A 72089-nucleotide genomic window follows, 5' to 3' on the forward strand; every position below is an offset into this window, starting at 1 on the left:
AGAAACAAGTTGTTTGCTGCTATAAAGTGTAACATATGTGGATGATTCGATTGTTTAAAAAAAAGTGTCAGTTGCAAGGGTGCTGGACTACAGAGCACCTTGACGCAGACTGCAAATGGCTTTAGGAAACTCCCATAAACAAAATGTATCCAAGCTGCTGGTTCTCGTTGCTGTCTAACTTTTTCTTGTAAAGTGTTCTGTGTACGCATCCTCCACCACATTTCTAAACTGTCAACAAATCATTGGTTAAAAGACCAAATATACAAACTGCAGTGCTCTCTGTGGGTTTACCACGGCACTAACACATCTGCTTTGACACACTGACCTTTACTACAATCAAAGGAGCTCTTCCCAGATATGGCACAGCTGCAGTGCTGTTCTCCTCCGAGCATCAGTGCTACTGGTGAGATAATAATAAGTATAGGGGATTTGTAATGGACAACTGATCCTATAATAAGAAGACTTCACATGACCATGACTGATGCGTCCGTGGGCAACAAGTTTGACGACATGGAATAATCCAGGAAGGGCTGAAGGATGTAGTTGTAATGTACAGTACATTTTCTGGAGATGGCATTAAAGCAGTGATGGTGCATCAACTCGTGGCTTGATGGATGGGTTTATACGTTGTTAACTTCAGTGATCAAAGGTCAAAGCATTTCTCCTTCCCACATTATATCTGCGAAAACAGCATTTACCTATTTAGATAAAAATGCAACTCAAAATTGTTTTGTTGGAAGCACCAACCATCATTGAGTCATTTGTGGAGCTTTCAAAGTAACACACTTGACATGCAGCATGACGTTACTGCCTGTGGTTGGAAAAATAAATATCTTTGTGTTGTTTTTTAGCAAAACAACTAGCCATCCTATTATTATTTATATTTCACATATAGATCAATGACCCAATCCCACTTTAAACCCAAATGTCTGCATATCAGGCTAAGCCTCTGGATAATGGCAGTCTAGTCTTTTGCATTTACATCATTAAATATTGAATAATAAAACCATAGAGCAGACTGAAATATGTGCTTGACAGCACTTTAGTCCAGCCAAGCTCCCTCACATGGGGATTGAGCGGAGTCAGGCTGCTCTCTGCCGCACGGTAATCCCTTTGGTATTGTTCAAACCGAGGCTAAGTGTGGCGCTCATCCCCAAAGTATGGGCGAGGTGGTCACAACATGACAGAGAGAGAAGAGGGGGGGTTCCCCTTTTCTGGTGGAAGGCACCTACATCACCTGCATCTTTAACTGGATAGCCTTGTACTTGTCATGTACACAGGAAAAAGGTTAGTTGAATGCCAGCCCTCTCGCTCCCCCATGTTTCCTGATTGCATCTCGACTGTAAAAGTGCAATGGGGCAAAATATAAAACTAGCTCATGGCCGCCGTTCTGTACTGCTCTCATACAGCGGATACAGCTCCAATGACAGCATTGTCACTATAGTAAAGGGATGAGTTTACTGGACGCCTCGGGGTTAAGGAAAAAGTCAGGATTCAATGGTTTTAAAATCAACAATATTTTATGGGAAAAAGGTACCAGACAAAATAATACGTTCACTATCGTGAGGGGCGGATGAACAGACTTCCACAGACTAAATCACTTTCTCTTGTGAAGTAGGGAGCCGTCTGGTCAGTTCAAGCCGAAAGAAAAGTAAAAAGAGAACTTTCCCCTCAGTACAAATCCCTTTTATAAGTAACCGGTCATGCCTTTAAACCTTTAAATGTTAGTAATTCGCTGGGTCAAACAAACATCACCTTTGGTTGGCTTAAGGCCACTTCAAAGATCACGGGAGCAAACGTTACACTTCCGGTCAAGACGAGAAGTTCCCCTTCAGAATAAAACCTCTTATCTTGCCTTCAGAATAAAATATCGTCGCGGGTTCCCACCCCGCTTTCAATTTTAACAACATTTCTAAACAAACTATCATTCATTATCATGCATCATACAGTTATAATAATAGAACAATGATCATCCTATGCTTTACAATATATTTCTGCAGAATATTCATATTATTCCCTATTAATTATCATAACTTCCTTTATGTATTAATATAAAACATAAGACTACCTTTATGTGCATGTGCAAATCAAAATAACCTATTAAAACATCATCCTCCACCTACCCCCAGGTAAACATGCTAACTCAGCCTTTTCTAAATAGTTTGCACGTCGTAGCGTAGCTCGCAGATGCATAAAAAATACATCAAAACGTGCGGCCTGATCGGGAATCGAGCGCTATTATAAGACTAAGAGATCGAACCGGCGCTTAGCCCCCAAAACGCCAAAAAACGGCGAGAAATTGTCCCATCCACTTGAATGGGGCTACGGGAAAGGTAGCCGCTAAGCAACATTAATTTTGTGCCCAGACTGTGTCGCCATACATTAAGGTAGAGAAATGATTTTAATTTTAAAACGTTAACAAAAGGATGGAGCTTATTTGCCTAATTGGACATTTTTTCATAACTAGTACAGTTTAGACAGAATCTTTGTTTGAGTTTCGAAGATTTCTGAGCTGTTTCAGACTTTTACTATGGGTGTGTATGTGGGTTGCATGCTGAGCTACAGAGTGGAGCAGCCCAGAATCAGAGGGGAGAGCAGCCTGCCAAAGTCCGAAAAAATAAAACGTAATTTGCCACAAGTCTCACAGTCGGCACTCTATGTACACAATTTATGCATCAAAATGTAGGGAATATTGTGCCGGTGCTCACATGTGTTGATAGAATCCACAAAGTTTTCCACATTTGTCAACGAGCGAGCAAGTCCACAAATCTGCCCATCCGCTCCCATTATAAAACAGAGGCAGATTTTCTTTCTTTAGCTAAGTGGTAGCATTTTGTAAACTGTGAGTAAGGCATCATATCTAAACCCAAAAACACGTTTAAGGGCATGTACACGTTCGCAAAAGCTTTTGGGCTCAGAGTTATGGTTTTCTTTTAAATTCCACATTTCGACAGGCTCTTTTTCAAGGAAATACACAGCTTAGTCAAGGAGGGGGAGAGATGTGGCTGCGTGTCTGTGTCTGTGACACAGCGCGCGCGCAGACATCAGATCTGAAAGAGCTTCACAGTAACTCCTGTTATCTTTACTCCACAAAGATATCCAATGTGTTTTTCTTTAAAATGTTTAAAATTGTTTGGTAGAACTCTCTCTCCCCCCCTCACTAAAACGTCACGTGCACGCCAAACGTCACGTGCGCGTCAAAAGTCTTTTATACAGCGATCAGCGGAGAAAGAGGTTCACAGTAACTCCTGTTATATTTACTCCACCGAGATATCCAATATATCGGCGCGTTCGGCTCAGTCTTTCCTCTCTAACGATAATACTATTTTGGTGATTTGATCGTGTTTTTCTTTACGATGTTTTAAATTGTTTGGTAGAACTCTCTCTCCCCCCCTCGCTAAAACGTCACGTGCACGCCAAACGTCTTTTATAGAGAGATCAGAGGAGAAAGAGCTTCGCGGTAACTCCAGTTATATTTACTCCGCCGAGATGACCAAATCGGCGCGTTCGGCTCGGTCTTTCCTCTCTAACGACGATGCCATTTTGGCGATTTTATGGTGTTTTTCTTAACGCCTCTCGGTAAAAGCCACACCATCTAAATTTCCGGGGGAAATTTTCTAGTTATCCATGTGCTTCTGTTTGTTTTCAGATTCCAACAGCACACTAGGTGTTTTCCCAGCAACAGGTGTGCATGACCATTTGAACTGGGCCCTATTTCTCGTACCTGGCTAATGTGGTTAGCGGGATAATTTTCCGGATAAGATTACGTGAGGGTTTTTGGTTCCTCGAAGCAAGTTTGGCAAAATCACCATAGCAACACATCCACAAATGTGAACCTGCTCCAGCACAGGCTCATTCAGTCTAGCTGCATAACCTGGCCACGCCCCCAGAAGAAAATGGCAGTTCCTCTTTTGGTGAAACTCATGGATGTGTTCATTAGGTTCCCTGGCCATGTCCGAGTAAATGCAATAAAAGTTCTATATGGTCATCTCCACATACATGACTATACACATATATATTATCTACTTGTTCTGAAAGAGTTGAGATAGTTATTTTAGATCTCATTGGATGATGCATGCCATTAAGTCGACTGCCAGCAGGCACATTTAGAGAATGAGGCACTTAAAATGAGCCGATACATTTTCCCAACACTGATGCTGCGTTAAGAGCAGATTCATGAAAGTCAAAGCACAGACGAATGGATGCGAATAAAGAGGATTTTCAATCCATTTATCTAAACGTAGTCGGTGAAAGTCACCGAGCTGTGTGAGCCTACGGGTGATGTTATGTATAAATATATATCTATGATATTAATGTTATGAACCCAAACACGAGGGCATTAGATGTTCCGACGTTTCCACAAGTATAATGCAGAAATACTGGTTATTTCTTCCATTGTGGAGATAAGCCACGCCCCCTCTCCAGCACGAGTAAAGCGAATGAATTGATTAGATTTTGCTATGATTATGGTCTGGAATTCCGCAAATATGTTGATGATTATCTCCTGGTCCTCTGCAGAGAAAAAGAGTCTCTTTCTTTGAGTTTATTTACCTTTTGTGCTTTTAGAAAATCATGTTTCAGTGATCGACGCTTCAACCTTTTCTAAGTCTGACGGGCACGCGCAACTATCCTGTGAACTGAAGTCTGGTTCAACTATCTTGAGTACTGACGTCTGGTTCAACTATCCTGATTACTGAAGTCTGGTTCAACTATCCTGAGTACTGACGTCTGGTTCAACTATCCTGAGTACTGACGTCTGGTTCAACTATCCTGTGAACTGACGTCTGGTTCAACTATCCTGAGTACTGACGTCTGGTTCAACTATCCTGATTACTGACGTCTGGTTCAACTATCCTGTGAACTGACGTCTGGTTCAACTATCCTGATTACTGACGTCTGGTTCAACTATCCTGATTACTGACGTCTGGTTCAACTATCCTGTGAACTGAAGTCTGGTTCAACTATCCTGTGAACTGAAGTCTGGTTCAACTATCCTGATTACTGACGACTGGTTCAACTATCCTGATTACTGAAGTCTGGTTCAACTATCCTGATTACTGACGTCTGGTTCAACTATCCTGAATACTGACGTCTGGTTCAACTATCCTGTGAACTGACGTCTGGTTCAACTATCCTGATTACTGACGTCTGGCTCAAATTAACGAGATGGTTTGAGCGCGGATCAGCCTTTGAGAAACCGGGATAGCCTGCTTTCAATCATCTTGTTAATTTTAGCTGGCTAATAGGACATTTGATCGACTTAGTTGAGCCACGTACGAGAAATAGGGCCCAGGTGACTGAGAAATCCATCTGTGCTTTCTCATAGTAACTTTGATAAATGGTTAGAAAAGATAAACACAGCTGAGTATGTATTCCAAATTGATTGAAGGCTTTTGGAACACAAAAGAACACCTTCGACTTGTACACAAACAGGTTTAACTACTAAACACTTTATGTATTTATTTTAATTTAAGAGTAGTTACTGTGATATATGTTTGTGCCAGCTACTCATTTGTGGATACAATTGTACTTAAATACAGTATACTTCTTCCAATCTGCCTTGCAATCAATCACTGTGCAATGAACAATGCAGTCTTAGGGGCAACTTTGAGTCTTATGCATTTTCATTGTCACTAGGATACATTTTTGTGGGTCAGGCCTTTTGGAATAGACAGCTTGATCTTTGATGATATATGATTTAAATATGGAATAGAAGATACAAGTGAGGAAAGAGGAAAACAATGAAGTTGCCAGAGAAAGCAGGTGAACACAAAACCTGCTTTCACTGGCAGGTTTTGAATTCACCTGCCAGTGAAAGAAGGCCCTGTCTACTAGTCTGTCAAGGTGAGATGAAACACTGTCAGGTGGTTGAGCTAAGGACACATTGCAGGCTTTTAACGCAGTTAGAGAATTTTCTTTGTAAGAGGACGGTATTGTAAGCGTTGATCAAAATTGTCTGCCTGGTAAGCCTTTGGAAGAATTCAGCCAACAACTTCTCTCGTTCTGGTAGATTTATTTCTCATCACATGCAAAGTACAAGCGCTGAGATTGCAATGCCAGGGGAGTCCCAACAACTCTCCTAGAACTGAAAGCCCGGCCTTTACATACACAGATTTCGTCACAGGTTCGTATGCATTATCTCAACTTCTAATTGGCGCTGAATTATCAAGGAGGGGGATAATTCCATCTTGCAGGACTGAGCCCTGCAAGGCCAAGCCACTTTTTGATTCGACTTGTCAATAACATATGGGTTTGTTGTGATCCAAGGCTATTACCTATAACCTTCTATTACCGAGAAACAGACATTGCCAGACACAAATTTCACCTTCTATGTGTTATTCTGAACTTGAGTACCTGACAAAAGCATAACATTATGACAATATATAATAATTTATATTATCAGTACGGAGGACGCAGCAGTTAGGGCAGTGCAGCAATCACAGGCAGAGTCAGGTTAAGGGTTTTTAATAAAACAAACAAAAAGAACTGAAAGCGTAGCTCAGTCTCGAGCTCTATCAATTTCTTACAAAAGATATCTCAGCCGACTTACCGGCTTAACCTTCTTCAGGCCGCGGAGAAGTCACTCTTCTCCTCTCGTCGTGTTTTGAACAAACAGCTACTGCGACCACCAATGCCGTTGTAGCCTATTTGCTACAAAAAAAAAGGACATGACCAAGCAAATGCTAAAAGTACTATATTTCCATATCGGGAGGAATGTTAAGAGCAGCAACAAAAGAATTCTGTCGGCAAATGATATGGCCTGCATCTCTTAACAATTAAAATGTTTCTAGCAGCCGGGTTGAGCACAGGCCACCCTGATGATTGATGTACGCTGCCGCTGTGATGTTGTCTTTGATACTATGACATATACATACACATACTTTAACACTTTCAGTACTATGGAGAACCTCTGGATTGTTCTCATGTGGAGGAGATACAGGGTAACACTCGGGGGCAAGTCGTGTATAGCTGGAACGAATGAAATTGCAGCATTATTAACGTTGTCCATGGTGCTGAAAAGCCACTGTGTTTTCAGCACCTTGGCCTCAAATATCCTCCTGGACACAGGTTTGAGTCTTAGACTTATTTATGTCTATTTTTTTCAATATTTTTTTTTTCAATATCACAAATTTGCCTCAGAGGGCTTTACAATCTGTACACATACGATATCCCTGTCCCAGGACCTCACATCAGATCAGGAAAAACTCCCCAAAAATAACCTTTCACAGGGAAAAAAGGACAAAACCTTCAGGAGAGCAACAGAGGAGGATCCCTCTCCCCGGATGGACAGAGGCAATAGATATCATGTGTACAGAATGAACAGCATTACAAAGTTACATAAACACATTACATGAATATGACAATGTATGAATGGACCTCCACAATCCATGAAGCAGAAGGAGGTAGAAAGGAGGGGGCGGGGCGCATCAGCAGGGCCAACGCGGGAGGCCGGCTCACCAGGCATCAGACACCTCCAAGTCCAATGGACCCTATGAGGCGAGAAGGCACAAAGACTCCGGGGAGGAAGCAGAGTTAAAAAGGTGCAATGGAGAGATGTAAATTCATCCATAAGGAGAGAGAGAAGAGGAGAGAGGTGCTCAGTGTATCCTAAAACATCCCCCAGCAGCCTATAAGCCTATAGCAGCATATCAAGGGGCTGGACCAGGACAAACCTGATTCAGCCCTAACTATAAGCACTATTAAAGAGGAAAGTCTTAAGTCTATTCTTGAATGAGGTGACTGTGTCTGCCTCCCGGACTGAAAGTGGAAGCTGGTTCCATAAAAGAGGAGCTTGATAACTGAAGGCTCTGGCTCCCATCCTAATTTTTAGACTCTAGGAACCACAAGTAGCCCCGCATTTAGTGAGCGCAGCTCTCTAGTGGGGCAATATGGTACTACAAGCTCCTTAAGATATGATGGTGCATCACCAATCAAGGCTTTGTAGGTGAGGAGAACAATTTTAAATGTGATTCTTGATTTTACAGGGAGCCAGTGCAGAGCAGCTAATACAGGAGTAATGTGATCTCTTTTCTTAGTTTTTGTGAGTACACGAGCTGCAGCATTCTGGATCAACTGGAGGGATTTAAGAGACTTATTAGAGCAGCCTGATAATAAGGAGTTGCAGTAATCTAGTCTGTAACAAACGTGTGAACCTGCTTTTCTGCATCTTTTGAGACAAGATATGCCTGATTTTTCAAATGTTACGTAGATGAAAAAATACAGTCCTTGTGATTTGCTTCACGTGGGAGTTAAAGGACAAGTCTCGGTCAAAGATAACGCTGAGATTCTTTACAGTGGTGTTGGATGCCAGGGCAATGCCATCTACAGAAAGTACATCAATTAAATTACATTTTCAATTGAGTTCATTTTCACCAGATAATTGATCTCTGAGGTGTTCAGGACCAGTGAAATAACTCTTGTCTGAGTTTAACATCAGGAAGTTGCAGGTCATCCATGATTTTATGTCTTTAAGACATGCTTGAAGTTTAGCGAGCTGGTTGGTCTCCTCTGGTTTGATCGATAGATATAGTTGAGTATCATCTGCATAACAATGAAAGTTTATGGAGTGTTTCCTGATAATGTTGCCCAAAGGAAGCATAAGGTAAATAAAATTGGTCCAAGCACAGAACCTTGTGGAACTCCGTGATCAATGGTGTCGAACGCAGCACTAAGGTCTAACAAAACAAGTTCAGAGATGAGTCCTTTATCAGCACTAAGGTCTAACAAGACCAGTACACAGATGAGTCCTTTATCTGATGCAATTAGGAGATCATTAGTAATCTTCACCAGTGCTGTCTGCTGTTTTCTAAATCCTGACTGAAACTCCTCAAATAAACTATTCTGATGTAGAAAGTCACACAACTGATTAGCGACTACTTTCTCAAGGATCTTAGAGAGGAAGGGAAGGTTAGAGATTGGTCTGTAGTTAGCCAACACCTCTGGATTAAGAGTGTTCTTCAACAGGAGAGGTTTAATTACAGCTACTTTGAAGGAATGTGGTACATGGCCTGTTAGCAAAGACACATTAACAATATCCAACAGAGAGGTGCCAATTAAAGGCAACACGTCTTTAAGCAGCCTTGTTGGGATGGGGTCTAAGAGACAGGTAGACGGTTTAGAAGTAGAAACCGTTGAGGACAATTGGTCTAGGTTAATGGGAGAAAAGCTATCCAAATATACACCAGGGCATACAGCCGTTTCCAAGGACACTCCACTTGATGACAGATCGGCACTGGATGAGGGCAAGAGATCATCAATCTTGCCTCTAATAGTTCAAATCTTTTCATTGAAGAAGTTCATGAAGTCATTACTACTGAGGTCTATAGGAATACACAGCTCCACAGAGCTGTGACTCTCTGTCAGCCTGGCTACAGTGCTAAAGAGAACCCTGGGGTTGTTCTTATTTTTCTCTATTACTGATGAGTAATAGGCTGCTCTGGCATTACGGAGAGCCTTTTTTGTTTGCCAGCAATATGTTAACACATCCCACACACACGATCTCCTCAAGGGTTGGGCCGAACAAAGTGTAGAAAAGAAAACTGGACGTGTGTCTGTTTTCAATCCGCCCAAAATGGTTGAAATTCGGACGCCAGACTTGGACAAACCAAGCCAAATTATAGAGCCACGGATGACCTTCAATTCGGCTGGAGGAAGTTTTCAATAGCGGCTCCGTAAACTGCTTTACCCAACGTAAGTGTCCCGAGGTCGGCCGTGAAACCGTCAGGGTACCGCCCGTTATGGATGATTATTTTGCGATCCAAGCGTGCCTCCTGAATCATGTTAACATCAATCTTCATTAACGTCAGACAAACTGACGGTCCATCTTCATAAGTCCGACACCGTAAACGGTTCTCCGGTCCTTTCTTTACCTTGTCCGGAGTTTTCGTCCGGTCCAAAGCAACGCGGCGCAGCGCTCCGGTCTTCTTAGGTTTCGTTCCGCATCCTAAATCCACTTGTTAACTCCTTGGAGTGAGTTTTTCTACTAAATGTAGCGGCGATCCGTCGGTGCGGTGCTCGTTTAGCCGCTAATGAGCTGCAGACACCTTGAGTCTCTTCCTTACGCGAATAAGATGATCGTATCCTTCATTTCGTTTTCTGGCTTTATTTAAACATGAATCAATCGTACACACATACCATGAATAAACTCTCTCTCTCTTATGGTCTTAAGATCTTACGTTCTTACGCTCTTACGGTAGAAAAACTATGTTTCCTCCGTGCCTAATGCAGCTCATCTCATCTCACCTGCTGCTGTCATGACGTCATTAAATTGTTCCGTGATTAAGAAAACAAATAACAGCCTTGTGGCTCTTACAAGAGGTTTGAGCAGGACCTCATTAGCAATCAAGCTTTGGTTCTTCTTAGTCAGGATGTTCTGGTTATCCTGTAGATCTCCTCCAGATTACTTTTCTTTCCCTCCAGTTTCAAATTAATTCTGGGCCAGTTTATCAGAAAGTAACTGCTTTCCTCCTATTCCTGCAACGTTTCCAAAAGGTTTTTGTTCTTGGTTTTTTCCATCTCCATTAGGTGTTTCATTTGGGCATCCTTGTCATCACTTTGTTTCTGAACATCTTCTAAACGCAGTTCAAGTTCATAAACAATTTCCTCCATACCATTAATAGATTCCCCCTGATCATGAAACTCCCGTGAATGTAATGAATAACAAGCTCTATTTGAATTTAGTGTTTAACATGGATGACTACAGCCATCAGCATTCACAATCCCAAAGTAAAAGTATGAACCACCTGCAATTTGCTTTATCATGTAGTCCCTTCTAGTACCGAGGAGTGTCTTGGCATCTTTAGGCAGTGATGGATAGTGCCACCTCAAAATAGACAGCAAGGCAGTTAATGCAACCAAAGTGATACCATACCAAGCTGAGGCTTGGCCGTTGACTATTATCACCACCAGACTCATGTATGTACTCTGGTTCTTCCTGAAAATGGTCTCCAGAGGCATATTCATCCCCACTGAAGGCTGCGCCCTCTTCCACAAGAGGTCTGCATGTTGTGAAATGGATGAGACCATGGGCCCTGGAGCTTCAGGTTAAGGGTTTTCAGCTCCTGTGTTATGTCCACTAGGAATGCAACGTCCATAACCCATCTTGGATCATCAAGTTCAGAAACAAGGATCAAGAGATTTGACTTCATTCAATGGACGCTCAGCATTGGCAGTTTGTATCCATCACAAACAGACTCCAGCAGAGAGCACGGCATGTTAGCCCGCATGTTAGAGCCTTTACACAGGGATCCATCAACTTTTCTATTTGTGAGAGACAGTTTTGAGAGACAGAGACAAGATGGCGGCCCCCAGCTGCTGACTACTATCGAAACAAACGTTTCTCATCAGACTTAAAACCTGGTCTTTCCATCTTCACCCTTTATCTAATTCACTTAAAAACTGGACTACAATATTTTTCGACCTGGACCACTTGGAATAATTTAATGACGAGTGCTTCGGGCGAGTCTGCAACAAGAACGAGACCAGCGACCCTGTGGAGATGCCCTCCTCAAACAGCAAAAGACCCCGTTCCAGCACAGGTACAAATACTCCCACTTCACCCAAACCACCATGCTGCTTCGAGGTAAGCGACATACTCATGTCCATTGAAAATAAACTTTCCGGTTTTGACTCCAGACTTGCGCTTATCGAAATATTACACCGGGAATTCCAAGCTCTGCGTCACAGCCTGGAATTCAGTCAGAGCCAAATGGACACTGACTAAGGACAACAAGTCGCTACATCAATCTGTCAGCACGATAACCACCCAGCTCTCCTCTGTTACCGCTGACAACACAGCTATGAAACAAACCATCCTGGATTTACAAGCGCGCAGTATGAGAGAAAATCTAGTCTTTACCAGCATTAGCGAACAAACCTCAGAAGACCCTGAAAAATCAATCAAAGAATTCATGTCCATACAACTCCAACTGTCCGCAGAGACCGTCAATAACATCACATTCCATCGCGTACACCGTCTGGGACCAAAGAACAACGATACCCGACCGCGGCCAATCATCGCTAAATTTGAACACTACAAACAAAAAGAACAGGTCCGACAACAAGGCAGGCAGCTCAAAGGAACGAACTACGGACTCAACGATCAATATCCAAAAGAAATCATGCAACGACGCAAAGTTTTGTTTCCAATCCGCAAACACATGTTTTGTTTTTTCCTGATTCAGTGTCTGAAAGTCACGCTGTGTCATTCGCACATACATACGCACACGTCAACATTAATGTCCAAACATATCCATACATATTTTAATTTTATTTTTTTATGTACAGTGTTTTTTTTTTCTATGTTTGTTTTTCCCTGATTCAGTGTCTGGAAGTCAGGTGTCATTCTCTCACACACGCACGTACACACATACATACATACATACATCAACATTAATGTCCAGTCTATAATAACTCAATCAATATGTCCTCTCTAAAAATCTTAACCTGGAATATCTGTGGAATTGGTTCTCAGGCAAAAAGAACAAAAGTTCTGAATCATCTGACTAAACTGCAAGCAGACATATGCTTAGTACAAGAAACACACCTTTCAGAGTCAGACCACAACAAATTTAAATCATCACAATTCATTCACTCATTCTCTGCCCACTATAACACAAAACAAAGAGGGGTTTGCATTTTAATTAACAAGAACGTTTCATTTATCCACAATTGCCGATCCTGAAGGCCGTTTTATCATTATAAACATATCCATCAACAATAGTCCAGTCACAATCTGTAATGTTTATGGCCCAAACACTGATGACCCATCGTTTTTTCATAAATTGTTTTCATCCCTCTCAAATATGTGCAACTGCCCAGTTGTCATAGGAGGCGATTTCAACACGACCCATCAGTGGATAGATCTAATATTACAAATAAAAAGCGTACTTGGCAATCCACAGAAACAATAAAACAGTTCATGAGTGATTTTGGTCTTGGCGATAGTTGGCGATTGCAGCACCCAAACTCAAGAGAATACTCATTTTTCTCTCCGGTTCACCATTCATACTCACGCATTGACTTCTTCCTCAACAGCAATTCAATTATATCAAATATTTCAGACTCGAAGATTCCTATCATTATTAGTGATCATGCTCCCTTAACATTTATATGGAACGGAATTAACATACATAAACCTGTCTCAAGATGGCGCTACAATACATCTCTTCTCAAAGACCCTCAGTTTAACAGTCTCATTCAAAAAGAGTGGGCATCCTGCCTAGAAATAAATGATTCCCCAGTTGTCATCGACCCTTTTATGGGAAACGGGGAAAGCAGTTTTAAGAGGAATAATCATTTCATTCTCCGTTTACAAAAAAAAGAAAGAAAAACAAGTAGAAGATGAACTAGAACAACAAATCAACCGACTTGAAATCATTAATGCAAGTAACCCAACAGCGCAAACCCAAAACAAATTAAGAAAGTATCAATCCCAAACAATAAAACTCAATTCCTAATACACAGACAAGAACATTTTCACCATAGCAATAAATCTGGTAAATACTTGGCAAGTGAAATTAAGCAAAATCAACAATCTTAACCATTAAGGACTCAGGAGGGAATCCCACAAATTCACCCGATGACATCAATAAAATCTTCAGAAGTTTTTATGCTAATCTATATTCATCTGAAAAGAACCCAAATCAAGAAGACATCAATTCATTTCTCAATAGCATTGATCTACCTCAGGTTAACAGAGAACAAAATAACATACTTGACTCACCATTAACACAGGAAGAGCTTTTTACTGCCCAGTCTTATGCCCAATAACAAAGCACCAGGACCTGATGGCTTCCCTGCTGAGTTCTATAAACACTTTTGGTTCATTATAGCTCTACTCTTTAACAACATGATAACTGAAATAAAGCAAAATTCGCAATTTCCAGCTAACATGAATACAGCCTGTATATCACTCCTCCTCAAACCAAACAAAGACCCAACTCTTCCATCTAGTTACCGTCCCATTTCGCTCCTCAATGTAGATATTAAAATCATCACTAAAACCCTAGCTCACCGATTAGAAAAGGTCACTCCTTCCATAATTCATCCAGATCAAACTGGCTTTGTCAAAGGTAGACTCTCATCCACTAACACACGCAGACTGTATAATTTAATCAATTATTCATCATTACAACAAGCCAAAACCATCATAGCCACCTTAGACGCAGAAAAAGCCTTCGACAAAGTGAACTGGACATTTCTCACCAGCACATTACAAAGATTTGGCTTTGGGGAATCATTTATTCAGTGGGTTAAGATTTTGTACACTGCACCTACAGCCTCTGTCATCACCAATGGTCAAACTTCGAAAAACTTCACACTGTACAGAGGGACTAGGCAAGGATGCCCACTCTCCCCCTCACTTTTTACGATTTTTATTGAACCATTAGCAGCAGCCATTCGACAGAACACCCATATAAAAAGGAATCCAAACACTTAACACCCATCACAAGATTAGCCTCTATGCAGACGATATATTGCTTTTCCTCCAAAACCCATACTTATCATTACAGGAAACTATCAAAGTAATTGAATCACTCAAACATCTCTGACTACTCCATCAACTGGAACAAATCATCCATCCTTCCGCTAGAAAATAACAGTTGGGATGGGGCTGCCCATGCACCACCTATCCCTTTTTGCACCGGTGTCATCACTTATTTAGGAATACATATTTTCCCAAGGCTGTCAGAGCTGTTCACTCTCAACTTCACCCCCCTACTTAAAACAATAACTGACGAGCTCCACCGATGGATGAACCTTCCACTATCACTTATGGGCAGAATAGCTACAGTTAAAATGACAATACTTCCTAAAATAAATTACTTATTTACAATGATCCCATCTCAACCCACGCACTCCTGGTTCAAATCTATTGACTCAATCATCACACAATTCTACTGGAAAAATAAAACACCAAGAATTAAACTGGCAACTTTACAAAAAAACAAAACACAAGGAGGACTTGAAGTCCCTCATTTTTTCCACTACTCATTAGCAAATCAACTACAATATATTATTAAATGGATTCACCCCGACCAATCAGATTACACATGGTTAGATATAGAACAGACATTTTGTAAGGACATTCAGATTTCAGACCTTCCATTTCTCAGCCAATCAATCAAACGCCATCCTTGTTTCAAAACATTAACAATAGCAGAAACTGACAGCCTGGTGGAAATTCTACAAAATCACAAATATCACTTTTGCACCTTCAAATTTTACTCCTATATGGAACAATCCAGACTTTCTAAGCCACAATAAACCTCTTTATCTCCACACATGGTCTGCTAAAGCTATCACTCATTTGAAACACATCTTCACTAACAACACCCTGGTTTCATTCCCCCATTTGGTTCAGAAGTACAGCATCGGGAACAATCACTTTCTGGAATACCTGCAAATCAAATCATCTATTCAATCCAAACCTAACATTAAGGCCACTAATCTAGAAGTACCCCCTTCAACTTCACAATTAATTAATATCACCTCCTTAAAAAAGTTAATCTCAAAAATATGCAAGACAATATCACAGTCTGACCAAACATCATCCATACCATCAATAAAATGGGAATTAGATTTATCTATCACTCCCGATGCTGACTTCTGGATCCAAATCTGCAATAACATCTACTTCATGACTAAAAATGCAAATTTACAACTAATAAAATACTTCACAGAATTCACTATACTGGGCAAAAAATGTTTAAAATGGGATTCACTTCAGACATCTGTCCACATTGCACCCAAAATAGTCCGGATAACTACGTTCACGCCACCTGGCACTGGGTTACCTCATCCCTTTATCCCCTTCACTGTGCCTACTGGGAGACATTACATCTATAAATCTAAACAAAACCACCGATTACTCCTCGTGTTAGTGTTGTGTGGTGTGGAGGACCCAAACGCACGCTCACGCAGCAGACTTTAAGATTCAAAATGAGGATCTTTATTTCCCTAACGGATCGGGAAGGAAAAAACAGCAAAGAATAAAACAAACAAAACAATGATTAGAGTAGTCCAGCTGATCCGAAGCGAGTGTTCCCTCGCTGGAGCCGGGAGGGCAACTCAACCGAACTCTAGTCCTTGCTACCAACGGGATCGGTAGAGACCTGGTGTTCCCAACATGCAGTAAGGAACCAGACTGGTGACCAGAATGATCTGACAACCCGCCAGGGAATGCCATGGTCCTTAAAACAGGTGGCAGCACTTAGGGCAATGAGCCCCAGCTGAGTCAAAGGAGAGGGGCGTGGTAGTGGGCGGAAACCGGAGGTGGAGACTGTAGACTGACAAAAGCAAAACATTAAAGCACATAACAACAAACCGGACAGGAGGGGAACAAAGAGGGGAGCCAACACTAACATCAGACAGGGATCCTAACACCTCGTGGCCCTAACTTCGCCAAAAAAACTATCCTCATGAACTGGAAATTTAGGAATAACATACATATCACACACTGGAGAAACCTCATGACAGAATACATCCAAATGGAAAACCTAACCTCCTTCATCATTCATAACACAACAGAACACCACTCCATCTGGTTATCCTTTACTTTGTTTTTACAAACATAACACCACACATTCTATTAATAAAAAAAAAAGTTTTTAAATGAAAATGGTCTCCACATTCCCTTTCCATCATAGTCTCTGCTCTACATTCATATTCCATCCCAGTCTTCCATCTAGACTCAGTTTCCATCAAAGTTTCGCCTCTGCAATTAGTTTCCATCACAGTCTCTGCTCCACACTCAATCCTATTTTCAAACTCCTGATCACTGTCAACAACTTTTTTCTCTGAACTTATCAATGGGATCAAATGCCTCACTAACACAGCTTTGAAAGTTACAGAGTGAGAGGACTCCCGTATAGCAGACCTGGAATCAGCTTGCCTGGAGATGAAAGACACGCTACTAACTGTGGTGAAACAAAACTCGAGCATGCACAACAAACTTGTTGATCTGGAGAGCTGTTCCAGGAGAAGTAATCTTTGTATCTACGGAGTCCCAGCAGATAAAGAAGGAAGATCGGTCATTGTCCATTCATACATTGTCATATTCATGTAATGTGTTTATGTAACTTTGTAATGCTGTTCATTCTGTACACATGACATCTATTGCATCTATCCATCTGGGGAGAGGGATCCTCCTCTGTTGCTCTCCTGAAGGTTTCTTCCCTTTTTTCCCTGTGAAAGGTTATTTTTGGGGAGTTTTTCCTGATTCGATGTGAGGTCAAAGGTCAGGGATGTCGTATGTGTACAGATTGTAAAGCCCTCTGAGGCAAATTTGTAATTTGTGATATTGGGCTATACAAAATAAACTGAATTGAATTGAATTGAAAATTGAATTTGTAACCGAGCTGTTTAAAAATAATCTTACGCTTCCTGACGGCTTTGAATTCCAAATTCAGCGGGCTTACTGTCCCCCCCAATCCCGAAGCCAGCTACAACCTCAACTCCCAGATCTATAATAGTTAGCTTTTTACAGTTTAATGTTAAAAAACTGATACTTAAGAAAGTGTGGCAGCAGAAGATTGAACTGAATGGCAAATGATTGTTCTTCGACAACGATTACGCAGCCGACATCATGGAAAGACGCAAAGCATATGCGCCGATCAAAGCGGTATTGAAGGAGAAAGGGATCCGGTACCAGACGCCTGCCCTATACCAAGATGCGTGTGTACTGGGATGCCGGACTGAGGATCTACGAAAGCGCCGACGAAGCTGACAGTGGTACACTACTCCGTTTAGTGAACTAATCCTACCAATACTTGAGCCCTCATTTAACTACACACTTGCCCATGGGGAACTCCCACCATCTTGGAAAGAGGCTGTAATAACAGTGATTCCTAAGGGAAAGAACAGTGATACCTGCTCTGGTTACAGACCCATATCAATACTTAATATAGACTATAAATTATATACCTCAATTATTGCAAAAAGATATGAGCATTTCATGAAGGATATTATAGATGAAGACCAGACAGGCTTCATCAAGCCCAAGATTATATAAGGATAACCCTACATATAATTGAACATATTAACAATAAAAATAGCAATGCAGCTCTAATATGTCTTGATGCAGAAAAGGCATTTGACAGTGTAAACTGGACCTTTCTGTATCGGGTACTTGAGAAATTTGGACTAAATGAAAAAGCTATTCAATGTGTTAAAACACTTTACCAAAATCCAAATAAATGGCAGTCTGACTGATAGTATATCACTAGAACGGTCCACCAGGCAGGGATATGTTGTCTTTTACTGACTATTTGCAATTTTTATAGAGCCTCTGGCACAAGCAATTAGGCAGAATAAAGACCTTTTAAAGGGATAAAGGTTGGAAAAGAAGAACACATCATTGGGCTTTTTGCAGATGACGTGATGTTACTTAGAAGACCCTGACAAATGCCTGCCTATACTAATCAACCAACTCGAGACGTTCGGCTTCTACTCTGGATATAAATTGAATCTGTTAAAAACAGAGATTTTAACACTAAATTACAAACCATCCAAAATTATACAACACACTCTTAATTAAGGTCCGAGCGACTGACGAAGTCAGTCTGAGAGGACCCTATTGAAATTGCTCGGATTCTTATTATTGAGTTTGTTAGGGTGAACATTTTGCGCATTTTGGGGTATTTGCGAGCGACGAAAACCGCTCAAATTTGGCACGCTTGTCAGGCTTGGTGAAAATAGCCATCCGATCAAGGAGTCAAATTTTTTAAATTTTTAGTTGCTCTCTAGCGCCCCCTCAAACTTTGACCGGCGACGCCCCTCACTCAGAATGTCCGAATGACTTGGAATTTTTCACACATGTCCATATCCACCAATCTTTCCAAAAATAATCATGCATGATGCCAGTCAAGCCCTGAACACATTTCCAAGAAGAAACATTTGAAATTGTCATTGGAACATCTACTAAAAAAATAAAATGACATGTTTTAGACTACTAATATGTTCTAGCTATACGAGTTCCGATCACATTTTTTCAGAAAACTGGTGGCGCAGTGTTTTTAACACCTGCCTTGAGTGCGGGAGTCGTGTGTCAAATCCAGCCTGGGACAAATTTTTTCATCACTTTTTCTTTTTACCTTTAATTTCGTAGTCAGAGCGCCACCTTCTGGCTCAACTAGACTTGCTCTAATCTGCCCCAAACTTGTTGTACTAGTTACAAGTCACGGCCTGAGGATATCGACAAGCTTAATTTCACTCATATTTGAAGCGCCACCTACTTGCTCAACTAGACTTGCTCTAATCTGCCCCAAACGTGTTATGCTTGCTTATTTTCACTCGCAGTCGACGTGCCCCCTACTGGCAAAAGAATATCGGGGTTACGCGACAAACGGTAAAACGCACGACCGACCGGCGCGGGTGAGCGAGGACCCGTTCATTGCTGCTCGCAGCTTTAATTTAAATTGGAGTTCGAAAAGAATGAGAGTGATATGGAGAGATGGGCTGTTCTCCCACTAGATTTCACTTCACGGATAGATATTATAAAAATGAGCATACTTCCAAGACTCCTCTATTTATTTCAATCATTACCAATCGAGATCCCTGAGAAACAATTCAGAGCCTGGGATAAAATCATTTCAAGGTTTATATGGAACGGCCAAAGACCAAGCGTCAAATATGAAACACTACAGATTGGGAAAAATAAAGAGGGCATTGCATTATCAAACCTTAGGGCATACGTCCATGCAGCTCAAATCGACCAGTAATCTACTGGTGTACCAACGATTATGAAGCAAAATGGAAAAACCTTCAACAATATATAGAAGGAAGGGAAATTCAAAGCCTTATTGAATATTGCAAATGATTTACTTGAACAGATGGATGCTGTCACCAGATTTACGTTAGAGATGTGGTTCAAATTGGTACAAAAATATAAATTAGAAGAAGAGCTCAGGCTTCTGCAATGGATAGCCTATAATATACATTTTATTCCAGGTACTCTCGACCAGAGGTTTAAACAATGGATTCCATATGGAATAACAGCAATATGCACAGTTACTAAAGATGGAAGTGTTGTGAGTTTCCAGGAGCTGAAAGATAAGTATTCATTAAACAACCAGGACCACTTCAGATACCTACAATTAAGGACTTTTTTGACAGAGAAATAAAGCACAACATTAACCTGGGGAAAAATGGCATAATTAAAACCATAATAAAAGCTTACAACTCAAAGAAATATAGGACCATATCAACTTTATATCAAAATCTGATGGAAAAAATAGGAAATACAACATTTTATGTAAAACTGAAATGGCAACAGGAACTCTGTGTGAATATTACAGAGGATGAATGGTTAACAAGGCTATTACAAAGAGATGGCACACGATTGAACCACCATCACAAGATGGATGGTTGAAAATTGAGCTCAAGAGGAGCAGTGTCGTGAGAAGTGGGCGAAATGGACAGTGTTTACACGTCAACGATAACACAAGAAAAGAATGCTTGAATGGTTATCAGGATTTATCAAGTTTTTGAGAGGACAGAGCAAACCAGACCCCTTCTTTTCTTTTTGTTGTTTTTACTTGTTTTTTCATTTCTCTCTATATATATATCTGTGGTGAAAAGACAACAAAAAAAAGTTACAGAGTGTACATTTACTGGAACTGGATGCTGACTTCCTATGCAGATTAGAGGACTTAATGTAGTCAGAGTAACGCTCAGTCATTGTGAATAGGTGCAAATACAAAAATGATTCAAACCAAAAGAGGACTGGGGATTGAAGGTAGTCACTGGGAGGTCTATGGCTTCAAAACTGTAGAGTCTAGAAAGACACAAATGACAAAGTGTTAACAAATATCTTGCTGTGATTTATATGCCCTGGAAAAACAGTTTGTGATTCGAATACCTAAATGTTGTATTCTCATGTGGCATTGATATTACATCCATCCATCCATCCATTATCACCCGCTTATCCGGGGTCGGGTCGCAGTGGCAGCAGGTTCAGCAGGCCGACCCAGGCCTCCCTCTCTTAACCGCAACACTTTCCAGCTCATTCTGGGGGATCCCGAGACGTTCCAAGGCCAGCCGGGAGATATAATCCCTCCAGCGTGTCCTCGGTCTTCCCCGGGGCCTCCTACCAGTTGGACGTGCCCGAAAAACCTCTAATGGGAGGCGTCCAGACTAGATGCCCGAACCACCTCAGCTGACTCCTTTCGACACGAAGGAGCAGCAACTCGACTCCAAGCTCCCCCCTGATGTCCGAGCTTCTTACCCTATCTCTAAGGCTGAGCCCGGCCACCCTACGGAGGAAGCTCATTTCGGCCGCTTGTATCCGAGATCTCGTTCTTTCGGTCACGACCCAAAATTCGTGACCATAGGTGAGGGTTGGAACGTAGACCGACCAGTAAATGGAGAGCTTTGCCTTCCGGCTCAGCTCCCTCTTCACCAAGACGGACCGGTACAGCGCCTGTTTTACTGCTGCAGCCTCACCGATCCGCCTGTCGATCTCCCGCTCCACCTTACCCTCACTCGTGAACAAGACCCCGAGATACTTGAACTCCTTCGCTTGGGGTAGGCAGTTTGCCCCCACCTGGAGGGAGCAATCCGCCGGTTTCCGGCAGAGCACCATGGCCTCAGATTTGGAGGTGCTAACTCTCATCCCTGCCGCTTCGCACTCGGCTGCAAAACGCCCCAGTGAATGCTGGAGGTCACGGTCCGAGGAGGCAAACAGGACCACATCATCCGCGAACAGCAGAGAGGAGATCCCGAGACTCCCGAACCGGATCCTCTCCACCCCCTGGCTGTGTCTAGATATCCTGTCCGTGAAAGACACGAACAGGACCGGTGATAAAGGGCAGCCCTGGCGGAGGCCAACACCCACCGGGAACGTGTCTGACTTACTACCGAGGAGACAAACACAGCTCCTACTGCAGGCGTACAGAGACCCATCCGGATGGCCCGTGCCAACGGGTCCGGCACCCCATACTCCCGCAGCACCCTCCACAAAAACCCCTGAGGGACCCGGTCAAACTCCCAGGACCCCTCCAGTAATTTTGCGAGGGTAAAGAGCTGGTCCACTGACATTGATATTACAGTTTATACAATTCACAATACATCTCTGAGCTCTTGTATAAAAGGCACTGCATTTTTATATACATATTTTTTTTTAATTTACAAGCCATTAAGGTTGAACACTGAGTACATGCATGCATCAATAATACTGGGCTATCTTTAGCATATCCACTTACTTTTTTAATAATATAGTAGCGTGAACGTTTTTTTTCTTGGGATTTTTATGTAAGACAAATATATTTGTATACATGGGGAATGCCCCAGTATTTCAATAGATTATTGTTTAAAGTAAAAAGAGAGCTATTAATAATAAAGAAAACAATTAAGCCTGTAGGTATACTCCGGTATTGTGGCTGAGTGTCGGCTGACTGGCTCGATTCAGCCAAATGTGAGAACAGCTTTGGCCCATTTCATTTTTGCCATATCTGGCCCAGATGAGTAGATTTATCGGCAACCAGCTCTGAAACGGGTTATGGCCCTTTGATGGCTGAATCTTGCAAAATATTCTACTTCAATCTATGCCATACAACAACTATCTGCTAGATAGTAACTACATTTTGATTTCAGGAGATAAAACATTGCAATGCAATTTCGCCACATTTGCATTAAATTAATGTTAATGTTACTCCAACCATGCCAGCTTGCTGGGTTAACACCGTTATACTATGCAGTGCACGTTGTTGCATGTATCTGTGCTCAAATGACTAATCAGATAACATAATTCGGGTCTTCAGGACAGGTTTTCTAGCTATAACCTAACTTAAGTCAGGGGAGGTCAGCACGTTAGCTAGAACTCGTGCTGGTGCAGGCTTTCTAGCTAACATGCTGACCTCCCCTGACTCAGCACGTTAGCTACAACTTGTGCTGGTGCAGGCTTTCTAGAACACGTGCTCGTGCAGGCTTTCAAGCTAACATGCTGACCTCCTCTGACTCAGCACATTAGCTAGAACTCGTCGCTTTGGATAAAAGCGTCAGCTAAATGACATGTAATGTTATGTAAAAAAATGACATGTAATGTAACTCGTGCTGCTGCAGGCTTTCTAGCAGGCTTTCTAGCTAACATGCTGACCTCCCCTGACTCTGCACGTTAGCTAGAACACGTGCTGATGCAGGCTGAACCTTAGTATAATTAAAACTAGCACTTGGGTGCACAGTATATGCTCAGGCCAAGGTTAGCTAACTTACTATATGTGCGGTCAACAGTTGAATAAACACGGGTCAGTTGGACGAATTGAGCTTCTTTCAAAAACGAGTATTTGACATCTTAATGCATTAAACATACATCTCCCACCACATTTGAACAATGTAATAATGCTGGTACTTACCACAAAGGCAGATGACAGTGGAGAAAGAAAAGAAAGAACCTTTTATACAAGCCCCCTAGTGGTTGCTTTTTTTTACAACTATTATTTAAAACTTTTTACACAGGCAGTTTAAAATACTTTTTTTATTGTGTAGGTTTTATATGAGCGAGACATCTTTGAGGGATATACTAATGTTATTACATACATGCAATTTAATATAATGTATTTATTACATTATGTAATAATAATAATGTGTGTGCGTGAGAGTTTTGTGTTTCTGCACCTGCCGTTAATTCAAGGTTGCAACACAACACGTGTCTGCTCTCACATTCCCATTAATTTTACCCTGCATCAGCTAGTTCCAAAACGAAGACGAGCCACAGCATGGATGTCAAAAATTTCGTGCCCAAAAAATGTGTATAGTAAAAGAGATAAAATAATAAACATTTAAAAACAGTAATAATAACAGTCTACAATAACTGAATATTATATATACAGAAAAAATAAATATAACTATTTTGCACAGTGTATTTATATTGCACAGGTTGAAATGTTAAAGGAATTGAAGTGATTTGTGGCCTTTGGGAGCTCAGCATGGTTGTGCAGCCTGAAAGCAGGACTTGCGGTACCTCTCCTGAAGGAGCTGTACAGAGCTGCCAGAGTATCCTGGGGTGGGAGGTGTTGTCCATCAGGGATGATAGCTTAGCCATCATCCTCCTGTCTCCCACCACCTCCACCGTATCCAGTTGACACCCCAGCATACTGCTGGCCTCTTTTACCAGTCTCTTCCTGTCAGCTGTTGAGATGCTGCTGCTCCAGCAGACCACTCCCTAGAAGATTGCTGACATGGTCTCCTGAAGACCATGTCTCCTCAGCAGATACAGTCTACTCTGTCCCTTTTTGTAAAGTGCATGAGTGTGATCGGTCCAGTCAAGTTTATTGTTCAAGTGAACACAGGTACTTATAAGTTCTCACAATCTCAATGTCCATTCTCTGGATGTTCACTGGTTCCGGAGCGTTTACCCCGGAGGAAATCCACCAACTGCTCTTTGATTTTACCAGAGTTGATCTGGAGGCGATTCCACTGGCACCATCCTATGAAGTCCTGGTTCAGATCTCTGTATTCCCTGTCGTCATCGGTGGAATGAGGCAGACGATTGCAGAGTCGTCAGAGAACTTTTGGATGTGGCAGTTAGGAGAGTTGTGTTTGAAGTCCAAGGTAAAATATGGTGAAGAGGAATGGTGCCAGAACAGTTCCTTGTGGGGGCCCCTGTGCTGCAGGACACAAGGTCTGACTCACACCCGTCCCCACACATACTGTGAACGGTTGGGTGAGGGGGTCCACCCCCGTTTGCTTGACGTCCCTCAGTAGCAAAGGCTGGATGGTGTGTGAACTGGAGAAGTCAAAAAACATGACTCACAATGCTTCCAGCCTTTTCCAGGTGAGAAATGCATCTGTGAAGGAGGTATATGACCGCGTCATCTACCCCGATGCCAGATTGATAAGCGAACTGAAGTGGTTCCAAAGATGAGCTCACCAGGGGGCGGATATGTACAAGGACCAACCTCTACACGTGGAATGTTGAAGCTGTTGAAGTCATTGGGCCGCGAGGTCTTTGGTACTGGTACCACGCCAGATGTCTTCCATAGCTGTGGTACTTTCTGCAGCCTCAAGCTCAAGTTGAAGACGTGCTCCACCATCCTGCACAGCTGGTCTGCGCAGGATTTGAGGAGCCTTGAGCTGATGTCTGTTGCGTCTCAAATCCGTCTAGGGATTCTTGTCCCTTTTGAAGAAGGACCGATCACAAAATAGCCAAATTCGAATAAAAGTTTAAGATCAACTTTAATAACAAAAATGATTTGAAGGATATAACAAATTAAAAAATCATCTATGTTCCGCGAAACAGAGCTCGTCCCTAAGCAACCCGACAGACCACAACTACTATTTTCTGGAACTCCCGAGTTATAAAGCACTTTTGCAGCCTGTCTTCTTTCAATAAATCAGTATTGGGTGTTGTGTGTTGTCTTCATCTGCTCCATATCGTTAGCCATTCCAAGAAATCGCACGACCTTCATCACTCCCTACTTACTGAAGGAGATTCTTTTCTCACCCTATCTGGTTCCTGTTTTCAACTTCAGACTTATAACTCCTTATTTCAGGGGTTCTTGACCTTTTTGACCTTGGGTCCCACATTTTCAAGTACAAAGTGGCCAGGGACCTTGTTCAAATACACTGTCTTGGTTTAAATAATTGATCTCACTCTTGGTTGGATTGGTTAACTAAATCCACTAACAGTTTAACAAGCAAAAACCTGATACAATGTGATCATCACAAAGACATTTATTTATCATTTGTATGTAAACCTGCAGATAATAAGGCGCCCAACAGGCTAACAATTCATGGAACAAATCAAGCCAATACAAGAACTAATTTAATTTAGTCAGGCTTATTTACAAAAAAATCACTACTAATTAAATGACTACAGAAAAATATGGTAGTGTTGAGAATGAAATACTTAGAAAGGTAGAATAGAAACCAGACACATATGAAGGCCTTGACACGCCGATTAGTTAGAACCCTGGCATCATCATAAGGCCTTATATAGTACATATAAGTCACATGGCAAATAATACACGCTGTTTAGAAACAAGCACACGAACAATAACGCTATGAAGACTCTCCGCACAGTTCTCAGGGACTCAGATAGATTGCAGGAGGCTGCTCGCAGATAAAGAACACCTGCTAACCGACTCCCTGAAACTGAGAGACTATGCCCCCGCTTCGCACATAAGATTCCACAACATACACACACACTGATCTGCTACGCCACCTGGAGGCCAGATGATCCGTGAGCCTAGAGGGTGGGACCATCCTGTGCTCCAATGAGGCTCTCAAAGTCTAAACCAGGGGTGTCAAACTCATTTCGCATCGTGGGCCACATACGGCCTAGGGAGATGTCAAGTGGGCCGGACCATTAAAATTATACCATACTCTGCTATAAATAACCAAAATATCATGTCTTTCCTTTGTTTTGGTGTAAAGAAGCACAAGAACATTAGGAAAATATTGAAATTTAATGAACTATTCTTTTACAAAACATTTCATGAAACACCTCATATTTCCTTAGACAAATGTGCAATTTACTTTTATCATTCACAAATAGTGAATGATAAAATGTCTCATCAACTCCTCGAATAAATATGGCCAGTTGGGCCACGTCTGTGATGTCAGTGCTCTCGTCAATTGCCACGGAAAATGCAATAAATGACTTGACTCTCTGTTTCAATTGACTGTCTAAATCTGCCGATAGTTCCGAAATCCTCTCTGCTATAGTATTCCTCGTCAGGCTAATATTGGCAAAAGCTTGTCGCTTCTCGGGACATACAAGTTCAGCCGCCTTCATCATGCATCGTTTAACAAAGTCACCGTCGGAATACGGCTTCGATGCTAATGCTATTTCCCTAGCAATTAGGTAGCTGGCTTTTACCGCTGCTTCACTGACTTCTCGGCTCTGGATGAAAGTTGACTGCTGTTTCCTCAGACCCGCCAGCAATTCGTTAATCTTATCTCTTCTCAGTTGTCCTTGCAAGCCGTCATATTTTTCGCTGTGATGAGTCTCGTAGTGGCGTCGAATATTATATTCCTTCAATACCGAAACTTGTTGCAAACACACCAAGCACAAAGGTTTTCCGTCCATCTCTGTAAATAAATAGGACGTGGTCCATTTTTCTTTGAAAATTCTACACTCCTTATCTACTTTTCTCCGTTTGGATAACGACATTTTGGCTAATGAGGGTGTAGCGGAGAGGTAGAGACCAAGGTATTAACAACGTCGTAACAAGCAGCAGATGGCGCATTGATACCGTCTGCTGTTTTCAGTCTGTCTCAGTGATGCGGCTTGTCTTCTACTCTGATGGAAAGAGTGCTCCCCTTAGCGGATAATCCATGAATTGCAGCGAATTAAAAATATTAATTCCATGTCTTTTATGCATTTTTTCCACTTTCAAATTATCCTGCGGGCCTGATCGAACCTCCTTGGGGGCCGGTTCCGGCCCGCGGGCCGTATGTTTGACACCCCTGGTCTAAACCAAGCGCCGCCTCCACCTTATAGTCGACCAATCAAAAATGCCCTTAAGGACGATATAGGCTGAGTGCGCCTTCTGCTAAGTGCCCTTATCCTTGCTGATTTAGCTAGATTTGGGACCGTGCACGTATGTTTAACTGATGGACATAATACTCCTGTTACAATTGAATAAATGTTAATTGATTGATTTTAATTAGCTCGTCCTGAGTCTTGATTTCACTACCGCGACAGGGGGTAAAAAACACACAGATGAATAAGTAAGTAAGTAAAATTTATTTGTACAGCGCCTTTCGCAGACCAGGGTCACAAGGCGCTTCATAATTACAATAAAACAATACACAGATTAAGAAGTACATACACATTTAACTTAAAAAAAGGCCAAGACAACTCAATGACGATCATAACAGCCCCAAGGCAATTAAACAAAAGCCTTGACAAATAAAAGGGTCTTAAGTTTCTTTTTGAAAGAGTCAACAGACTCCATTGAGCGCAGGGAGAGCGGAAGATCGTTCCAAAGCCTGGGAGCAACAGCCTGGAAAGATCGGTCTCCTCTGGTCCGGAAATGGGTGCGCGGAGCCATCAGCAGATTCTGACCCACAGACCTCAGAGCCCGAGCTGGGGTGTAAGGCTGGATCAGATCATTGATATACGGTGGAGCCTGACCATGTACAGCTCTAAAAGTTAAAACCAGAATTTTAAAATTGATCCTAAAGGAAACTGGCAGCCAATGAAGTGCTTTGAGAATAGGGGAGATGTGTGTCCTCCTATTTGAGCGGGTCAGAATTCTCGCTGCAGTGTTTTGCACTAACTGCAGACGAGACAGCTCCTTCTTGTTTAGACATGAAAATAAACTATTACAGTAGTCTAAACGTGAAGACACAAATGCATGAATGATCAGCTCCAAATCATTTTGTGACACCATTTTCCTAAGTTTGGAGATATTCCTCAGTTGGAAAAAACAATTTTTGGTCAGCTGTTTGCAGTGTTGCACTAATGACATGTCTTTGTCCAATATAACACCCAGGTTTCTTAGGCTCGGTTTAACAGACTGGCCCAAGTCACCTAGGTACTGGTTAATCCCTGGAATTAAGTCATCAGGGGCAATAACCAGTGTTTCTGTTTTTTCCACATTTAGCTGCAAGGTGTTAACACTTAGCCATTGTTTTATCTCCATCAAGCAATGAACTAAGGAATTTAGCCTCTGAAGCTCAGTCGGCTTGAAAGAGAAGTAAAGCTGAATATCATCAGCAAACATGTGGTACGAAACATCAGAAAATCTCTGGATGATTTTTCCCAAGGGGATTAAATATAACAAGAATAATACAGGCCCCAAAACAGAACCTTGAGGGACTCCACACAACAGATCTGCTGACTCAGACCTTATTTGGTTAGCTGTGACACTAAAGCTACGCCCAGATATGTATGACGAGAACCAATGTAAAACTGACCCTGACAGCCCTCAGTCTACTCAGCAGGATCTGGTGGTCGATGGTGTCAAAAGCTGAGGACAGATCTAAGAGAACTAGAACAGTGCACTTTCCCGAATCAGCAGACATCATAATGTCACTGGACACTTTCAGTAAGGCTGTCTCTGTAGAGTGATGTTTACGGAAACCAGACTGAAACGTCTCATGGATGTTACTTTGATCCAGGAATAATGACAGCTGTTCAGCGACCACCTTCTCTAGGATTTTGGACAAGAGTGGAAGCTTTGAAATAGGCCTGAAATTACTGAGGTCAGTCGGGTCTAATCCTGTCTTTTTAAGTATCGGCTCCACTATGGCATGCTTAAATGTATTGGGAAACACACCTGTAGAAAGAGAGAGGTTAACCATTTTGGTAACCCAGGGGCCAATTACATCAAACACTTTCACAAAGAGCTTACACGGAAGGACGTCAGATGAGCAGGAGGAGGGTTTCATCTTGGACACCAGTGCCGAGATATCAGCAAGAGTCACAGACTTAAATGAGGACCACAAGCTGGAGACAGGCTCAATGACAGAAGGGGTTCCACACAAAAGAGGAGGGATTTTCTCCTTGATCATCCTAATTTTGTCAGTGAAAAATCTCAACAATGCATTGCTGTCAGCTTCACAAAAGACAGGGGTAATTGGAGCAGCAGGACATACAAGCAAATTGATCGTGTCAAACAACACTTTAGGGTTTTTCTTATTTGCTACCAGTTGACAAATATAGTCAGATCTGGCATTTTCCACCATCTCATTGTATGAGGACACAAGATCCCTGAGATAAAGTCTGTGCACCTCAAGGTTAGTGGATTTCCACAGATCTCTTCAGACTCAGGGTATCTTCATTTGCCCAAGAGCACCCTTTTTTCTGTATTGACAAGTTCGATTTAACAGGTGCCACCTGATCCAGAATATTAACACAGTGATCGGTGAAACAGTGAATGAGATTGTCCACATTGAGGCAATCCATGAACAGAAGAGGGTCAAACATAGCAGAAAAACTGTCTCCAGTATTAGCAGAGATAACACGCCTCTGAGACCTAACTTCTAAGGGCTTAGGCTCAGGGCTGAAGTGTAGGTCAAACAAAACAAGACAATGATCACTCAAATGGACGTCCTGTACAGACACATTTGAGTTGTCTAGGCCAAGCGTAAAAACCAAGTCTAAAATATGGCCTTTTTGGTGTGTGGGCTCAGAAACATGTTGCTCAAAATTAAAAACTTCAGTCAAAGTTAAAAGTTCCTTTGCGGAGGAAGATGAGCTGTCATCAACATGAAGGTTAAAATCTCCAAGGATTAGAACAGAATCCAACTTTATTATGGAGGATAAAAAGTTAATAAAATCCTTCAAAAACACAGCAGCAGAACCAGGAGGACGATAGATTAACACACAGTAGAATGGATTTGAAGAACCCACCTTGACCATCTGGGACTCAAATGAAGTGAATTCCTGGGTCTGGGTCACTTTGCATGTGCAACTGTCCCTGTATACAATAGCCAGACCCCCCCCACGACGACAGGGGCGGGGCTTCCCGACAGCAGAGCAGCCAGCAGGACAAAGTTCATTTAGATGAATAAACTCTTCCTCTCTCTCTGCCATGTCTCCGAAAGACACATTAAATCCAACTTTTCTCTTGTGAAAAGATCATTCAGAGAGAAGGATTTATTTGCAATAGACCGGGCATTCAACAGGCCGATATGCAAAGTTGATGACGTCACGGGGGCACTGTCCGCGGAGCACAGCGGGATTTGTCGAAGGCATGTCGAGCGGTCACGTGGGCTCCAGCTGGACCGTGTGGGCAAAACCGGTGTAAATATGGAAGAGCATGGAGGCGCTGAAGGCCACTGGCCACTACTCCAACGCTGTGTAGGCTCCAGGGCTTTCGTTGCGGTCCAAGCAGGCGGCAGCGTGGATGTGCAGTCACACACATTGAGGAGAGGGATCCGGTGCAGAGACCTTGCGCGTTCTCCATGGCCGAGGAAGGCAGAGCCCAGGCGTGCTGCAGCGCGTCTTCGCTTGACCTGGACTCCGGAACGCGAGCCTCTTTTCCTCGATTTCTTGCGGACTTTGCCCGGGGTCCGACAAAGCAGCAAGTACTCAGGTGAGTCGGGGTCGATGATAAAGGGAGGGGGGATGCCTGTTTGTACCTGCCACGTGTATCAAACAAGCCCTCCATCGACTCTTTGATACGAAACAGAGAGTCCCTATCGTAGATCCGTAAAGCAGAGACGCATCCATTTGAAATACGGGCTGATATGATCACATATGTTGTAAAGATGACCATTAAAAAACTATACAGCAGGAGACAAGCCATGGCACAGCCAGTCACAGGCGCCATTTTGTCACGTGATCTGGATGTGGTTCAGGAGTGAGTGAATAGCTGATGTCCACATATATATTATATATATATGTGGACATCAGCTGCATATATATATTGCTGCATTATTCCAAAATTGGGGGGACTGCTGTATGTAAAATAGGACAACGAGTTACACTGATAACATATGGATGTGAATCCCCTCAAGTACCCGTAAAGCTGAAAAATAGCACTTCAACCTCATAGTCACTGTTTCATTTCAAATTCAATATGCTGGATTACAGTCATAATGAAAAAACATCGCTCTCCTCATACATACTTGAAGCCAAGGAGCTGTTGTTGAGCTCAGTCTGTCTTTGCTTATCTGGAAATAAGTCAGCAGTCTCACTTTCACCATCTGAGCCACTCCTCACAACAAGTGTGTGGCCGCCAGAAGACTAATGTCTTTTGTCTCTTTGTTCATGCAATGAAATAATATGAAATGAACCAACAGTGCTGCAGTTGGCTCCAGAGGGAGTACAAAGAGCTTGTATATAAATATAAGTATTGTAATCTCAATAATTATCGCTTCAGGCCTCTGATTACCAACTGGTCCTTCTGATGGAGCAGAGTGTGTCTTTAGGCTGATTGCATCTCACTGCAGATTACTGTGTCCTGGAAGATCACGAGGCTGCCACTGACCAAGCTTTGTTGAAAACATCAAGGGAATGACGAGCATACCTAAGATAAAAAATTATTAGAAACATTGCTTTGATGATTTTATCAATGTTCAAGTATTAACCCATCTATGATCCATCTGAACAACCTAAATATATTTCTCAAACAAGTCAGAAACCCACAGCCAGACATTTGACCATGGGATAAGAGATTGATGGAATGTGATTGCATAATGTCTCCGACTTAATGTTCCTACTTAATTATTCAAGTTCTACTGATTATTGCATTGATTAACACTTTTAGATTAGATTAGAAAACTTTATTAATCCCCAGTGAGGAAACTCATTTGCCAAACAGCAATAGACACATTCCACAGAGCACAACAGACAAGAAACACACTACAAGGAACAAACAAACAAAACCAGAGATTCCCCATAAAACACGACCATCAGAAAGATGCTATCAATCAAAATCTAAAAAAAACCTAAAGGTGTTCATTAAAAAATCGAACTGATGCCGGAAGAAAGGACCTTCTGAATGGTTCAGTAGAACACTGAGGCATCCTTTCTTTCAATCATTTTATTTTTAAATTTTTACCTCACATTACTAGACAACAAAAAACAACCAAAAAACAACCAACAAATAAAAAAATAAAAATACATAACCAACTATACGAACAATCAGACAAGGACAGAAAAAAACAGACATAAATCGAACATAAATCATCATCTTCCATATTGAACCCCCTATTATGTCATTTAAGACCATTAAATCATAATAAACCAAATATTGCTGACCCATTCCTTCAGAGTCACTTGGGTCACATAATTAGAAGAGACGAGCATAGGGAAGACAGGATAAGGGTAGAATAGAATCCCACTTATACCAATTTGAGCCCCTGATGAATAAGTAGTTAATACTTTTTGAGAAAAGAGAGGAAAAGGAGTCAGATCAGACAGAGGACAGACAAAGGGTTATAAAAAAGGCTCTTTTTTTCCCCAGTAAGACCACATGTGGGTCACACGTGTTTAGAATTCACGTCTTTGCCAGTGAAAGCCATTCAACATCTGGTTTGACACCTAGGGGTTGAGAAAACAGCCAACATAGAGTGCCCTGAGGATTAACCTTTTTGGCACCATCGTGTGGTAAAGTATTGCCAGTTTATTACAGCAATTGATTTTCTCTTTATTGCCAGTTTTTGAATAACAGTAATTGATTTATCGTTTGCTTTACTCATGATTGTCGGATTTTGATTAAGACATATCGTTTGATTTCTCATTATTACCAATTTTGATTTAAAGTAATTGTTTAACGTTTAATTTGTTCATAATTGGCGGTTTTTGGTTCTCATGCCGTTTGTATTTCATTATTGACGATTCTTTGATTAAGAGTAATTGATTTATCGTTTGCTTTTTTCAGAATTGGCGGTTTTTGTGATCATACTATTTGCTTGTTCATGCTTGGCGGTTTTGTTTAACAGTAATTGTTAAACATTTGCTTAAAATAACGTTTTTCCCATTGATTTTGGTTGAAACGCAGGAGAAGCCTGTATAAGCGTAAAACAGGGTTCCGTTTATACCAATGGGCCCGTTAATTAATTTGCTTATTAAAAGTACACAGGAGAAGCCTGTATAAAGTGTTGGACAAGAGTCCGGACCACTTATACTGATTGGGCCCCTGGTGATTCATTAGCATAAAATAACAAGTTTTTCTGTCTTTTTTGACAACTGAAGGCTGTATTATTTGCTTTGTGCTTGGCTGTGTGGACCGTACGTAATCGTTGTATCCATTTGCATAAAGTAACACATTTTTCCCATTTTTGTCTAATTTACATTGTCCTAATGGGAATGGCGTCTCTGCTTTACGGATCTACGATAGGGACTCTCTGTTTCGTATCAAAGAGTCGATGGAGGGCTTGTTTGATACACGTGGCAGGTACAAACAGGCATCCCCCCTCCCTTTATCATCGACCCCGACTCACCTGAGTACTTGCTGCTTTGTCGGACCCCGGGCAAAGTCCGCAAGAAATCGAGGAAAAGAGGCTCGCGTTCCGGAGTCCAGGTCAAGCGAAGACGCGCTGCAGCACGCCTGGGCTCTGCCTTCCTCGGCCATGAAGAGAACACTGCCCGGTGGCACCAGGCCTCACTGGAACAAGCAACGCCCCCAAAAGACCCCAAAGAAGAAACTCCCCGGGATGAGAAACTGTCAGCTGAGGCAGCACCTGTACCGTCACCAGAAATCCCAGTCCCCACCCCGTCCATCTATCCCAATATAAGTCAATACCCTCCACAACCCGTTTAGGAAAGCGCCCCTACACACGATGGCCCCAGTAGTAGGACTAGTAGGAGGCAGGGTTGAATTTGAGTATGAGGAAGGCTCGGTAGGGAACCGAGCAGTCACAGACCTGACTGCCAAGGTCGCAGAGCTGCAGAGGGTTTTAGCTACCCTAAGCCAGACAGATAGGGACTGTCAGGAACAACGGTTAGAAGCTGCAGAGTATGAGAGGAAAGACGGGGAGAGACAAGCAGAGTTTGAAAGGAGAGAAGACAAGCAGTGGCTAGGGAAATTCAACAAAGAGAGACCGAAGCTACAGAATTTCGGCGAAGGGAAGAGGAGAGACGAGCAAGGATAAGGGAGTCACAGCAAAGAGAGGAGGAAGCATTGAGAGCTAGGCACGGTCAGCAAACACCAAGAACAGGGAGAATAGAGTTCAAGGAACCAGCAAACAGGAGCAGATCCTGTGTCAGCCCAACACACAGTCAGACACGCTCCCTCCCCGATGAAAGCTCAAGGTGGTGTCCAAAGACAGACAAATGGATCGGACTATGCCCCGAACAGACGTCCCGAAGTGCCCTCCCTAATTCAGAGCTTCCCATCAGACACGGATGGGAGATGGACCCCGCTCAGACATCATTCCCTCCCTCAGTAACATCCCTGACAGAACAACAGGAGACAAGTGCGTATGGACTGTGCTTTGAGGGCTCCCCACCTTTACCCCGGACACCCCCAGCTACAAGCCTCCATTCCAATCGCATGGCCAACCCAGACACCTTGGTGAGGAGCGCAGCTGAATCAAGGCCCCAGTCCCCTCCTCCCCCCAGCTCATCAGAAGAGGGTCTTGACCAGGGATCACGACAACACCTCCCGAGGAGAGCAAAGGAAGGTGTAAGCTACAAGCCTTCACCACGACACATTCAGATGTCAGTAGCAGCAACAAGCCCAGTGTGCTGTGAAGAAGAGGAAAAATGCCAGATTCAGGCACCCATCATGACATTGAGCAATGGCACAACTCAATACAAGCCATATAATCCCAGAGATGTGCAGTACCTCGTTGACCAGCTACCTCCCCTGACGAGCGGAGAAGCCCCCTGGATTAAGGCACTCAACACGGCCACTAGTGGGACACCATTAGCAGTGGGTGACCTAAGAGCCATCCTGGCAAAGTGCTCCTGCCTGAATGAACTGCAGGAGTTGGAGAGAACTGCTGGTTGTTCATCTATCGTGGACAGCCAGGACGTAGACACTATCAGCACTCATTTGTTTGGAGCCATCAGAACCAAGTGGCCCTATACTCCCGACATGGCCAACCTAGCCAGTATTAAACTGAAGCCAAATGAAGAAGCCATGGTGTTCCTGAAGAGAGCAGCTGACGCCTGGCATGACAGGGACCTGACATACCTGAACATGTGGAAAGCTGCTGTAATAGCAGGTCTCCCGGCCAAATTGAGTCGAGAGATGCTACGTACGGTGGGCATAAAGAATGCCACCTTTGAAGTGTGGAAGGAACACATCACACACCACATTACTCAACACCATGAGGATGAAGAAGAAGAAAAGGCAAACAAGGACAAAATGTCAATGAGACTCCTGAAGCTACAGATAGCAAAAGAGGACACAGAGGCTGCTAAGCACGGCCCAAAAGCATAAAAGCAGATGGCTGCTGTTAGCGACCTTGCTGTCCAGATCCAGGAAGCAGTGGGCAAAGCCCTGGACCAATATAAAGAAGAGGAGAGAATATAAGACAGAGACAAGTCCAGCCTCCTTGGCAACAGGGAGGACAAGGAGAAGTCAGAAGTGACAGGTGGCGAGAACCTTGTCGTAACTGTGGCAGAGTTGGACACAGAGCAGAGGACTGCTACAGTCATCCTGATGCAGCCAGAGGCAGAGGAGGATTTGGACGACCGTTCCAAACCAGAACCAGATGCCTGCAAGGATGGTGCAGGATGAAGATTATGTGGACCTCCTATGAAGAAGCCCAGAGGACCCGGCGCAGGGAATAATGGTTCCAATTGGGCAGGAACCTGTCATCACCTGTGCCATAGATGGAGAGGAGAAAGATTTAATGGTGAATACTGGTGCCTCAGTGTCATGCATTGCCAAGTTGCATCACGCAGTACCACCACTTTCCACTCAAACATCAGTAGTGGGATACTCGGGAATGCCACAAAAACAGTATTTCACCAAGAAATTGCAAACTAAAGTGGGAAGAACGATCCTCCACCACTCCTACCTACATACCACAACTACACCCATTGACCTTGCAGGAAGAGACCTGCTGAGAAAACTCGGCATTTCGGTGTTATGTTCTCCTGCCGGCCTCTACCTGTCAGCTTCAGGAGGACTGGTGCTGGGACCCCAACAGGCCGGACATAGGATAATGTTCATGGCTCCCGACACCGCTCCAGAAGCAGTGAGCTCAACCAGAGTATACTGGTCTGAACTACAACCAGAAATCCCAGAATCCCCTGGTCTAATCAAAGACTTTATGGACTGGAAGCCATGGATTATGACACTACACCTATATGTCATGTCGGAAGATCCATACCACTGCACCTACAACTACACCACAGCCGCCGCCGACGCTTACCAACAAGTGCGGGATGAAGAAAAGGAGGGTGAAACTGAAATCATCAGAACAGGAGCCATCATTGTAGGAAAAGAAGGAGTTGCAGCTGAATGTTTACTGTCTGCAGACCAAAGAGACTGGTATGCATTACAACCTGACTCTACCCCTCACATCACACTACTGATCGGAGCAGGTCATGAAGCAAGAAATCTTGGCCCAATGATGGAGAAGGGCAAACCTGATTCAGCCCTAACTATAAGCACTATTAAAGAGGAAAGTCTTAAGTATACTCTTAAATGAGGTAACTGTGTCTGCCTCCCGGACTGAAAGTGGAAGCTGGATCGATAAAAGAGGAGCTTGATAACTGAAGGCTCTTGCTCCCAGCCTACTTTTTTGGACTCTAGGAACCACGAGTAGCCCCACATTTAGTGAGTGCAGCTCTCTAGTGGGGCAATATGGTACTACAAGCTCCTTAAGATATGATGGTGCATCACCAATCAAGGCTTTGTAGGTGAGGAGAAGAATTTTAAATGTGATCCTTGATTTTACAGGGAGCCAGTGCAGAGCAGCTAATACAGGAGTCATGTGATCTCTTTTCTTAGTTTTTGTGAGTACACGAGCTGCAGCATTCTGGATCAACTGGAGGGACTTAAGAGACTTATTAGAGCAGCCTGATAATAAGGAGTTGCAGTAATCTAGTCTGGAAGTAACAAACGCGTGAACCAGCTTTTCTGCATCTTTTTGAGACCAGATGTGCCTGATTTTTTAAATGTTACGTAGATAAAAAAATCAAGTTTAGTCCTTAAAACTGATAAGGTTATTATTGTACGAGATTTTAATATTCATGTGGATTTTGATAATGATTGCCTTAGTGCTGCATTTATCTCATTGTTGGACTTGATTGGCTTCTGTCAGAGAGTACAGAAGCCCACTCACTGGCCACACCCTCGACCTTGTTCTTGCATGTGGCATTGACATTGAGCATTTGGAGGTCTTCCCACAGAACCCTCTTCTGTCAGACCATTACCTCATAACTTTTGAGTTCATACTCCCGGAGTATACACCGTTAGTCAAAAGTTTCTACACCAGATGTCTAACTGACAATGCTGTAGCTAAATTTAAAGAATTTCATTCTGCATTTCATTCATTCAATACCACGTCTCAATGTGACAGAGGACTCCTGTGTTAACTTTAGTCCGTCCCAGATTGATCATATTGTCAATAGTGCTACAGGCTCACTGAGAATGACACTAGACTCGATAGCCCCACTGAAGAAAAAGACAGTGAGGCAAAGGAGGTTTGCTCCCTGGTATAACCCTCAGACCCGCACCTGGATTGTTGTGGATTAATCCGTTAATCAACTTGGCCATGTTTGCAGAAATGAGACGCGCTCCATCCCAAGTGGGATGAATGCCGTCTCGGCTCATCAGATCAGGCTTTCCCCAGAAAGTCCTCCAGTTATCTATGTAGCCCACTTTGTTTGCTGGGCACCACCTGGACAACCAGCGGTTGAATGACGATATGCGGCTATACATGTCATCATTGATCAGATTGGGGAGAGGGCCAGAGAAAACTACGGTGTCCGACATTGTCTTGGCATAAGTACACACCGATTCCACATTAATTTTAGTGACCTCCGACCGCCGCAGTCGGGAGTCATTACCGCCGGCGTGTATTATAATCTTACTGTAACTACGCTCATCTTTAGCCAGCAGTTTTAAACAAGATTCAATGTCGCCCGCTCTGGCCCCCGGGATGCATATGACTTTGGTCCCTGGCTTCCCTATCTTCACGTTTCTGACTATGGAGCTACCTATAACCAGAGTGGGTTTCTCAGCAGGTGTGTCGCTGAGTGGGGAAAACTGGTTCGAAACGTGAAGAGGTTGGTGGTGCTCAGTGGGCTTCTGTTTAGACTTAAAACCCCTTCGAACAGATACCCAGCCATCTGGCTGCTCGGAGGCTGCTAGGGAACTGCTAGCAGAAGCTACGTCTAGCTGGCACGCACTGGCTACGGGGGTGGCAAGCTAACTATCATAGCTAACGTCTGAGCTTCGATGGTGCGGAGCCGTGCATCTAACTCACTTAGAACTGCCTCCAACCAGCAAATGAACTACACTTGTTGCATGTACTGTTATCATTAAGGGAGGCAGAGGAATCGCTATACATGAGACACTCTGAGCAAGAGGGAGCGGGAGGGGGAGAGGGCAGGGTTTACCTGGACAGGTCTCCAGTTTATCGCAGGGCTCATATAGAGACAGACAACCATCACACTCACGGGCAATTCAGAGTCTCAATGAACCTGAGCTGCATGACTTTGGAAAGAAGCCGGAGAACTTGTAGGGAACCCAACCTATAAACTCCACACAGGATTGCCTGGGATCAAACCCGGGGGCCAGGTGACAGTGCTAGTTACTGCACCACCCCCGAGAGATAAAGTATGTTCTATATACCATCTATACGTGTTTAGAGGTATCAGACATCAGCCAGTGCAATTCGAACCCGAAGAGTAAATGGTAAATGGACTGTACTTGTGTAGCACCTTTCTAGACTTCTGACCTCTCAAAACGCTTTAACACTACATTACATAATTCACCCCTTCATACACTAAAGATAGGGGCTACCATGCAAGTGGTGTGAATTTCGTTAGGCTCATGGGTGCAAGCAGGTTTCTCAGCTGTTAGGACCTTTGACAGTATGCTCTGCTGTGGCTCGGACAACAAGGGGCTAAGATACTAAAGTCTTTTTTACAACAATATTTAACACAAAATATATACGCATGAAAATAATGAATGCGCTAAATGTGTCTACACACAAACAGCACTGAGGTAGTGTTTGTTTTCATGTGCAGCACACTTTATTAAGAACAATAACCCTGATGTATTTGAACGGAGTAGAATTGCACCACTGCTGAGTTCTTGCATTTGCAGTTATCAGCTCCTTGCAAATGCCTTTTGGGTGTTACTCAGCATATACAGCGAATATATAGTAATTGTTAAGAAACAGTCATTGCAGCTACAACGTTATTTAATACCCAGAAGCTGTTCCCAAGCAATATTCAGTTTGTGTGTGTCTCAGAGGAAATCCCATGAGAACAACAAACTGTTCATGCAATTAAAAACTAATGCAAAAGAGATGTAATACACAGTATGTATTAACTTTTCAGAAATTCTAGTACAAAACATAAAAAGGGGAATTTACAAAAATGTAAATAAGTAATTTAGCTCTTTAAGTTGATAAGATTTCTTTATTAATACTTATTGGAACCCGGAGCTTAGTTCAACTCAACATTAATCAGCCAAGAAATGTCACGGTACGCTGTATCTATTTCTGTTTTATTTTGAAAGTTACTTTCCCCGTCTGTCAGGTTTGGTTTTACTTCCTGTTTTAGCACCACTTTTTTCCAGACCTGTATATCATTAGTTAATCAGTCGCTTGTATGCGGCCCTTGTCTTCCATTACTACATGGAGTTGTGTTTGGCCTTACCTGTGTGCTGTTATCTGCCTGTATCTTGGACTCAGTTTGTTAAATATATCACTGCATCAGTCAGCTAATTGCATCTGGGTCCGTCTTCCTGCTACCTGCACTTTATTAACAGCAAAGAAAATACTTAAACACCTGTGTGGGTGTGACAGTACTTTAAAGTACATTTTTTCTATTCTATTATTCTCATTTATTAATTAATTAATTATTAGATATTAATGCCCTGAGACAGACTGGTGGCCTCCCCAGGTTCTACCCTGGCTTTGGCCAATGTCAGCTGGGATCGGCTCCATCGCCCTGTGACCCTGAATAGGATAAGCGGATCGGAAAATGGAATGGGAATTATATATTAATTCATTATTATTTAATTTCATCGAGGCATAATTTGTAATGTATTTGGATTGGAGTACACTCAACGAAATATTTAGGCCTAATATGTAAGATTTATGTATTTTAATTGCATGTAAAATTTCCATCCATTTGGAATACATAGTTTTAACGTGAAAACACTAAGAAACTTAATGTGATTTATTTTCGTTAGTCGAACATGAATTTAGATTTTACAAGTGAAATCTGTAAAAATACCAATAAACCCAATGTGTTTGGAACACATTGTATTATGCATTTACCATGAATAAGTCCAATGCGTTTCAAATTCATAACCAGGTAGGTCTATGTATTCTTTTTTCATAAAATCTATTAGTTTGATATTCATAATAATCAGGTTTACGCAATAAACTCAATTTACTTCAAATGTATGTACTTTTTATTAATTAACCCATAGTATTTTTCATTCACAACAATAACTAGTGTACAATACATAAAAAAAGAACAGTCAGACAACCATGTCTCACATTTACTATTTATTGGCGTGTGGGTATTGTAAAAACAGCATCAAACTACAACACCACCTCTTCCAACAGCAGCACAGCCAGTGCTCATACATCCATGTTGTGTGCAAAGAAACAAATCATAAAAAAGAAAATGCCCTACTTACCATCGAGGTTAAGAAAGTGCTCTATTAAAGAATTTAACTTTTCTTTGCCACAATAGATGTCATTGATATAATAAATGGCTAAACACCTCTGAACCAAAAAAACACATTGAAAACACATCACGAGGCCATTGGCCTCACACAGCAGGAATAAGAACAGTGCTGAACTATGGTAACTGTAATGTTTACAGTACACTAACATTTCACGGAATCCCTGACATCCATTTTTTGAAACGTGGACCACCATAACAAGACCAACATTTGCCAGATTCCTATTAATTGGAGCTAGTGAGGGATGTTGCAGGGGAACTCTAATCAAATTATTATGGTTAGCAGCAGCGGGATATGCCACTGAGCGTGCTGCAGTGGGTATGCGGTAGGGACTAAAAGGTGTACCAGTCCGGTTTTGGGGAGTGGAGTCAGCAGAAAGAGTAGAGGGTGGTGGGGGAGCTGTAACAGTGGTCAAAACTCCCAAGTCCAGACTCCAAAAGAACACAAGTCTGTACTCAGCGTACTTTGGATTGAGAAACGGCCCCTGTCTGGTGGCTCCCGCCCCAGCTGCAGAAGACCAGTGTCCCTCGGGGCTACCTCAGCCACCAGCTCCGGACTTTCCATCGTCGGTCCCTCATCCCGCTCTGTCCCCTCTGGTGTTTTTCAACTCACTGACATGAGAAGAGTTTAACAAAACACCCAGCAGGTGGTGGTATAGACTCAAATGGAAACTAACAAGCTTTTATTGCATAGTTTGGAGTTGTTGAAGCGTGATATCTTATTGTGAAGGACTGAACTACGATCCCAGATATGTTGACAGCATTTTGGTGACCCTGTATCAAGTTAATATCCCCGAGAAACCAGAAGCGCCGTGTGATAGAAGTTTGGCCAGATCATGCCAAGAGCAGCGCACGGCTAATTGACCAGCATTAGTGTCCTTTTACTGGCTCTAGTAAAGGCAAAGCTAACTCAAATAATTAAAACGATATTTAGCTCGAAAGGTAAGAAGTTAAAGCTTAGTTTAACACCATTAAATCAGCTGAAAACGTGATACGATCATTTTTATCAATATTTTAAGTCATATTTTATTCGAATGTTAGCTAAAATCTGGCCCAGACAGGACACAATTCCGTTAAATATCGACCTGACTGAAAGTCATACAAAGCTAGCGCTCAAATATCAGTCTACAAACCACGTTAGCTCAGTCACCAATTTAAAGCATTTCTGTCTCCGTTTCACAGTAACTGGGCTGTAATGGTGTTAACCCTTAGCCGTTAACACTACACAGAGGCCATTTTAATAAAGTGCCTTTTAACGTCGCCTGCTTTAATTACTGACTCGTTTTAATTAGTAATACGTGGGATTTTAGCTAATGTAAAAACATCGCTAACTAGCTAACATTACTTGATATGCATTACAACATGTGCTGCTAGCTGACTGGACAAACAGGTTCGTAATGTTGGACTTATTGGATTTGACAGTCAATATATCGTAATAATATATATATATATATCAATAATAGTGTGCCATGATATAAACTGCACTCATAAAACATGTCCATACACTGATAACAGGCAGATCAGATAAGATGACAGGATGTAACTCACCTGTTGTAGGCCGCAAGTTGGTCTGAGGTAAGATGGCCGAAAGTCCGGTGTCACGTGAAGGATTCGAAATGTAAACCAATCTCATAAATGTTAACTAATTGATCATGCAGCGAGCCGTATTCAAACCATATTCATGTCTTAACTGATTCAATTGAATTGTTTTACAAATTAACAGATTCATGCTGATTCTAAGGAATTTGAATACATATATTTAAAAAATATGAGTATTTAAATAAAATGTAATAGATTAAAACACTTAATAATAAACTATGCCATGATTCATTTCTTTGAGTGTAATATGTTTTGTTTTTTATTTCAAGACAAGATACAATACATAAACAGAAGAATAAGTGGACGACAAGAACAGTGAATACAGGTCAGCTAACATCATGTTGTCAGTGCATGGGAGATCGGAGTGATGTTGGTGTGTGGGGGATTTAAATAGTCTGGGTGGAGCTTATTAGGTGGGTGGATGGATGGGTAAGGGAAGTTATAATATATATACATACGTATATTAGTGTCGGTCAAAGATGAACAAATTTAATAGGAAACACGAGAGTTCTATAAACAACCCAAAACAGAATTTGAGATCGAATGGCATCCGACCCGTCTATCTGCGTTTCTTCCTGATCGGCTCCATTTGCTTGCACAAGACTTCTGGGGTACAGGAACTCGGAGTTCCTCTTTCCTCGGGATGAATAAATAAATAATACAATTAAAAAAATAAAACATGTCCTCGACTCCATCTTACTCCAAGCATCCCTACCTACCGAGAAAATCCATTGGATCTAATTACTCGTTTTAAATTTCTTCCTGGCTCTAAAATGCACCAAACACCCCCTTTCGCTGCTAGGCCACCTGCGACAAGGAGGTTGATCCCTCCTTTTAGTTGCCGCTACGGTTGCAAATATCCACTACCACGTCACACTCAGCAAAGCATGCAAACGAAGCTAAAACTGTGACACTAGTTCCTTTCCTTTTGAAATAGCATCTCCTTCTTTTATGACGACCATATCACCAAGCCAGAAGATATGCAGTTATTTACAGACGCAGCCTCCTCCATCAGCTTTGACGGCAAGGGGTTCATAGCCCAAGGCCGTCGGATTTTCATCCCTCACCCCTTCTTCCAAAATCTCCGAAATTTATACCGTAACCATAGCAGCCATTCTTTGGGTGCACGACTGGTCTAAAAAGATGCAATCTGTTCAAACAGTGCTGTCGTAGACAACCTTAACAAAGTACGGACTCATCGTCTCGATATAATGCAGTTCAATCAGGAGAGACCAGTCAAATTAAAGAAAATATACTTATTTATTGTTAGCAGATATGTGCTAATAAAAATGACCATAATTCAAGTGCAGTCCCACGGTTTTTAGCAACCATCCACAACCGACCCCCACCATATCATTAAGGTTCCCGGCTAACTTTTGTGACTCTGCATAATCAGAGCTTCCTTAACCTACATAGCTCCCTCCCATAACCCTCATTCAATTCAATTCAGTTTATTTTGTATAGCCCAATATCACAAATTACAAATTATCCTCAGAGGGCTTTACAATCTGTACACATACGACATCCCTGACCTTTGACCTCACAGCGGATCTTTGACAGGGAAAAAAGTGAAGAAACCTTCTGTAGAGCAACAGAGGAGGATGCCTCTCCCCGGATGCACAGATGAATAGATGTCATGTGTTCAAAATGAACAGCATTTACAAAGTTACATAAACACATTACATGAATATGACAATGTATGAATGGAACTCCAATCCATGAAACAGAAGGAGGTAGAGAGGAAGCGGGGTGCATCAGCAGGGCCAACGCGGGAGGCCGGTTCACCAGCATCAGACACTCACAATGATCTAATAACATATTATATTATACTCAAGAACTGGAGATAATTTAGTAGCATAAACCTCCGTTTGACACCAATAACTCAAAAGGTTTGTAAAAAGTGCACCTGCAGATAATATCTCCAATGAGACTCTAAATCTCCAAATCATGTCCTGAGAATAGATGAGGGTGATGGGTTGAACTTGGGAAACAATAGCCTCTGGGTTCACAGTCTCTTCCAACAGCTCCTTCTCACAAGGATAATATGTTATAATAACGTGGTGAGGTTATAATAATCTGTACAATATCAAATCACTTGTATGGTGCAAACTGCTTTGAAATGTATAGGAAAATATTGTCAATCACTTTATGAGCAGTCTTTTATCAGACACTCAGAAAATAGTGTCTGACCCGACTAATACCCTGTTATGGTTGTGTGGTGAGGTGTGGAGGACCCAAACGCATGCTCACGCAGCAGTTTGCAAAACTCAAAGTGAGAATCTTTATTTTCCTAACGAGTCGGGGAAAAAAACAGCAAAGAATAAAACAAAACAATGATCAGAATAGTCCAGTGGATCCAGAAGCAAGTCTTCCTTCGCTGGAGTCGGGAGGGCAACTCGACCGAACTCTAGTCCTTGGTACGAACGGGATGGGTAGAAACCTGGTGTTCCCAACACATGGTAAGGAACCAGACTGGTGACCGGAACGATCTGACAACGCGCCAGGGAATACCATGGTCCTTAAATCAACTGGCAGCACTTAGAGCAACGAGCCCCAGCTGAGCCAAAGGAGAGGGGCGTGGTAGTGGGCGGAAACCGGAGATGGAGACTGTAGGCTGACAAAAGCAAAACATTAAGCACATGGCACACAACAACAAACCAGACAGGAGGGGAACAAACAGGGAAGCCCACACTAACAGCAGACAGGGATCCTAACATACCCACTGCTCCCATTCCTCCTGAAAACAGCTGGTTGAAATCCCTACAGAGCTACCCCACTGAAACCAGAATGTAGTTGATGAGTTGCTAACAAATGGCTCCTGTGTGTGCAATCAGTTGATACAGCTGTTCATTTCCCTTATGTTTTAAGACTGCTCTGATTAAAGCACTGTGTGAAAGCATCATTCTCGCAATGAATCCTGAGCCTTAAGGTCTTTTACCAAAGCCTGGATATAAGAATTATCCATCTTTGCAACCAATTAATGAAAGTGACCATATTTGGACAGCGAAGGAGTGAGGTAGAGATGCCATATACGGTACTGGTTGAGATATGTCAATCACAAGGTGGCCACGCCCTATAGCATACCCTGCATGATGGTCTATTTGACTTATGTCTAAATGGATCATCATTTACTAAATTAACATCATGCTGTCTTGAAGATGACTTGAAACAATGAGGTTATATATCAAGTGAGAAGTAGGATAGTCTGATAGACTTACAATCAGACTTTTTATTGCAACAAGAGGAGTCACCTATTACTTATGCATTGGCTTCTCTCGGCATAACCGTAGTTTGCAACCTGGTCTCTACACACCGGGGTCATGACAAATAGATGACAAAACTGAAAATATTATATGTCAAGGGCTTTTACTGTAAAAAGTTAAGAACAGAAGGAGTAGGTAGTAGATAGTTTGCCCTGCCTTTTTCAAGTTTGAAAAGAATAATAAAGTTTGTGGTCTTGGGTCGGACTGCATAGCCTCCATGTTGTTTCTTAAATATAGACGCAACTCAACCCGTACGATATGATTGATTGATGCCTTTATTCACGGTGTAAAATTAACCCTTTGCCGTGGAATATTTGCGTTCTGTTGGAAAATAACTGACACATTCTCATTCCAACTCGTAACATACTGACATACTGAGGCTTTGTCAGGCACCTTTCTAACTCAGCAGAAATACAATACAATAAATATATGGTTAACGTTGTGAATTCAAACACAAACACTTAGGTTTAAGCATCAAAACGTCATAGTTAGGTTAAAAAAAACAGGATACCCGGTTCTCTCCCCATAGTTCATGTTGAACGCATCCCTCTCTCTCTTCCGGTAAGCGTATTGCATCACTTCCGGTTGCCAGCTTAGCAGCTCGCGATGTCTTCCTCTCTCCCTCCCCTCCCTCTTGCTCAGAGTGTCTCATGTATAGCTATTCCTCTGCCTCCCTTAATGATAACGGTACATGCAACAAGTGTAGTTCATTTGCTGGTTGGAGGCAGTTCTAAGTGGGTTAGATGCACGGCTCCGCACCATCGAAGCTCAGACAGTTACGCTAGTTAGCTCGAAGGGGTTTTAAGTCTAAACAGAAGCCCACTGAGCACCACCAACCTCTTCACGTTTCGAACCAGTTTTCCCCACTCAGCGACGCACCCGCTGAGAAACCCACTCTGGTTATAGGTAGCTCCATAGTCAGAAACGTGAAGATAGGGAAGCCAGGGACCAAAGTCATATGCATCCCGGGGGCCAGAGCGGGCGACATTGAATCTTGTTTAAAACTGCTGGCTAAAGATGAGCGTAGTTACAGTAAGATTATAATACACGCCGGCGGTAATGACTCCCGACTGCGGCGGTCGGAGGTCATAAAATAAATGTGGAATCGGTGTGTACTTATGCCAAGACAATGTCGGACACCGTAGTTTTCTCTGGCCCACTCCCCAATCTGATCAATGATGACATGTATAGCCGCATGTCGTCATTCAACCGCTGGTTGTCCAGGTGGTGCCCAGCAAACAATGTGGGCTACATAGATAACTGGAGGACTTTCTGGGGAAAGCCTGATCTGATGAGTCGAGACGGCATTCATCCCACTTGGGATGGAGCGCGTCTCATTTCTGTGAACATGGCCAAGTTGATTAGTGGACTTAATCCATGACCCAGAGTTCAGATCAGGAAGCAGAAGCAGAGTTGTAGTCTTCCACCCTTCTCTGGACTTCCATTGGAGCAGTTACCCACCCTTAACCTTAACTCTATAGAGACTGTGTCTTTCCCACGGCCACTTGAATGAATTAAATCAAAAGTAACCAGAAGAGGAGTCATACAAAATAACCTCATACAGGTTAACATCACTACTGCAACAATGCAACACAAATTCAGAATTTATATCTGAATTTTCTGAGTGTTTATCAAGTTTAGTCCTTAAAACTGATAAGGTTATTATTGTAGGAGATTTTAATATTCATGTGGATATTGATAATGATTGCCTTAGTACTACATTTATCTCATTGTTGGACTCGATTGGCTTCTGTCAGAGAGTACAGAAACCCACTCACTGCTTTGGCCACACCCTCGATCTTGTTCTTGCATATGGCATTGACATTGCGCATTTGGAGGTCTTCCCACAGAACCCTCTTCTGTCAGACCATTACCTCATAACTTTTGAGTTTATACTCCCGGAGTATACACCGTTAGTCAAAAGTTTCTACACCAGATGTCTAACTGACAGTGCTGTAGCTACATTTAAAGAAGCGATTCCTTCTGTATTTGATTCAATACCACGTCTCAATGTGACTAAATGTAAACTAAATCTAGTTGCCATATGGTCCTTTACATGAGCAGTTGCAAACAAGTTCCGCTGTCTTCCAAGTGGAGGCAGAGGTTCTGTATGTTTTTGCTGTGCAATGATCTGAGAAGTAGAACATTGTCCCGTGCTTTCTTTCAAGGGACCATATGACGTGCCTGTGACAGAGATGGACAGCACTGGTGTTGTGGGTCAGGCAATCTAAAGTTGTAGCATTGGTTTTAGAAATACCATGGTCACAATGGCTATAAAACTATATAAGAAGCCAGTAGCATAAATCTGTCATGCAGTAATACATGATAATCAGGTTAAATATTGTAATGAATGCTCCACTATAATGTAGATAAACAGAAGAGGCTAAAATGAATGTTGACAGTGTCTAATTAAAGTATTTAAGTAAAAGTACATTCACACTGCTGGTCCCTCTCACCCTCTATATTCACGCTCTGTCTCTTTCTCTGACTCGGCTCTCCTACCAACGTGTATTACCATGTATTTACTATAATTATATACATGGTCTTTATATCTTTGTTGTGTTTGAATTTGTATCATTTTGGATTGGAATTATAGAAATGAGTCTCAAACAGTACAAAACCAGAAGCAACATGTTTCACAATAATGGATTTATATAATAATATTGTTCTATTTTACATTATTAACTTGTTTGATTTCTTTTCTTGCTGTATTTGTGATCGTTTTATAAGCCGTTTTCCTACTGGAAAAGTACTAAACGTATTAAAAAATATATTATTTAAATACATTATTATTATTATTATACTATTATGTCACAATAATTATGCTAGGTGTTATGTTGTTGTATTGAGCCTATAGGTTCAACTGTAGAAACCAAAGAACATATGTATGTATATTAATAATGTAGATAGAATTGGATCAGCTGAGTTTGTGTTGAACAGCTGATCCGATACTTGGCACGTGGGTAGTACCTGCTCTTCCTCTCTCGTCTCCATCACTTTCTCTCTTTTTCACTGTCTCCTCATCAGACACACACACACACTGAAGCATTGACGGTGAACAGATTAGCAAGTCGGTAATCTTAGCGTTAACAATATCTAAACCAAAGTCAGACAGTACTGAGGTACAGACCTCTGACCTCATGCAGCATGTGGAACATGCAGATTTCCCCTCACTGTCCCTCCAATAACTGGCTCGTAGGTAAATAGATCAGAAAAATGGTTTTGGCAGATTAAAAATAGCGTAAGATTATTATGTGTCCCATCTGTTTCAGCGATGAAAAGTATTTTTACACCTGTTCTTATGTCATAAACACATAAGAGAAAACATTTAGATCAGATTTTTTATTCAGATCAGATCACTTTATGTGGTCCTGAGCCACATACATAACGGAAATGAAATTACACTAAATCAAGTCATTCCAATGTTGCCCTCGGGCTCCTGACCTTGTACTTTAGTTTCCTTAGAAACTAAAAAAAATTACAATACTTTTCAAAGATTTGCATGAATTATGTAAACAAGCAGGCTGCACGGTGGTGTAGTGGCTAGCACTGTCGCCTCACAGCAAGAGGGCCGCGGGTTCGATTCCCGGTCGGAGCGGTCCTTCTGTGTGGAGTTTGCATGTTCTCCCCGTGGCAGCGTGGGTTCTCTCCGGGCTCTCCGGCTTCCTCCCACAGTCCAAAGACATGCTGCAGGTTAATTGATCTCTAAATGTCCCATAGGTGTGAATGTGAGAGTGAATGGTTGTATGTCCCTACATGTGCCCTCGATGGACTGGCGGCCTGTCCAGGGTGTCCCCTGCCTTCGCCCTATGTCAGCTGGGATAGGCTCCAGCGCCCCCGCGAACCTAATGAGGATAAAGCGGTATTGAAAATGGATGGATGGATGTAAACAAGCATTTTAATATGAACATTTAAAATGTATTTAATTTAAAACACTTTTTACAACCAACACAAAGAAGAAGAGATCGGGATCTACTCAACAAAAAAGACATTATACAAAACGTAACATTTACAGTCTAATTGGAAAATGACACATTTTTGGCAGAGCGATTATTATCCAGCTGAGATATGATTATGGTGCCTCAGCATTGTTTTATTATTTGTGGGTAGCCCTGTAATGAGAACAATTGCACAAGAGAGAGGGGTGTGGGTTGATGAGTTTGTTTTTGCAAATATACAATGCCGTAGAGTCCTATTAATCAGTGTGGATTATATGGAAATTAATAAAAACTGATGTCTCCCTGCTTGGCAGAAATCGAACACTTCATGTTTCCTTTCCACCTGCAATACTACAGTTGAATGGCAAGCCCACTGCCACCATCAATAACACAATAGTTTAGCCTCAGATGAAAATGATAAATGTACTGGCGTTCCTTCAGACCCTGATTCAGCCGACCATTTATTTTAATATTTCAGCAACTACAAGGCGCTATTGTTAATCACTGTTAGGCAAGGAGGAGTCACGGCGAGCAGGAGAGCGGAGGAGCTGACGTGGGGAGACGGACGAGGGGGGAGTAGGACGGAGGGCGGACAGAGGAGGAGGAATGGGTTTGGGGAATGCCACTTCTCATTGGGGAAGCTGTTGCTCATCTGTCGTGGGCTCGTTGGGGCGAAGCTAAAGGCTCTCGTTCAGTCAAACTACTCGGGTACGCATGACATTTCAATTACACAGCCAGCTCTCTACAGCCAGATAAGCCAAATGCCACACACACATGCACACGCACTCAAGCACACACACATGCACGCACACACACACAGATACATGCATGCATGCACACACACTGCACATACACACACACAAGGTCTGTTTGAATAGTGGTTGCTGGTGACAGGTGAGTGCACTGTGTGGAAACATTACCGGAAACCTGACTAAAATAGATATTTGAATGATGTATTTAAATACCTTCTCATGTGCAATATACACTTTGGTAAAAGACCTTATGTGCAATATACACTATATAATGTAAGATGATAGTGTAACTAATAAAAAGTATGACAGATGACACATCTGAGGAGAGGGGATGTATTTCCACATAATGAGACCAAAGACAGCACAGAACAGATGATTAAAGTTTAGAAACGATAAGAGCTGAGAAGAGTGTATGACTGGGGAGATCCAATTCAAGTACTTCCATAATTAATTCTATCAGCTGATGTTGGGCAAGCATTAATGACTAGATGTAGGGATACAAGGAAATAATGGAAGAGGAGGCAAAACCTGCCACAACGTGGACTAACCCGCTCTGCTAGTGGAATGCGTAGTGAAGCAGTGTTACAGTCACTGGCCTCATTGTGGTCATTCTTTTTAAGGCTTGTATGTTTTGAAAATATATGTATATATATATATGCACACACATACTATATATATTATATATATATATACACATATATATATATTATATCACATATACTGTATATATATGTATTATAATATATATATACACGCATATACAGTATATATATATGTACATGTATATATACATAATATATATACACATATATATATGTGTGTATATTCACACATGTATACACACATATATATGTATACATACATACAGTATATATGTATACGTGTATGTATATATATACACACATATGCGTATGTATATATATATATACATACATACATATATATATATATACACATATATATATATACATATATATATATATGTATATACATATACACAGACACACAAAGCAGGTAAAAGAAGAATACTTGCCCAGCTCACTCCAAGTCACCGTTCCAAATCATTTGGGGTGGACCGTCCTGCCCAAGGACATTTTGCAGTTGTTTTCTTTACTCAATCTGTGTTGACGTCACACTTCTGTTTCAGTATACAGTCTATGGGACAGAATTAAACAAAATGCCGGACACCTGATGCACGATTGTATATACTGAACAATTCTGGGAGGTGGTGGCACAGCAGCAAGAGCAGGTTGTACACCACCATCATCAGATGGGCCTGTCCCCTGCTCCCCCTGTCCACGGGTTAGTGTCCAAAGACACTGAACTCCAAAACTCCTCCAATGGTGCCAGCAGTGTCAATGAGAGGCACTTTGAATGAAAGCACATATACAACATAAATGTGCTCCATTTAATTAAGTCAGAACTCAATTTATTTGTACAGACAGATTTCAAAAATCAAAAATTTGCCTCAGAGAGCTTCATAATCTGTGCAGAATTGATCAGTTTTCATAAATTAATTTACCTAGTAAGGCAAGGCAAGTTTATTTATAGAGCACAATTCGTACACAAGGCAATTCAAAGTGCTTTACAGCTACATAAAATTACAAAAAGGCAAATAAAATCATTCCATAAAAATAATCATTAATTAATTATATCAAAAGCGAAGAGTGCAGATAAAATACTTTCAGTTGTCAAATAGAACTGTTTTCATCCTGGATTTAAACATTGTCAGAGTTGAGGCCTGTCTCACATCTTCTGGAAGAACGTTCCAGATTTTAGCATAAAAGTGAAACGCAGCCTCACCATGTTGAGTCCTGACTCTGGACCAGCAGGAGACCACTCCCTGAGCTTCTCAGAGCCTGAGATGGTTCATATGGCTCTAACATGTGAACCACTCCCTGAGCTTCTCAGAGCCTGAGATGGTTCATATGGCTCTAACATGTGAACCACTCCCTGAGCTTCTCAGAGCCTGAGATGGTTCATATGGCTCTAACATGTGAACCACTCCATGAGCTTCTCAGAGACCGAGATGGTTCATATGGCTCCAACATGTGGCCCACTCCCTGAGCTTCTCAGAGACCGAGATGGTTCATATGGCTCTAACATGTCACACATGTACTTTGGTGCTAGACCATGAAGACATTTGTACACAAGCAGAGCTGTTTTAAAGTCTATTCTCTGAGCAACAGGAAGCCAGTGCAAAGACCTGAGCACTGGACTAATATGGTGGTATTTCCTGGTTCTAGTCAGGACTGGAGCAGCAGCGTTCTGGATGTTCTGCAGCTGTCTTACAGCTCGTTTAGAGCCCAGTGAGCAGGCCGCTACAGTAGTCTAACCTGCTGGAGACAAAGGCATGGATTAGTCTCTCCAAGTCTGGTTTGGACACTATTCCTTTGATTTTGGCATTGTGTTTTACATGGTAAAAAGCTGTTGATGTTATTGATTTAATGTGGCTGTTAAAGTTCATTTCTGAGTCTAATATCACCCCTAGATTTCTAACCTGATTTTTTGAGAGTCTCAAAGTGACTAATAACACTTTCTCTTTGTTTCTGTGGGCCACAGACAATGATTTCAGTTTTGTCTGAGTTTAGCTGGAGAAAATTGTTTTGCATCCACACACTGATCTGTTCGATGCAGATATATCTGTTTGATGCAGATATATATATATATATATATATATATATATATATATATATATACACTGATCTGTTCGATGCAGTGACAAAGTAAATCTATAGGCCCATATTCACCTGCCTTCAGTGACACGTAGACCTGAGTATCATCTGCATAGTTGTGGTACGTTATAGCTGCGTATTAGCTGGCCTAATGGAAGCATGTACAGATTGAATAATAGGAGTCCTAGAATTGACCCCTGGGGAACCCCACAGGTCAAAGCCATTTGGTCTGAGACAGTTACCAATTTCAACAAAATACGTCCTGTCCTTGAGGTAGGACTTGAACCAGTTTAGAGCAGTACCAGAGATTCCCACCCAGTTTTCTAACCTCTGTAATAAGATCCCATGGTCAACTGTGTCAAAGGCAGCGCTTAGGTCCAGCAGAACTAAGACTAAGAGTAGTAGCTCACTTTATGGCACTAAAATGACAATTTTAATGCATAAACCATCCTTGGCAATAATAAACTGTGCAATATGACAAATCTATCAGCAGATGATTGCCATACGTATAGTGGCTTATCACATGCCCATGACAAACACTTAAAGAGCCTCAGCTGATTTAACAAATCAAAATACTCAATATGTATCAGTCCAGTTGCTCCGGGTTTTGTCATTGGCTTTTACGCCATTTTTTTGCAGCTCGAAGATAATCAGTATCTCTGTTTGAATTACATGTGTTACTTGCCAGGAGGTAAGTGGGTATCACGGTGCTGATGGAGGTCAGCATTGGGGCATAAATTACCTATGGACTGTTAGGATTTGGCCATAAACCTTCAGCAGTACAGGCATAAAACTAAAACTAATAGTACTATATGCTCCTTCCTGTCAGCTGGTTAATTAAATTCTACAGGATTATGCTTGTTTTTTGTTGCTAAACAGTAGCTCATTATGTCGCAACATGTATCAATCACCCTTTGGACAGAATTATGTTGCATCCTGTCAAAATAAAGAACACAATCAAATAAAAGCAGCTATGTCTGTTGATAAACGCTAAAAAATTTAATCAAAATATCAATTATCATCATTACAAATATCTACATTTTCTATTTAGGTCAGTAGTCATGATATTGTTAAACATACACGTGTTGCATGCATTAGAGAATGGAAAAGACTGAAGGACCTCCCACACCACCACACACATACACCAAGTATACTGTTGCCATCCAGCAAAGCAAATAAATGCACTAGAAAACAAGCCTGAAGGGCATCTATAAGGCTAAGACGGCTTAAGAGAAAGATCGTATCGGTGAGCCTAATAATCATCATTTCAATGCTTTTTCATTTTCTCTTCATGACAAAGTCCAACATCATGTTCATTATGGCCAATTTACTATTTGGAAAAAAGGCTTCTTTCACTCTGCCAAATGAGTAGTGACTGATGTGTCTGTCCTGTTGATGCATGACGCTGTGGATGCTAGTCTACAGAAGAAAGATGCTGCATCCTTAGACATTTTGGTTAATGTGTAACTAATTCCTTTTTTTTGCCGATGGTTACATGGAGGATCTTGCTGCTTTGCTTTGCATAAATCATTATTACCTCTTTCAAAGCCGTTTGCATTTGTACAGTTGTCTGTTATTTACACTAGATTTTATTTTCCCAGCCACAGTCTGCAAAGTTCTGCACTACTACTGAAAAGGTTGGGAGGGTTAATGATTCCAACTCAGATGTGAACTCTTTCATAAGGATGGCAGCATTCTTGTATATTGCTCTCATATAACTTTGTCATGTAACTCTGTAATGTTCATCTGGTCACATGACATCTATTGCTTCTGTCCATCCAGGGAGAGGGATCCTTCTCTGTTTCTTCACTTTTTTTCTCGGGAAAGGTTTTTTTTCTATTTCTTGGGAGTTTTTCCTGATCCGCTGTGAGGTCAAAGGTCAGGGATGTCGTATGTGTACAGATTGTAAAGCCGTCTGAGGATAATTTGTAATTCTGGGCTATACAAAATAAACTGAATTGAATATAGAATTACATATGAATCTCCTTATTAATGCAGGAAAACCTTCTTTTTTTGATGTTGCTATTCACGGATGCAATGAATTTACAGATCCGTTGGAGATAAAGCTGGATGTGGTGCCGTACTTAAACTTAACCTTGACTTTAATGTTGATTTGGCAAACTGATTAACACTTTCTTTTTTAAATAGCAAATCCAAAACTTAGCATATGTAACAGATGTTACAGATGTGGGTGTTGTGTATCCCTGGTCTAGAACCAGTAATATGGGATCCATCATTTTTCGAGCTTGACCTATACTAGGCACTACAAATCAGCATATCTCAGTCCCTGCTGTTTTGATAATTTGGTTTAATCTCTGTTTTATAACTCCCCAAAATGTATACACTTTTGACTTTAATAACAGCGTGTCAGTAACCTTGTTACAAAAACACAAACTCACGGAGAGATGACATTTTAGAGAAGTATTATTAAAAGCTTTCTTCCCGTGAAGCCGACAGACATGTGTCATTGTTACGTCAAGGCTGATCCTGTGGTGGCAGTTCAGCCACAAACCACTTTTAATCAAATACATTTTTCTCCTCTTCAAGTCAGTGTGCATTTGCTGCTAAGCGTCTCTCTGTGCTCTCTGCTATGAGTCTTACTACCCTCCAATGAAACCCACAGCTACCACTTAGCCTGTCCAGAGGAGTGGAATATCTATCAGTATTATGAAACCAAACCTTTGATCAAAGGATTTGGGATTATCAAGGACTTGCAATTTAGAGTTAAAAAGAGGCAGCTGAAAGGTTGAACTGCTAAAACCGTTTCAGCTGACGAAGTAGATAAGGCTCAAGAGGAATGCTGGGAAGGAATAGTGTGTGTGTGTGTGTGTGTGTGTGTGTGTGTGTGTGCCCCTTGAGCCATTTCTGCAATAAGGCAGACTGCCTCTGCTTGTGCCCATCTAACAGCCCCAATGTCCTCCAGCAAACAGTCAAAATGAGTAATTTCCATGAAGATTACTCTCACTGTAATTGTTAGGAAACCTTATTAAGATCCAGATGATGTGTCTTTCTCTTCAGCTATTGCCCAAACAAGACCTCTTGCTGATCTTATAAATATCTACACAGATCAAAGACACTGTGAAATGAGCTCAGAGACATACAATTGAATAGTCAGAGGGGAGATCTTGATACCTGTCGCCAAGGCTGATGGAAGCATGAAAAAAGCAGTATTCTTATTTTTTGATTGTCTCATCTGGTTCAAACTGGAAAGAAATGCAGATGTGTGGACTATGATGTGGTTAATCAGGCTCTACTGCTGTTCCATCACAGCAAACCTAGTTGAGGATTTATACCGAGGAAAAAAAGCTGGAAAGGGATGCAAGTGGTAAGAAGAGACAAGCACAACATAGTTATTTGCTTAGCTTCACCCTTGGTAACTGTTGCTATGCATGTAAAAACATGTGTAAAATGTATAATGAAAAATGTGAAAAAGTCTTAGTGAAACAATGGGTTTTCCTTTTTTGGACAAGTAAACAAAAGCAGACATTTCTACAACTGATAAGAATCGTGTTTTTAGCTGAAATGACAAGCCTGTTTTAGCATCTGTACCACGCTAGGATTCGCTAATTATTGCTAACTCAGCGAATAGGTGAGTTTTACAGGCAAATTTCCCTTGGTGGTCAAACTGTGGAATTTCAATGGGCCCAAAAAACCTTCCCCCAAGACTTACATTGGAAAAATAGATTTTTGGAAATCAGCAGATAATTGTTGTAGCTGAATCAATTTAAAATTTCAGAAAATCAATTTTCTTTATAGATTTCTCTGAGACTTATAGTAACTCTAGGTTTATGAAAATAATTATTAATTATTTTACTTTTCAACTGAAAAAACACTGGTGAAATACAAATTAATCACATTTGAAGATGTTAATTCATGATCTTTCTCATGAAGAACATTTGCGATATTTGCGTACAAAAAATGGTCCATATTTTTTTGACAACTTAATTGTGTCATAATTTTTATCAGCGACACTAATGGTAAATTATTGTAGATATCAGTATAGAGTATACAGTTGTTGGAGTCCAACTCAAAGACATTTGTTAATAATTGTTGCAGTTCCTAGTTGCCATATGATTTAAGGGATGAAAATAATTTCAATACATTGTGTTTGAGAATTCTGCATTTTGTGGATGATTTTCTTCCTTAAAGAGATCAATATTAAAATCACCTTTGAAAAACTTTACCCTCATTTGATAAGTTTGAGAACATCAACAACCGTTGATTCACATAGCCATGTCTCAGTGGAAATGGAAAATGAATGTTCCGGGCATGAAAGATAATGGATCAAATTAACATAATTATTGGATGAACTTCCGACATTGAGATGAAAAACTGAAAATGGTTTGCCTCTTAGCGTTCCTGTAACATGTTCCTAAACTGCCTATGCAAGGCATACCCAAGGCCAATTGAAAGCTGTACTTGAACCATTTTGGTCTCTTTTGAAATGTAAATCTCTGAAGCTTTTCCCCCAACAGTCAGAATCACTTTAAGTGCTGCTGACATTGAGTCATATACATTTGAACACACTGAAATAGATGATAATTTTTTGCAAACAAATGAGTATGGCTGGGACTTATGACCTGGAAAACACAATAGGAGCACAGCCTTACCCAGTCCAAGTAAAAAGTAGATAACAATACCACAGAAAAAAATATATTTTACACATGTTCTTCTATAATAATAATAATAATAATAATGCATTCTATTTGTAAGGCACTCTTCATTAGAGCTTCTAGGGTATGTCTAGGCGTTTTCCAAACATGGCCATATGGAGACTGCAAAGGACTATTAGTAACCACGGTCACATACCTCTGCTAAGAGGTACCATACAGATTTATATCAGTATTGCTGACACAGAGTGAGTGAAGCAGAAACGCAGCTTACGCACTGACACACAGCTGGTCTGGCACCAGCTATCTGCCCTTATGCAGTGACGTCCCTTTGGGCTCTCAACCTACCCCCTGAAGCCGCATATCGTTCTTTACATCATTTCATTGGCTATACGAAACGCCCGTCATCTGAACATTCGGCCGCAGTGGGCTCGGTTTATACACGAAAGAAGAGGGGGAGGCCATTTCCTTAAACGCGACTCTCATTGGCTATTGTAGGCTGTGAAGAGGTCATGCCGCTCCTATGGGGTCATGTTAGGTGTCAATCAAAAGGTCAGAGTGCAGAGGACATTTTGATTGTACATTTTCAGATGTAAACAGGAGTTATGACCAAAAATACATTAGTAATGAGGCATATTTGCCGGCTGATTCAAAATGATGCAACAGCAGTCCATGGATATTTATGGATGTAATCATGTGTTTGGACTAAATCTTTTACTGGATTGTATCGTCTGGACCTTTTCCAACGTAACAAGACCGTTTTTGTTGGAATGTTATCGATTTATGGATCACGATGAGGCTTTATCGGTGAGTTGCCTAGATTTTTATATTCTACCTGCTGTTGTGATCCTATCTTGGAATGGTTTGTAGCACTCAAATCACAAGATGCGTAGCTTTCCAGAGACTTGTCGCACCTAACTATAAATAGCAATTGTGTAAAGTTGTAGACTGTACAGTTGGTGCTTTGGCCATCGGAATGGGAACAGGATGTGGTTTTTTGTAAAAAATATAAGAGGTTTTGTCTTTAACATAGAGTGATTTGCCGTCATTTTTGACAGGTCCAATTAACACACTCCATTACATTTGGAAAATTCATAGGTGTACATCTTGGGTGATAACCATTCATGTTCTTCAGGTGTTATACTCTTATTACATGCACTGCTAAATACAGAATGTGCACTATGTCAGTTACCAAAATAAATTTCCTCTTATCTAAGCAGCTCACAATTGACCATGGCCTTTTCCCTTACTCTTCAAATGTTCCCTTTATGTATGAGTATATTCATCCTTAAAATAAAAAGATTTTCTGCTGATAAAAGCTCCTGGATCATAGAAAGGAATCCTCCTCCTGAATGGCTTTTTTCACCCCATAAGGAACACAAAAAGAAAGTCAATTATGTCAGAAAATTAGGAAGAGAAATATCTCTGTTCCCAGTTGCTGAGATAAAAAATGACTTAACATGCAAACATCTGACAATTAAAACTAAACTGAAGCTGATGAATACAAATTCGCTTTGCTGGTATTTGTTCATGAATTGAAGTCACGGGATCACCAACCTTCTTACAATTCATGCTCAGGTGACCGTGAACATTCCATGCAATCGATCCAACAGTCGAGAGATTTCCCTCTGAAGAACGTATATAAAACTAAACAATATGCATTACTAGAAGACAAACAGATGCGTTTGGCATGAATCATTATTATTAGCTTGTTAGCCAGGCATGCAAATATTTGAAGCTGACGATAACGCAAACAAATGCAAAGTCCAATCTGTTTCTTATACTTTTGCTCGTGTTTGAAAGAGACTGGGAATACAACAGCGCCATGCACAACATGGACCTATAGTTCTTGCTCAGGTATGATTGGACTGATGAACCTGGAAGAAATACATCAGCCTCCTGCAAGGATTTTTTAGCAAAACTAAGTTACACTGATGATGCACTGTGCATGCATGTTGTCTTTCAGCCAGACTGCTGATGATATGGATTCGCTATGCCTTTGTCTGTCTCTCTCTCTCTCACACACACACACACACACACACACAGTCTTCTTCATGTCCCTTCACATGTGTGTGTCCCTCTGGCTCAGCTCGCCAGTGTGGATTATAACTCTCTCACGGCTATCATGATCTTACACAAACAACATTTGTCAGCTCATTTATCACTGTTCCCCCCCGGTTGTCCTCTCTCGTCTATTCATCTACTCTCTATTTCTGCATCCCTGCCTCCACAGTGAAAATGTATGTTACCTCCACAACTGAAAATAATCCCCAAAAGTCCCCTTTGATATTTGCACAAATCCACAAATGTCAACTGCAATAATTGATGCTTGCCTTCCTTAGTAATTAGACGAGACGAGAGCTCCTAGTAGAGAAGATCAAGGTCAAGAAGGTGCATGTGAGCCATAGAAACACTTTGATTAACATCCATGGTCAAAGTAGAAGGAAAAATGTGTTTTTATTGTAAACCAACAAATCCAGCTTCATGTGAACCTTCATAGTTTAGGTTTGTTTGTTTATAATAAACAACCCAATATTCCTTGAACTAGTACAAGGTGTTGTATTTGTTGATGGGCTCATGCTCTTTTTGTGTCACGTCCGGGTAGAACACAGGACACAAATGCAGGGTCTTCCAGGTAAAGTTGTCTTTATTAGTAAGACTGACTCTCCGATAAATAAAAAGGAAAAAGCATGGCTATAAAAAGATCAAAAACAAAGATCACTCCACTCTTGGAGGAAAACAAAAACACTCCTTAAAACTGGAGGCACTACGTAAGATTATCTAAACCAAAATCACTCCTTATGGAAGAAACAAAAGACTATGATAACTTTAACAAATAACCCAAATCTAGGACACAAAAACTTACAAAATCAAAACCACTCTCTTGGAATCCAATGAAAACGGAAGGCGATGGCTTGGTATTCAAGGCTTGGTACAATGGCCGGGCGAGAGGGGCCACAAGGACAGAAACAAACACACTGGACCAGGACAAGAGAAGACGCCGACTATATGTACACATGAGGGAAGTGGAGACACAGCTGGACACAATCAGGAATCAGGGAAGACAATCAGACTGGTGACACATGAGCAAGGGTAAGTGACCTGAAACGAGAGGAGAGTTACTACTTCAAAATAAAACAGGAAATGACAAGACAAGAAACCCCAACAAAATAAAACAAACCCAACAACTTCACCGCGGTACGACATTTTGAATTCTCGTTTGTTGAAGCGCAGAGATGTTAAGTGTAGAAATTATATCAACATTTAAAGTCCCATAATTCAAAAGGATAAAACAACATTGCGGCATGTACAATATCTCTAGTTCAGTGCGGTTTAAATTATTTCCATTTGGAGAGTATGACATTACTAATGTAGACCCACATTGTTCAAGTTCTCTCAAGGCAAGTTTGACTTTTAACAACATTGTTACCAGTTTGCACGGTCAGTAAGGGCATCTGAAAGGGCCAGAAATGTCCGTACCATCCATCCGGATTGGACTGTTCTGTATCTTTTTTTCTTTTCCACATGGTTAACAGAGTACAATCCCAAAAAAATGATTACAATTATGTTGAAGAGGCAGCTTCCGATGGTACCCATCCGATTCAAGATGTGTGATTGTGTGATCATCTTACCTCTCCTGAATGATTGTGATAAGGTGAGCAGGAGATTTGCAGTGGAGATTGCTATGCTATATTTTTGTTACTGAAACGATAACTAAACCTTCATTTTAATTCATGCTGTCTTTTCTCAAGACAATCTCTATCATCGTCAGAAACACAACCAACCTAACCAATTGCAGTCCCAAAAAGTAAAGTAGTATTTTTGAGGAGTTTCACCATGGATGTATTAGGGAGAGCTGGATACCGCTCTGAAAAGATGGCACCCCATTCATTGCTCAATGATTGCATGCTTCTGTCCAAACCCGCACACAGAACAACAACCACATGTATCATTATTTACTTGGGAAAGCCCCCAAATAAAGACATTGTATCCCAGAACATTACATTATTTTTAACATTGCCATTTCTACTTAAAAATAATGTAGAGAACGCTTAAAATGTGACCATAACATAACATTTCCATCCACAACGTTTCATCCATACAGTATACATTTTAAATTAGATTGTTTAATACTGAGGGGGGGCTGCACGGTGGTGTAGTGGCTAGCACTGTCGCCTCACAGCAAGAGGGCCGCGGGTTCAATTCCCGGTTGGAGCGGTCCTTCTGTGTGGAGTTTGCATGTTCTCCCCGTGGCAGCGTGGGTTCTCTCCGGGCTCTCCGGCTTCCTCCCACAGTCCAAAGACATGCTGCAGGTTAATTGATCTCTAAATTGCCCATAGGTGTGAATGTGAGAGTGAATGGTTGTATGTCCCTACATGTGCCCTCGATGGACTGGCGGCCTGTCCAGGGTGTCCCCTGCCTTCGCCCTATGTCAGCTGGGATAGGCTCCAGCGCCCCCGCGACCCTAATGAGGATAAGCGGTATTGAAAATGGATGGATGGAACACTGAGGGGCTGCATGGTGGTGTGGTGGCCTCAGAGCAAGAGGGACCCGGGTTGGATTCTGTGTGGAGTTTGCATGTTCTCCCCATGTCACCGTGGGTTTTCTCCAGACCGTTCGTAAATATGCTGTTGGAATATACCAATATAGTTATTCAGAGCGCCACCTTCTCTGGGCTGCTCTTCTCAGATGAACTGCTGAAATCAAAAACTATATTTTCACTAAGAAGAACTTCGAGCACCATGTCAAGTAGGCCTAACCCAAACCCGAACATCATTTGTAATAAATTGGGTCGGTTAATTCTGAAATTAAAGAATAATATCAGGGGAGGTTTGTGAGCCTCAACAAAATGTATTCCCTCTTTGACAACAACATTTCACAACAGCTAAGCATGCATCCAATATATGGCCACAAGAAAAAAAGACACATATCTATGAAAAGACAAGATGAGTGATAAGAGACATAAATAGATGATAGTGTTCTGTACGGGTGAGTATGAGCCTCATGTAAGCACCACTGTGACACACTGCCTCAATGCAAGCAAGTGAAGAGGATTCTAATGTGTACAGACTGCAGAACCAATCTGCTGAAAGGGGGAATAATTGATCCTTCACATAGCATCTCAATGGAAAAGTGTGTCGACAGAGGTGCATGTCATGTGTCCTTTCCACCTGTGATCGAACAGATATTACAGTTTGCTTTTCAGAATGTGTGTCCGGCACTGATGAGACTAAAATGACTGAAAGCACTTGATACCTCGATAAAAGAGATGAAACTTTATTGATCTCTGTGGGGAAATTGGATCATTGAAGCAGCAAAAAGGGGATACGGTGCAGCATGGGAATAAGAAAAGTGGACTATGAGCATACAAAGATAACAGGTATGGATTGACGTGAATACTTCAAAAGTTTTAAATTAAAGATTTAGATAATAAATGTTTATATTGGGTGAATGAAATGTAATTCAATAGACCATCAGCCATTCCTACCTTTGCTAATTGAGCGTGTAGTGTTCTGTTTTTATTCAATTGTCAAGACCTGTTTATTCAAATGTGGGGATATTTGTTATTTTGGTGTGTTATTAGATTTTACTATATTGTAAGTACATCATATTTAGGCATACATAAGAAATATTTAACATCCATGAAATGATTTCAAAAGAATGGTCAAAGCATGTGAATAGGTGAAAGGTATAATTGTGATAATATGCTTAAAGTCCACGGGCAGTGTTTCACAACAAGGCAGCCCCATCTTCATCCAGAGGGTTTAACAATCTGTACAATATATTACTCCCTCTAAGTTGTTTTAACTTAAATGGGTAAAGAATACTCAGGAAGAGCAACATATATGAATAAGACTACGTGTTTTCAGCAATGCCAGCAGCTCTGTGAGGTTATACTAAGGAACAGCAGTGCTTAGAACAAAATGCTAACATCAGCATTCTAACGTATTCTCCTGACAACGCTAACATGCTGATGTTGAGCAGGTATAAGGTTTACTATTTGCTCATTAGTACTAAACAGCTGAAGCTGATTCTAGTTTTGCAGGTGCTTTGTCTTAAACTAAAGTATTTATTGGGATATTGGAGTCATTTTTATGATGTACAGACGCCACCCATGTTTACGACATCAACAGTGACATATATCAGTAAAGGTGTTGATGATGTGGTGATCACTATAACAAAAAGCCTGTTGAGGTGATGATCGCTGGCATCAAGGAGGCGTCAAGGGAGACTGATGAGACCTCAGCACCAACAACACTTGGTTGCGATCAAATAGTCAAAACTTCACCTCCTAACGTCTATTCCTAACCACTTGTCCTTGACCACTGTGGAAAAGTTAGGAAAAGACAACCGCTGTGTTTAGAGAATCCGACTCCACTTTCACTAAACTACGTAGTTATGAGGCGACGGGAGGCGCATGTTAGTGACGTCAGTCTGAAACTACAATGTTCAGGACATGGACTACAAAAAAGATAATCTTACATACGTCTGTATTTTCTTACAGTGTTGCGTCATAACAACATAAACAACCCTGGTTCAAAGTATTACTTTAATAACAAGGTTGGAATATAAATAAAAGGAGAATATAAAAGTGAAACCAAGGGATTGTCACAGAGTACAAGGCTACGAAACGGTGTCATTGTTCAGTTTCAAACACGATCTCCCAATAACAATGTCTCATGTTGTTATGGTTTATATGCAGATTATATTCTGATAATAAGAATATGCAGTAGAATATTCAGTAGTTTGCCAGCAGGTTTAACAGATTATTGAAAATATTTCAAAGTTATAGCAACATGATCTGCATTTGTCTTCATGATCGTTTGTTCTCGTGAACGGACAAATGATGCGTCACTTAAATGTTGCCACTGCAAAGAATTGTGGGGCGGCATTATCTCCTTTCCTTTAAAGGAAGGTCCAGTGTTTCCTATGCTAAAGGAGCTAAGTAAGGAAGCATTGAAGCTCCTTTCCTTTGCATTTAGAGAATTCGACCAGCTCTTATCATGGCGCCCATTTAGACACTTCTGGGTCATTTCACTCAGTAAATACCTTCCTCACCAAAAAGGACTATTCGAGTGCAGGCTAAAGATATGTGGCAGGAGATGTCACAGGCTATGAAAGCAGGAGGGCCCTCTTGTGGGAGGTTAATCTGCCAGATGAGCTGAACAACTCTTATGCTTGCACATCAAATAACAACACCTACATCAGAATGTTTGTTGATTTCAGCTCAGCCTTCAACATAATCTCCCCCATAATATACAGGCAAGTATTTGGACTGTGACACAATATTTATTATTTTCGTCTTCACACGACTTTACACCGATTTGAAGTCGATATGTGGTTGTAGTGTAGACTTTCAGCTTTAATTCAATGGATGTAAAAAAAAATATGGCTATAACTGTTTAGGAATTACAACCATTTGTACACAGTCGCACACATTTTCAGAGGTTCTGAAGTATTTGGACAATTGTCTTACAAATGGTCTGATGGCCAGGTGTGGCCTGTTCCCTCATTATTTCATGACAGTAAGCAGATAACAAGGTCTGGAGATGATTCAACATGTTGAATTTGCATTTGGGAGCTGGTCCAGGGAACTCTCAGCATGAGGACCAAAGAGGTGTCAATGCAAGTGAAGGAGGCCATTAAAAGACTGATGAACTACATAAACCTATCTGACAGATAGCAGAAACATTAGGATGGACCAAATCAACAGTTTGATACATTCCTATAAAGAATGTACTGGAAAGCTCACCAACACCAAAAGGCCCAGAAGACCACAGAAGACATGGACAGTAGACGTAGCAGAATTATTTCCTTGGTGAAGAGAAACCTTCATAACAAGAATACTGAGGTCAAGAATACTCTGGGGGAGGAAGGCGTGTCTTTGTCAAAGTCTACAATCAAGAGATGCCTTCATGAATCTGAATACGGATGTTTACAACGAGGTGCAAACCACTGAAGAACAGGAAGGCCAGATTATACTTTGCCAGAAAACATCTGAATGAGCCCGATCCGTTTTAGATGAAGGTTCTTTGGAAGATGAAACCAAGATGAACTTGTACCAGAATGATGGGAAGAGAAAGGTGTAGAGAAGCCAACCACATCCTCTGGTTAACATGGTGGAGGCAGTGCTATGGCATGGGCTGTATGGCTTCCAATGGAACGGGGTCACTGGTGTTCATTGATGATGTCACAGCTCATAGAAGTAGCAGGATGAGTTTTGTGTTAGGATCCCTGTCTGATGTTAGTGTTTGCTCCCCTCTTTGTTCCCCTCCTGTCCGGTTTGTTGTTATGTGCTTAATGTTTTGCTTTTGTCAGTCTACAGTCTCCATCTCCGGTTTCCGCCCACTACCACGCCCCTCTCCTTTGGCTCAGCTGGGGCTCGTTGCCCTAAGTGCTGCCAGCTGTTTTAAGGACCATGGCATTCCCTGGCGGGTTGTCAGATCATTCTGGTCACCAGTCTGGTTCCTTACTGCATGTTGGGAACACCAGGTCTCTACCGATCCCGTTGGTAGCAAGGACTAGAGTTCGGTTGAGTTGCCCTCCCGGCTCCAGCGAGGGAACACTCGCTTCGGATCAGCTGGACTACTCTGATCATTGTTTTGTTTGTTTTATTCTTTGCGGTTTTTTCCTTCCCGATCCATTAGGTAAATAAAGATCCTCATTTTGAATCTTAAAGTCTGCTGCGTGAGCGTGCGTTTGGGTCCTCCACACCACACAACCCTAACAGAATGATCTGACCAACATGACGGATCCAGCAGCCGCAGCAGCATCGCTTCCGGAGGAGAGTCTGCAGAGGGCGATCTCGTCGCAAGGCAATCTCCTTGGACAACACCATCTGGTGCTGCAGAACCTCCTCGACTCCCAGCGTTCCATCGGGTCCCAGGTGGCGGAGATAAGAGGTCTGTTACGGGAAGTCGCGCTGCCCCGTTTTCCCCAGCCCGACTACCAGCCCCGTTCCTCTCCACCGCAGCCGGTTCCGCAGGACTCGGCTGGCAACCATGAGTCTTTTGTTCCTTCTCCTGTGCGCTATGGCGGAGCGTCCGGGGAGTGCAGAGGATTTATGCTCCAGTGTAATTTTGTTTTTGACCAACAGCCCCGCACATTCGCCTCAGACATGCTAGGGTGGCTTATATGGTGGGGTTGCTGCGCAGCAGGGCACTCGTCTGGGCTGAAGCTTGGCTCGTCAGACGCTCTCCTGCCCGGGTTTCCTACACGCGCTTCGTGGAGGAATTCAAGAGAGTATTCGACCACCCGGTGTACACCCGGGACGTTGTTCAACGCCTGCTCAGTCTTCGACAGGGCTCAACTAGCGCAGCGGAGTACTCTGTGGATTTCCAGATTCTGGCCACGGAGTCTGGTTGGGACAAGGAGGCACTGAAAGGAATTTATCGCAGCAGTCTTTCGGATTCTCTGAAGGACGAGTTGGCCGTCAGGGAGGAGCCGGAGTCTTTGGATGAGCTCATCACTCTCTCCATCAATATCGATAACCGTATTCGGGAACGTCGTCGGGAGAGGAGCTACAGGCCTTCCAATCCTGTCCGTCAGTTTGCTTCCACTTCCAGCTCACAGCCTCCGAGCCTGTTCCGACGTTCCAGTCTTGCGCACCCCCGCTCTCCTCCCTCGGCACCTTAATATATAATTTAAAGGAATACCAAGGTGAAGAAGTGTTTCATTTAAAAGCAAGATGGCCAGTACCTTTAGTACCCTAATAAAAAGGTTGTTTTGCCACATTTCCACTAATTACGTCACAGTCTCTGTCCCTCCTCTCTAGCCATATCCTCTATTCCCCAGGCCCCTGCCTTGTCATTTTCCATCCATCCACCAGTTGCCTTGTACTTAACGTCCTTTGCCCATCACCTGACCGCCCACCTACCTGCTCACCCGTTCCCAGTAACCCTGCAATTATGAAATCAGCCCTTTTCCACTCACTCCCTGCACGTTTGTCATGGTCTAACCTCACACCCCAGCCCATTCAATCCGCTCTGCATCTGCCAATCGGCTTGTAGCTCCGTCACTGCGAGCTAAACACTCCAGGCTCCTCAATGGTGGAACGAGCTCCCCATTGACATCAGGACAGAATAAAGTCAATAGATCTTCTGTCGCAAACTAAAAACACATCTTTTCCAACCATACCTTGAATAAAAAATGAATAAATAAAGTAGCACTTTAGTAGCACTTAAATGGCACTTTGTAGTTTGACTTTTTTTGAAGAAATTGTACTTTCTTGACTTTTGTTGTTCTGAGTTTGTACTCATGGTTGAATGCACTTACTTTGGATAAAAGTCTTCGTTGCCATGTACGTTCGTTGCTTTGCTTTCTATCATCTGTAATCTGCATGTTACCTATCTGCCTGCCTGTCTGGCTGACCTTTTTCCCCTTGCCTGCTTTGTGACTCTTACTGTCGATTGTTGCAACTTCCCCATTAAATCACTGAATAGATCCTGTCTTCCTGCTTTTGTCTGTGTTTGGGCCCAATCCTGTAGATAACCTTCTTGCTGTACAAGCTGTAAAGTAGTAGGCTTGCCTTAATGGATGTAACCATCTTTCAAATCACGGAGAGACTAGCCATTGAAATCCACAGAATGCTGCCCTGCATGACAAAAAACTCAAACACAAATAGAAAATCTCTGCAATTTTTCATCTACATAACATTTAACAAATCAGGCAAATCCTGTCTCAAAGCAATGCAGAAAAACTGTTTCACACGTTTGTTACTTCTAGACTAGATTATTGCAATTATTAGCAGGCTGCTCTAATAAGTCTCTTAAATCCCTCCAGTTAATCCAGAATGCTGCAGCTCGTGTTTAAAATTCTTCACCTCAACTACAAAGCCTTGATTGGTGATGCACCATCATATCTTAAGGAGCTTGTAGTACCATATTGCCCCACTAGAGAGCTGCGCTCACTAAATGCGGGGCTACTTGTGGTTCCTAGAGTCCTAAAAAGTAGGATGGGAGCAAGAGCCTTCAGTTATCAAGCTCCTCTTTTATGGAACCAGCTTCCACTTTCATTCCTGGAGGCAGACACAGTCACCTCATTCAAGAATAGACTTAAGACTTTCCTCTTTAATAGTGCTTATAGTTAGGGCTGAATCAGGTTTGCCCTGGTCCAGCCCCTTGATATGCTGCTATAGGCTTTTCAATTCAATTCAATTCAATTTCAATTTCAATTCAGTTTTATTTTGTTTGTATAGCCCAATATCACAAATTACAAATTTGCCTCAGAGGGCTTTACAATCTGTACACATACGACATCCCTGACCTTTGACCTCACATCGAATCAGGAAAAACTCCCCAAAAATAACCTTTCACAGGGAAAAAAGGGAAGAAACCTTCAGGAGAGCAACAGAGGAGGATCCCTCTCCCCGGATGGACAGATGAATAGATGTCATGTGTACAGAATGAACAGCATTTACAAAGTTACATAAACACATTACATGAATATGACAATGTATGAATGGAACTCCAATCCATGAAACAGAAGGAGGTAGAGAGGAGGGGGCGGGGCATCAGCAGGGTCAACGCGGGAGGCCGGCATTCTGGATCAACTGGAGGGATTTAAGAGACTTATTAGGGCAGCCTGATAATAAGGAGTTGCAGTAATCTAGTCTGGAAGTAACAAACGCGTGAACCAGCTTTTCTGCATCTTTTTGAGACAAGATGTGCCTGATTTTTGAAATGTTACGTAGATGAAAAAATGCAATCCTTGAGATTTGCTTAACGTGGGAGTTAAAGGACAAGTCTCGGTCAAAGATAACGCCTAGATTCTTTACAGTGGTGTTGGATGCGAGGGAAATGCCATCTACAGAAACCACATCACCAGATAATTGATCTCTGAGGTGTTCAGGGCCCAGTAAAATAACTTCAGTTTTGTCTGAGTTTAACATCAGGAAGTTGCAGGTCATCCATGTTTTTATGTCTTTAAGACATTCTTGAATTTTAGCGAGCTGGTTGGTCTCCTCTGGTTTGATCGATAGATATAATTGAGTATCGTCTGCATAGCAATGAAAGTTTATGCAGTGTTTCCTGATAATATTGCCCAAAGGAAGCATATATAAGGTAAATAAAATTGGTCCAAGCACAGAACCTTGTGGAACTCCGTGATTAACGTTGGTGGTCATTGAGGCTTCATCGTTTACAAATACAAATTGAGATCGATCTGATAAATAGGATTTAAACCAACTTAGTGCGGTACCTGAAATGACAATCGACTGATCCAGTCTCTGTAATAGGATGTCATGATCAATGGTGTCGAACGCAGCACTAAGGTCTAATAATACCAGTACGGAGATGAGTCCTTTATCTGATGCAATTAGGAGGTCATTTGTAATTTTCACCAGTGCTGTCTCTGTGCTGTGGTGTTTTCTAAATCCTGACTGAAACTCCTCAAATAAACTATTCTGATGTAGGAAGTCGCACAACTGATTTGCGACTACTTTCTCAAGGATCTTAGAGAGGAAAGGAAGGTTAGAGATTGGTCTGTAGTTAGCCAACACCTCTGGATTAAGAGTGGGCTTTTTCAGGAGAGGTTTAATTACAGCTACTTTGAAGGAATGTGTTACATGGCCTGTTAGCAAAGACACATTAACAATATCCAGCAGAGAGGTGCCAATCAAAGGCAACACGTCTTTAAGCAGCCTCTTTGGGATGGGGTCTAAGAGACAGGTAGCCGGTTTAGAAGTAGAAACCATTGAGGACAATTGGTCTAGGTTAATGGGAGAAAAGCTATCCAAATATACACCAGGGCATACAGCCGTTTCCAAGGCCACTCCTCTTGATGACAGATCGGGAGTAGTTAAGGGCAAGAGAGCATCAATCTTGCCTCTAATAGTTAAAATCTTTTCATTGAAGAAGTTCATGAAGTCATTACTACTGAGGTCTATAGGAATACACAGCTCCACAGAGCTGTGACTCTCTGTCAGCCTGGCTACAGTGCTAAAGAGAACCCTGGGGTTGTTCTTATTTTTCTCTATTACTGATGAGTAATAGGCTGCTCTGGCATTACGGAGAGCCTTTTTATATGTTTTAAGACTATCTCGCCAAACTAAGCGTGATTCTTCCAGATTGGTTGAACGCCATATGCTTTCAAGCTTTCGTGAAGTTTGCTTTAGGTCGCGGGTCTGAGGGTTATACCAGGGAGCAAACCTCCTTTGCCTCACTGTCTTTTTCTTCAGTGGGGCTATCGAGTCTAGTGTCATTCTCAGTGAGCCTGTAGCACTATCGACAATATGATCAATCTGGGACGGAATAAAGTTAGCACAGGAGTCCTCCGTCACATTGAGACGTGGTATTGAATCAAATGCAGAAGGAATCGCTTCTATAAATTTAGCTACAGCACTGTCAGTTAGACATCTGGTGTAGAAACTTTTGACTAACGGTGTATACTCCGGGAGTATAAACTCAAAAGTTATGAGGTAATGGTCTGACAGAAGAGGGTTCTGTGGGAAGACCTCCAAATGCTCAATGTCAATGCCTTATGTAAGAACAAGGTCGAGGGTGTGGCCAAAGCAGTGAGTGGGTTTCTGTACTCTCTGACAGAAGCCAATCGAGTCCAACAATGAGATAAATGCAGTACTAAGGCAATCATTGTCAATATCCACATGAATATTAAAATCTCCTACAATAATAACCTTATCAGTTTTAAGGACTAAACTTGATAAACACTCAGAAAATTCAGATATAAATTCTGAATATGGACCTGGTGGCCGGTACAGTATAACAAATAGAATTGGCTGTAATGTTTTACAGGTTGGATGTGAAAGACTAAGAACAAGGCTTTCAAATGAGTTGTAGTTTAGTTTAGGTTTAGGATTCATTAATAGGCTTGAGTCAAAGATGGCTGCTACTCCACCTCCTCGGCCGGTGCCTCGAGGAATGTGAGTATTAATATGACTTGGAGGAGTTGATTCATTTAGGTTGACATATTCTTCATGCCTCAGCCAGGTTTCAGTAAGACACAATAAATCAATGTGATTGTCTGATATTAAATCATTTACTAATACAGCTTTAGATGACAGAG

The 72089-nt window shown here is 41.8% G+C and overlaps 1 long non-coding RNA gene across 1 annotated transcript; it reads right to left on the minus strand.

Moving 5' to 3' along the window:
• Window positions 1-20556: 20556 nt before the first annotated feature.
• On the minus strand, window positions 20557-32799 carry LOC117749409. Its single transcript, XR_004611708.1, has 3 exons — window positions 32684-32799; window positions 26083-26085; window positions 20557-20567 (listed from the first exon to the last, which is right to left on the minus strand). It is a non-coding gene; the product is annotated as an uncharacterized LOC117749409 (long non-coding RNA).
• Window positions 32800-72089: the final 39290 nt, after the last annotated feature.

This window comes from Cyclopterus lumpus, chromosome 20, assembly GCF_009769545.1.
Source record: "Cyclopterus lumpus isolate fCycLum1 chromosome 20, fCycLum1.pri, whole genome shotgun sequence".
Taxonomy (NCBI): Eukaryota; Metazoa; Chordata; class Actinopteri; order Perciformes; family Cyclopteridae; genus Cyclopterus; species Cyclopterus lumpus.